This window comes from Mesoplodon mirus, assembly GCF_964341445.2.
Source record: "Mesoplodon mirus genome assembly, chromosome: 1".
NCBI classification, from domain to species: domain Eukaryota; kingdom Metazoa; phylum Chordata; class Mammalia; order Artiodactyla; family Ziphiidae; genus Mesoplodon; species Mesoplodon mirus.
In genome coordinates, this window is record NC_138976.1 from 126,736,071 (window position 1) to 126,808,159 (window position 72,089).

Sequence of the window (72,089 nt, forward strand, 5' to 3'; positions counted from 1 at the left end):
CTCATGTTAACTGTGCTCACCATGATAGTGTCTATGGTGACAGTGATCACAGTGATAGTGCCCATGGTGACAGTGCTCATGGTAAGAGTAAGAACAGTGATAGTGCACTTCTTGACCATGCCCAAGATGAGAGTACACATGGTGATAATTCTCAAGTTGGTAGTGCCCATGGTGGCACTGCACATGGACACCACTGTCAAAGTGATAGCGCTGACTATGACAGGGCCAATGAGGACAGTGCAAACCTTGACTTTGCTTATCGTGACAGTGCTCACAGTGATAAATTCCATCGTAACAGTGACCACGGTGACTGCTCTAATGCTGATAGTGCCCATAGTGATAATACCCATGGTGAAAGTACTAATGCTGATAATTCTCAAGGTGGTAGTGCCCATGGTCACAGTGCCCATGGTGAGAGTCCTCACGGTGATAGTGCCCATGGTGACAGTTATCACGCCTGTTGTGCCGATGCTGATAATGCTCCCGGTGATAGTGTCCATGGTTACGGTGCCCATGGTGACAGTGTTCAGAGTAATAGTGAGCATAGTGACAAATTCCATAGTGACAAATTCCATCGTGAGAGTGACGACCATAACAGTTCTAATGCTGATAGTGCCCATAGTGACAATACACATGGTGACAGTACTCATGGTGATAATTCTCAAGGTGGTAGTGCCCCTGGCGCTCATTCCCATGGTGAGAGTCCTCACGGTGATAGTGCCCATGGTGACAGTTCCCATTCTGAAAGTGCTCATGACGACAGTGCCTATGTTGGTAATTCCCATGGTGACACGTCCCACAGTGATACTGACGATGGTAACAGTTCACATGTTGGCCGTTCCCTTGATGACAGTGCCCATGAAGACAGTACTTATGGTGACAGTGTTCTCGGTGATAGTGCCCATGGTGAGAGTGCAAATGGTGGTAGTACACATGATGGCACTGAAAAATGGTGACAGGGCTCATGGTGACAGTGCTCACGGTAAAAACCCATGCTGACAGTACTCACAGAGACACTGCAAATGGTGACAGTACCCATGGTGACAGTGCTCACAGTGACAGTGCCCACTGTAGGAGTGCCCATGTTGACAGTGCTCATAGTGACACTGACCACGGTGACATTGCCTATGGTGACAGTGCTCATGGTGACAGTGCCCATGGTGACACTGACCACAGTGAGAATGCTCACGGTGATAGTGCCAATGGTGACAGCACTCATGTTGACAGCCCCCATTGTGCAAGGTGCCATGGTGACAGTGACCATGGTGAGAGATCTCATGGTGATAGCGCTCACGGTAATAGTCCTCATGGTGACAGTGCAAATGGTGACAATATACAGGGTGACAGTACTCATGGTGAAAATACCCATGCTAGCAGTTCTCATATTGACAGTGCTCATGGGGGAAGTGCCCATGCTGACAGTGCTCATTGTGGCAGTGCTCATGGTGACAGTACCGATGAGGCCAGTGATTATGGTGATGGTGTTCACAGTGGCTGTGCTCATGGAGATAGTGCTCACGGTGACCATGCCCATGATGACAGTGCCCAGGGTGACAGTGCTCACGGGGAAATTGCCAATGATAACATTAACCATGGTGATAGTGCCCCTGGTGACACGGCCCACAGTGACATTGCTCATGGTGATAGTGCCTTTGGTGACAGTGCTCATGGTGAAATTGCCCTTCCTGACAATGCTCATGGTGACATTGCCCTTCGAGATAGTACCCATGTTGACAGTGCCCATGGTGACGTGCTCATGTTGACAGTGTTCACAGTGATAGTGCCCATGGTGACATTGCCCATGGTGGAAGTGCCCACGGTGCCCTTGCCAACAGTGACAGTGCCCACGCTGACAGTTCTCATTGTGATAGTGCCCACGGTGACAGTGCACATGGTGATACTCGCAATGGTGACAGTGCTCATGGTGACAGTGCTCATGGTTGTAATGCACATGGTGGCACTGAAAAATAGTTATAGTGCCCATGGTGACAGTGCTCATGCTGACCGTGCACAAGGTGACAACCCATGCTGACAGTGCTCACGGTGACTGTGCTCATGGTTGCATAACCCATTGTGACAGTGCTCACAGTTACAATGCTCGTGTTGACTGTGCTCACTATGATAGTGTCTATGGTGACAGTGATCGCAGTGATAGTGCCGATGGTGATAGTGCTCACGGTGATAGTGCCCATGATTAAGGTTCCCATGGTGACAGGGCTTACGGTCATAGTGAGCATAGTGATAGTGCACTTGTTGACCGTGACCACGCTGAGAGTACAAATGGTGATAATTCTCAAGTTGGTAGTCCCCATGGTGGCAGTGCCCATGGACACCACCATCAAAGTGATAGTGCTCACTGTGACAGGGCCCAAGGGGAGAGTGCAAACCGTGACTTTGCCTATCATGACAGTGCTCACAGTAACACATTCCTTCGTGACAGTGACCACGGTGACAGTTCTAATGCTGATAGTGCCCATGGCGATAATTCCCATGGTGAGAATCCTCACGGTGATAGTGCCCATGGTGACAGTTCCCATTCTGAAAGTGCTCATGATGACAGTGCCTATGTTGGTAATTCCCATGGTGACACTTCTCACAGAGATACTGAAAATGGTTACAGTTCACATGTTGGCCATGCCCTTGGTGACAGTGCCCATGGAGACAGTACTTATGGTGACAGTTTTCCTGGTGATAGTGCCCATGGTGAGAGTGCACATGGTGGTAGTGCACATGGTGGCACTGAAAAATAGTGACAGGGCTCATGGTGACAGTGCTCACGGTAAAAACCCATGCTGACCGTACTCACAGGGACACTGCAAATGGTGACAGTACACATGGTGACAGTGCTCACAGTGACAGTGCCCACTGTATGAGTGCCCATGTTGATAGTGCCCATGGTGACGTGCTCATATTGACAGTACTCACAGTGATAGTGCCCATGGTGACATTGCCCATGGTGGAAGTGCCCACGGTGCCCTTGCCAACAGTGACAGTGCCCACGCTGACAGTTCTCATTGTGATAGTGCCCATGGTGACAGTGCACATGGTGATACTCGCAATGGTGACACTGCTCATGGTGACAGTGCTCATGGTTGCAGTACCCTTGGTGACAGTGCTCAAAATGACAGTGACAGTGGTGGCAGTGACCATGGTGACAGTGCCCACGATGACATTGCCTATGGTGACACTTCTCACGGTGACATTGCCCATGGTGACAGGGCTCATGGTGACGTGCTCATGTTGAGAGTGCTCACAGTGATAGTGCCCATGGTGACATTGCCCACGGTGGAATTGCTCACGATGCCAGTGCCCACAGTGACAGTGCTCACGCTGAGAGTTGTCATGGTGATAGTGCCCATGGTGAAAGTGCGCATGGTGATACTGCCAATGGTGACAGTACTCATGGTGACAGTACTCATGGTGGCAGTACCCATGGTGACAGTGCTCAAAATGGCATTTCCCATGGTGACATTGCCCATGGTGACATTGCCTATGGTGACACTTCTCACGGTGACATTTCCCATGGTGACATGGCTCATGGTGACACTCCGCATTGTGACAGTGCCCATGGTGACAGTGCTCCCTGTGAAAGTGCTCATGGTAATACTGTTTACGTTGAGAGTGCCCAAGGTGAAAATACCCATGGTGACATTACTCATTGAGAAATTGCCCATGGTTATATTTCTCATATTAACAGTACTCATGGTGAAAGTGCTCATGGTTGCAGTGCCCTCGGTGGCAGTACTCGTGGTGTCAGTGCTCATGGTGACAGTGCTCACTGTGGCAGTTCCCATGGTGAGAGTACCAATGGGGCATTGCCCATCGTGACAGTGCCCATGGCAACCGTGCTCACGGTGATATGACCCATGGTGACAGTTATCACACCTGTTGTGCCGATGCTGATAATGATCCCGGTGATATTGTCCATGGTTACGGTGCCCATGGTGACAGTGTTTAGAGTAATATTGAGCATAGTGATAGTGTACTTGGTGAGTGTGCCCATGGTGACTCTATCCAAGATGACAGTACACATGGTGATACAGCTCAATGTGATAGTGCGTTTGTGGACAGTGCGCCTGGTGATAGTTCTCACGGTGACATTGCAGATGATGACAATGCTCATGGTAACAGTGCCCATGGTGACCGTTCTCACGTTCATAGTGCCCATGGTGACAGTTCGTATGGTGAAAGTGCTCATGATGACAGTGCCCATGTTGGTAGTTCCATTGGTGACAGTGCTCACAGTTGTAGTGACCATGGTAAGATTGCAGATGGTGGCTGTGACATTGCCCATGATGACAGTACTCATGGTGACAGTGCTCATGGTGATAGTGTCCAAGTTGACAGCGCACATGGTTGTAATGCACATGGTGTCACTGAAAAATAGTTATAGTGCCCATGGTGACAGTGCTCATGCTGACAGTGCACAAGGTGACAACCCATGCTGACAGTGCTCACGGTGACTGGGCTCATGGTTGCATTACCCACTGTGACAGTGCTCAGAGTTACAATGCTCATGGTAAGTGTGCTCACCATCATAGTGTCTATGGTGACAGTGATCGCAGTGATAGTGCTGATGGTGATAGTGCTCACGGTGATAGTGCCCATGGTTAAGGTGCCCATGGTGACAGTGCTCACGGTCATAGTGAGCATGGTGATAGTGCACTTGTTGACCATGACCACGCTGAGAGTACAAATGGTGATAATTCTCAAGTGGGTAGTGTCCATGGTGGCAGTGCCCATGGACACCACCGTCAAAGTGATAGTTCTCACTGTGACAGGGCCCAAGGGGACAGTGCAAACCGTGACTTTGCCTATTGTGACAGTGCTCACAGTGACAAATTCCATCGTGACAGTGAACAAGATGACATTTCTAATGCTGATAGTGCCGATGGCGATAATTCCCATGGTGAGAGTCCTCACGGTGATAGTGCCCACGGTGACAGTTCGCATTCTGAAAGTGCTCATGATGACAGTGCCTATGTTGGTAATTCCCATGGTGACACTTCTCACAGTGACACTGACAATGGTTACAGGTTACATGTTGGCCGTGCCCTTGGTGACAGTGCCCATGAAGACAGTACTTATGGTGACAGTGTTATCGGTGATAGTGTCCATGGTGAGAGTGCACATGGTGGTAGTGCACATGGTGGCACTGAAAAATGGTGACAGGACTCATGGTGACAGTGCTCACGGTAAAAACCCATGCTGACAGTACTCAGAGAGACACTGCTCATAGTGGGAGTAACCATGGTGACAGTTCGCACAGTGACAGTGCCCACTGTAGGAGTGCCCATGGAGACATTGCTCATGGTGACACTGACCACGGTGATATTGCCTATGGTGACAGTGCTCATGGTGACAGAGCCCATGTTGACTCTGACCACAGTGAGAATGCTCACGGTGATAGTGCCAATGGTGACAGCACTCATGTTGAGAGCACCCATTGTGCAAGGTGCCATGGTGACAGGGACCATGGTGAGAGATCTCACGGTAACAGTCCTGATGGTGACAGTGCAAATGGTAACAATACAGAGGGTGACAGTACTCATGGTGAAAATACCCATGATAGCAGTTCTCATAGTGACAGTGCTCATGGGGGAAGTGCCCATGCTGACAGTGCTCATTGTGGCAGTGCTCATGGTGACAGTACCGATGAGGCCAGTGATTATGGTGATGGTGTTCACAGTGGCTGTGCTCATGGAGATAGTGCTCACGGTGACCGTGCCCATGATGACAGTGCCCAGGGTGACAGTGCTCACGGGGAAAGTGTCAATGATAACATTAACCATGGTGATAGTGCCCCTGGTGACACGGCCCACAGTGACATTGCTCATGGTGATAGTGCCTTTGGTGACAGTGCTCATGGTGAAATTGCCCATCCTGACAATGCTCATGGTGACATTGCCCTTCGAGATAGTACCCATGTTGACAGTGCCCATGGTGACGTGCTCATGTTGACAGTGCTCACAGTGATAGTGCCCATGGTGACATTGCCCATGGTGGAAGAGCCCACGGTGCCCTTGCCAACAGTGACAGTGCCCATGCTGACAGTTCTCATTGTGATAGTGCCCATGGTGACAGTACACATGGTGATAATCAAAATGGTGACAGTGCTCATGGTGACAGTGCTCATGGTTGCAATACCCATGGTGACAGTGCTCAAAATGACAGTGACAGTGGTGGCAGTGACCATGGTGACAGTACCCACGGTGACATTGCCTATAGTGACACTTCTCACAGGGACATTGCCAATGGTGACAGGGCTCATGTTGATGTGCTTATATTGACAGTGCTCACAGTGATAGTGCCCATGGTGACATTGCCCATGGTGGAATTGCACACAATGCCAGTTCCCACAATGACAGTGCTCACGCTGAGAGTTGTCATGGTGATAGTGCCCATGGTGACAGTGCACATGGTCATACTGCCAATGGTGACATTACTCATGGTTGCAGTACCCATGGTGACAGTGTGCAAAATGGCATTGCCCATGGTGACATTGCCCATGGTGACATTGCCTATGGTGACAATCTCACGGTGACATTTCCCATGGTGACATTGCTCAAGGTGACACACGACATTGTGCCAGTGCCCATGGTGACAGTGCACATTGTGATACTCGAAATGGTGACAGTGCTCATGGTGACAGCGCTCATGGTTGCAGTACCCATGGTGACAGTGCTCAAAATGATAGTGACAGTGGTGGCAGTGACCATGGTGACAGAGCCCACGATGACATTGCCTATAGTGACAATTCTCACTGTGACATTGCCCATGGTGACAGGGCTCATGTTGACGTGTTCATATTGACAGTGCTCACAAAGATAATGTCCATGGTGACAATGACCATGGTGGAATTGCACACAATGCCAGTTCCCACAGTGACAGTGCTCATGCTGAGAGTTGTCATGGTGATAGTGCCCATGGTGACAGTGCACATGGCCATACTGCCAATGGTTAAATTACTCATGGTGACAGTACTCATGGTGGCAGTACCCATGGTGACAGTGCTCAAAATGGCAGTTCCCAAGGTGACATGGCCCATGGTGACATTGCCTATGGTGACAATTCTCACGTTGACATTTCCCATGGTGACATGGCTCATGGTGACACACCACATTTTGCCAGTGCCCTTGGTGACAGTGTTCACAGTGAAAGTGCTCATGGTAATACTGTTTACGTTGAGAGTGCCCAAGGGGAAAATACACATGGTGACATTACTCATTGAGAAATTGCCCATGGTTACAATTCTCATAGCAACTGTTATGGTGACAGTGCTCTTGGTGGCACTGCCCTGGGTGGCAGTGCTCGTGGTGTCAGTGCTCATGGTGGCAGTTCCCATGGTGAGAGTACCGATGGGGCAGTGCACATGGTGACAGTGCCCATGGTAACCGTGCTTACGGTGATATGACCCATGGTTACAGTTATCATGATTGTGGTACCAATGCTGATAATGCTCCCGGAGTTAGTGCCCATGGTTAAGGTGCCCATGGTGACAGTGTTCAGAGTAATAGTGAGCATAGTGATAGTGTACTTGGTGACCGTGCCCATGGTGACAGTGCCTATGGTGACAGTATACATGGTGATACTTCTCCATGTGATAGTGCCCTTGGGGACCCTGAGCATGGTGACAGTTCTCACGGTGACAGTGCCTATGGTGACAATGCTCATGGTGACAGTGCCCATGGTGATCATTCTCACGTTCATAGTGCCCATGGTGACAGTTCGTATGGTGAAAGTGCTCATGATGACAGTGCCCATGTTGGTAGTTCCATTGGTGACAGTGCTCACAGTGATAGTGACCATGGTAAGATTGCAGATGGTGGCTGTGCCATTGCCCATGATGACAATACTCATGGTGACAGTGCTCCTGGTGTTTGTGTACAAGGTGACAGTGCACATGATTGTAATTCACATGGTGGCACTGAAAAATAGTTATAGTGCCCATGGTGACAGTGCTCATCCTGACAGTGCACAAGGTGACAACCCATGCTGACAGTGCTCACGGTGACTGGACTCAGGGTTGCATTACCCACTGTGACAGTGCTCACAGTTACAATGCTCATGTTAAGTGTGCTCACCATGATAGTGTCTATGGTGACAGTGATCACAGTGATAGTGCCGATGGTGATAGTGCTCACGGTGATAGTGCCCATGATTAAGGTGCCCATGGTAACAGTGCTCACGGTCATAGTGAGCATAGTGATAGTGCACTTGTTGACCATGACCAGGCTGAGAGTACAAATGGTGATAATTCTCAAGTTGGTAGTGTCCATGGTGGCAGTGCCCATGGACAGCACTGTCAAAGTGATAGTGCTCACTGTGACAGGGCCCAAGGGGACAGAGCAAACCGTGACTTTGCCTATCGTGACAGTGCTCACAGTGACAAATTCAATCGTGACAGTGACCACAGTGACAGTTCTAATGCTGATAGTGCCAATAGCGATAATTCCCATGGTGAGAATCCTCACGGTGATAGTGCCCATGGTGACAGTTCCCATTCTGAAAGTGCTCATGATGACAGTGCCTATGTTGGTAATTCCCATGGTGACAATTCTCACAGTGACACTGAAAATGGTTACAGTTCACATGTTGGCCGTTCCCTTGATGACAGTGCCCATGAAGACAGTACTTATGGTGACAGTGTTCTCAGTGATAATGGACATGGTGAGAGTGCACATGGTGGTAGTGCACATGGAGGCACTGAAAAATGGTGACAGGGCTCATGGTGACAGTGCTCACGGTAAAAACCCATGCTGACAGTACTCACAGAGACACTGCTCATAGTGGCAGTACCCATGGTGAGAGTTCTCACAGTGACAGTGCCCACTGTATGAGTGCCCATGTTGACAGTGCTCATGGTGACACAGGCCACGGTGACATTGCCTATGGTGACAGTGCTCATGGTGACAGTGCCCATGGTGACACTGACCACAGTGAGAATGCTCACGGTGATAGTGCCAATGGTGACAGCACTCATGTTGTCAGCCCACATTGTGCAAGGTGCCATGGTGACAGTGACCATGGTGAGAGACCTCACGGTGATAGCGCTCACGGTAATAGTCCTCATGGTGACAGTGCAAATGGTGACAATACACAGGGTGACAGTACTCATGGTGAAAATACCCATGGTAGCAGTTCTCATAGTGACAGTGCTCATGGGGGAAGTGCCCATGCTGACAGTGCTCATTGTGGCAGTGCTCATGGTGACAGTACCGATGAGGCCAGTGATTATGGTGATGGTGTTCACAGTGGCTGTGCTCATGGAGATAGTGCTCACGGTGACCGTGCCATGATGACAGTGCCCAGGGTGACAGTGCTCATGGGGAAAGTGCCAATGATAACATTAACCATGGTGATAGTGCCCCTGGTGACACGGCCCACAGTGACATTGCTCATGGTGATATTGCCTTTGGTGACAGTGATCCTGGTGTAATTGCCCATCCTGACTATGCTCATGGTGACATTGCCCTTCGAGATAGTACACATGTTGACAGTGCCCATGGTGACGTGCTCATGTTGACAGTGCTCACAGTGATAGTGCCCATGGTGACTTTGCCCATGGTGGAAGTGCCCACGGTGCCCTTGCCAACAGTGACAGTGCCCACGCTGACAGTTCTCATTGTGATAGTGCCCATGATGACAGTGCACATGGTGATACTCGCTATGGTGACAGTGCTCATGGTGACAGTGCTCATGGTTGCAGTACCCTTGGAGACAGTGCTAAAAATGACAGTGACAGTGGTGGCAGTGACCATGGTGACAGTGCCCACGATGACATTGCCTATGGTGACACTTCTCACGGTGACATTGCCCATGGTGACAGGGCTCATGGTGAGGTGCTCATTTTGAGAGTGCTCACAGTGATAGTGCCCATGGTGACATTGCCCATGGTGGAATTGGTCACGATGCCAGTGCCCACAGTGACAGTGCTCACGCTGAGAGTTGTCATGGTGATAGTGCCCATGGTGACATTGCGAATGGTGATACTGCCAATGGTGACAGTACCCATGGTGACAGTACTCATTGTGGCAGTACCCACGGTGACAGTGCTCAAAATGTCATTTCCCATGGTGACATTGCCCATAGTGACATTGCCTATGGTGACACTTCTCACGGTGACATTTCCCATGGTGACATGGCTCATGGTGACACTTCGCACTGTGACACTGCCCATGGTGACAGTGCTCTCAGTGAAAGTGCTCATGGTAATACTGTTTACGTTGAGAGTGCCCAATGTGAAAATACCCATGGTGAGAGTACTCATCGAGAAATTGCCCATGGTTACATTTCTCATAGTAACTGTTCTTATGGTGACAGTGCTCATGGTTGCAGTTCCCTCGGTGGCAGTGCTCGTGGTGTCAGTGCTCATGGTGACAGTGCTCATGGTGGCAGTTCCCATGGTGAGAGTACCAATGGGGCATTGCCCATCGTGACAGTGCCCATGGTAACCGTGCTCACGGTGATATGACCCATGGTGACAGTTATCACGCCTGTTGTGCCGATGCTGATAATGCTCCCGGTGATAGTGCCCATGGTTACGGTGCCCATGGTGACAGTGTTCAGAGTAATAGTGAGCATAGTGATAGTGTACTTGGTGAGTGTGCCCATGGGGAAAGTGCCCAAGATGACAGTACACATGGTGTTACAGCTCAATGTGATAGTGCCCTTGTGGACAGTGCGCATGATGATAGTTCTCACGGTGACATTGCCTATGATGACAATGCTCATGGTGACAGTGCTCATGGTGACCGTTCTCACGTTCATCGTGCCCATGGTGACAGCTCGTATGGTGAAAGTGCTCATGATGACAGTGCCCATATTGGTAGTTCCATTGGTGACAGTGCTCACAGTGATAGTGACCATGGTAAGATTGCAGATGCTGGCTGTGCCACTGCCCATGATGACAGTACTCATGGTGACAGTGCTCATGGTGATAGTGTGCAAGGTGACAGTGCACATGGTTGTAATGCACATGGTGGCACTGAAAAATAGTTATAGTGCCCATGGTGACAGTGCTCATGCTGACAGTGCACAAGGTGACAACCCATGCTGACAGTGCTCACGGTGACTGGGCTCATGGTTGCATTACCCATTGTGACAGTGCTCATTGTTACAATGCTCATGTTATCTCTGCTCACCATGATAGTGTCCATGGTGATAGTGATCACAGAGATAGTGCCGATGGTGATAGTGCTCTTGGTGATAGTGCCCAAGGTTAAGTTGCCCATGGTGACAGTGCTCACGGTCATAGTGAGCATAGTGGTAGTGCACTTGTTGACCATGACCACGCTGAGAGTACAAATAGTGATAATTCTCAAGTTGGTAGTGTCCATGGTGGCAGTGCCCATGGACACCACCGTCAAAGTGATAGTGCTCACTGTGACAGGGCCCAAGGGGACAGTGCAAACCGTGACTTTGCCTATCGTGACAGTACTCACAGTGACAAATTCCATCGTGACAGTGACCACGGTAACAGTTCTAATGCTGATAGTGCCCATAATGACAATACCCATGGTGACAGTACTCATGGTGATAATTCTCAAGGTGTTAGTGCCCATGGCTATCATTCCCATGGTGAGAGTCCTCACGGTGATAGTGTCCATGGTGACAGTTCCCATTCTGAAAGTGCTCATGGTGACAGTGCTCATGGTGACAGCGCTCATGGTTGCAGTACCCATGGTGACAGTGCTCAAAATGACAGAGACAGTAGTGGCACTGACCATGGTGACAATGCCCACAGTGACATTGCCTATAGTGACACTTCTCACGGTGACATTGCCTATGGTGACAGGGCTCATGTTGATGTGCTTATATTGACAGTGCTCACAGTGATAGTGCCCATGGTCACATTGCCCATGGTGGAATTGCACACAATGCCAGTTCCCACAGTGACAGTGCTCACGCTGAGAGTTGTCATGGTGATAGTGCCCATGGTGACAGTGCACATGGTCATACTGCCAATGGTGACAGTACTCATGGTTGCAGTACCCATTGTGACAGTGCTGAAAATGGCACTTCCCATGGTGACATTGCCCATGGAGACATTGCCTAAGGTGACACTTCTCACAGTGACATTTCCCATTGTGACATTGCTCATGGTGACACTCGACATTATGGCTGTGCCCATGGTGACAGTGCTCAGAGTGAAAGTGCTAATGGTAATAATGTTTATGTTGAGAGTGCCCAATGTGAAAATACACATGGTGACATTACTCATTGAGAAATGGCCCATGGTTACAATTCTCATACAAACAGTTATGCTGACAGTACTCATGGTGGCACTGCCCTGGGTGGCAGTGCTCGTGGTGCCAGTGCTCATGGTGCCAGTGCTCATGGTAGCAGTTCACATGGTGAGAGTACCGATGGGGCCGTGCACATGGTGACAGTGCCCATGGTAACTGTGCTTACGGTAATATGACCCATGGTTACAGTTATCATGATTGTGGTACCGATGCTGATAATGCTCCCGGAGATAGTGCCCATGTTGAGAGTGTTCAGAGTAATAGTGAGCATAGTGATAGTGTACTTGGTGACCGTGCACATGGTGACAGTGCCTATGGTGACAGTACACATGGTGATACTGCTCCATGTGATAGTGCCCTTGTTGACCCTGCACATGGTGACAGTTCTGACGGTGACAGTGCCTATGGTGACAATGCTCATGGTGACAGTGCCCATGGTGAGTGTTCTCACGTTCATAGTGCCCATGGTGACAGTTCGTATGGTGAAAGTGCTCATGATGTCAGTGCCCATGTTTGTAGTTCCATTGGTGACAGTGCTCACAGTGATAGTGACCATGGTAAGGTTGCAGATGTTGGCTGTGCCACTGCCCATGATGACAGTACTCATGGTGACAGTGTTCATGGTGATAGTGTCCAAGGTGACAGTGCACATGGTTGTAATGCACATGGTTGCACTGAAAAATAGTTATAGTGCCCATGGTGACAGTGCTCAAGCTGACAGTGCACAAGGTGACAACCCATGCTGACACTGCTCAAGGTGACTGGGTTCATGGTTGCATTACCCATTGTGACAGTGCTCACAGTTACAATGCTCATGTTAAATGTGCTCACCATGATAGTGTCTATGGTGACAGTGATCACAGTGATAGTGCCGATGGTGATAGTGCTAGGGTGATAGTGCCCATGGTTAAGGTGCCCATGGTGACAGTGCTCACGGTCATAGTGAGCATACTGATAGTGCACTTGTTGACTGTGACCACGTTGAGAGTACAAATGGTGATAATTCTCAATTTGGTAGTGTCCATGGTGGCAGTGCCCATGGACACCACCATCAAAGTGATATTGCTCACTGTGACAGGGCCCAAGTGGACAGTGCAAACCGTGACTTTGCCTATCGTGACAGTGCTCACAGTGACAAATTCCATCGTGACAGTGACCACGTTGACAGTTCTAATGCTGATAGTGCCCATGGCAATAATTCCCATGGTGAGAGTCCTCACGCTGATAGTGCCCATGGTGACATTTCCCATTCTGAAAGTGCTCATGATGACAGTGTCAATGTGGGTAATTCCCATGGTGACACTTCTCACAGTGATACTGACAATGGTTACAGTTCACATGTTGGCCGTGCCCTTGGTGACAGTGCCCATGAAGACAGTACTTATGGTGACAGTGTTCTTGGTGATAGTGCCCATGGTGAGAGTGGACATGGTGGTAGTGCACATGGTGGCACTGAAAAATAGTGACAGGGCTCATGGTGACAGTGCTCACGGTAAAAACCCATGCTGACAGTACTCACAGAGACACTGCTCATGGTGGCAGTACCCAAGGTGACAGTGCTCACAGTGACAGTGCCCACTGTATGAGTGCCCATATTGACAGTGCTCATGGTGACACTGACCATGGTGACATTGCCTATGGTGACAGTGCTTATGGTGACTGTGCCCATGGTGACACTGACCACAGTGAGAATGCTCACAGTGATAGTGCCAATGGTGCCAGCACTCATGTTGACAGCCCCCATTGTGCAAGGTGCCATGGTGACAGTGACCATGGTGAGAGATCCCACTTTGATAGCGCTCACGGTAATAGTCCTCATGGTGACAGTGCAAATGGTGACAATACAGAGGGTGAGGGTACACATTGTGAAAATACCCATGGTAGCAGTTCTCATAGTGACAGTGCTCATGGGGGATGTGCCCATGCTGACAGTGCTCATTGTGGCAGTGCGCATGGTGACAGTACCGATGAGGCCAGTGATTATGGTGATGGTGTTCACAGTGGCTGTGCTCATGGAGATAGTGCTCACGGTGACCATGCCCATGATGACAGTGCCCAGGGTGACAGTGCTCACGGGGAAATTGCCAATGATAACATTAACCATGGTGATAGTGCCCCTGGTGACACGGCCCACAGTGACATTGCTCATGGTGATAGTGCCTTTGGTGACAGTGCTCATGGTGAAATTGCCCATCCTGACAATGCTCATGGTGACATTGCCCTTCGAGATAGTACCCATGTTGACAGTGCCCATGGTGATGTGCTCATGTTGACAGTGCTCACAGTGATAGTGCCCATGGTGACATTGCCCATGGTGGAAGTGCCCACGGTGCCATGGCCAACAGTGACAGTGCCCACGCTGACAGTTCACATTGTGATAGTGCCCATGGTGAGAGTGCACATGGTGATACTCGCAATGGTGACAGTGCTCATGGTGACAGCGCTCATGGTTGCAGTACCCTTGGTGACAGTGCTCAAAATGACAGTGACAGTGGTGGCAGTGACCATGGTGACAGTGCCCACGATGACATTGCCTATGGTGACACTTCTCACGGTGACATTGCCCATGGTGACAGGGCTCATGGTGACGTGCTCATTTTGAGAGTGCTCACAGTGATAGTGCCCATGGTGACATTGCCCATGGTGGAATTGCTCACGATGCCAGTGCCCACAGTGAGAGTGCTCACGCTGAGAGTTGTCATGGTGATAGTGCCTATGGTGACAGTGTGCATGGTGATACTGCCAATGGTGACAGTACCCATGGTGACAGTACTCATGGTGGCAGTACCCGCGGTGACAGTGCTCAAAATGGCATTTCCCATGGTGACATTGCCCATAGTGACATTGCCTATGGTGACACTTCTCACGGTGACATTTCCCATGGTGACATGTCTCATGGTGACACTCCGCACTGTGACAGTGCCCATGGTGACAGTGCTCACAGTGAAATTGCTCATGGTAATACTGTTTACGTTGAGAGTGCCCAAGGTGAAAATACCCATGGTGAGAGTACTCATCGAGAAATTGCCCATGGATACATTTCTCATAGTAACAGTTCTCATGGTGACAGTGCTCATGTTTGCAGTGCCCTCGGTGGCAGTGCTCGTGGTGTCAGTGCTCATGGTGACAGTGCTCATGGTGGCAGTTCCCATGGTGAGAGTACCAATGGGGCATTGCCCATCGTGACAGTGCCCATGGCAACCGTTCTCACGGTGATATGACCCATGGTGACAGTTATCACGCCTGTTGTGCCGATGCTGATAATGCTCCCGGTGATAGTGCCCATGGTTACGGTGCCCATGGTGACAGTGTTCAGAGTAATAGTGACCATAGTGATAGTGCACTTGGCGAGTGTGCCCATGGGGAATGTGCCCAAGATGACAGTACACATGGTGTTACAGCTCAATGTGATAGTGCCCTTGTGGACAGTGCGCATGATGATAGTTCTCACGGTGACATTGCCTATGATGACAATGCTCATGGTGACAGTGCCCATGGTGACCGTTCTCACGTTCATCGTGCCCATGGTGACAGCTCGTATGGTGAAAGTGCTCATGATGACAGTGCCCATGTTGGTAGTTCCATTGGTGACAGTGCTCACAGTGATAGTGACCATGGTAAGATTGCAGATGGTGGCTGTGCCATTGCCCATGATGACAGTACTCATGGTGACAGTGCTCATGGTTATAGTGTGCAAGGTGCCAGTGCACATGGTTGTAATGCACATCGTGGCACTGAAAAATAGTTATAGTGCCCATGGTGACAGTGCTCATGCTGACAGTGCACAAGGTGACAACCCATGCTGACAGTGCTCACGGTGACTGGGCTCATGGTTGCATTACCCATTGTGACAGTGCTCACTGTTACAATGCTCATGTTAACTGTGCTCACCATGATAGTGTCCATGGTGATAGTGATCACAGTGATAGTGCCGATGGTGATAGTGCTCTTGGTGGTAGTGCCCATGGTTAAGTTGCCCATGGTGACAGTGCTCACGGTCATAGTGAGCATAGTGGTAGTGCACTTGTTGACCATGACCACGCTGAGAGTACAAATAGTGATAATTCTCAAGTTGGTTGTGTCCATGGTGGCAGTGCCCATGGACACCACCGGCAAAGTGATAGTGCTCACTGTGACAGGGCCCAAGGGGACAGTGCAAACCGTGACTTTGCCTATCGTGACAGTGCTCACAGTGACAAATTCCATCGTGACAGTGACCACCGTAACAGTTCTAATGCTGATAGTGCCCATAATGACAATACCCATGGTGACAGTACTCATGGTGATAATTCTCAAGGTGTTAGTGCCCATGGCGATCATTCCCATGGTGAGAGTCCTCACGGTGATAGTGTCCATGGTGACAGTTCCCATTCTGAAAGTGCTCATGATGACAGTGCCTATGTTGGTAACTCCAATGGTGACACTTCTCACAGTGATACTGACAATTGTTACAGTTCACATGTTGGCCATGCCCTTGGTGACAGTGCCCATGAAGACAGTACTTATGGTGACAGTGTTCTCGGTGATAGTGCCCATGGTGAGAGTGCACATGGTGGTAGTGCACATGGTGGCAATGAAAAATGGTGACAAAGCTCATGGTGACAGTGCTCACGGTAAAAACCCATGCTGACAGTACTCACAGAGACACTGCTCATGGTGGCAGTACCCATGGTGACAGTGCTCATAGTGACAGTGCCCACTGTATGAGTGCCCATGTTGACAGTGCTCATGGTGACACTGACCACGGTGACAGTGCTCATGGTGACAGTGCCCATGGTGACACTCACCACAGTGAGAATGCTCACGGTGATATTGCCAATGGTGACAGCACTCATGTTGACAGTCCCCATTGTGCAAGGTGCCATGGTGGCAGTGACCATGGTGAGAGATCTCACGGTGGTAACGCTCACGGTAATAGTCCTCATGGTGACAGTGCAAATGGTGACAATACACAGGGTGACAGTACTCATGGCGAAAATACCCATGGTAGCAGTTTTCATAGTGACAGTGCTCATGGGGGAAGTGCCCATGCTGACAGTGCTCATTGTGGCAGTGCTCATGGTGACAGTACCGATGAGGCCAGTGATTATGGTGATGGTGTTCACAGTTGCTGTGCTCATGGAGATAGTGCTCACAGTGACCGTGCCCATGATGACAGTGCCCAGGGTGACAGTGCTCACGGGGAAAGTGCCAATGATAACATTAACCATGGTGATAGTGCCTCTGGTGACACGGCCCACAGTGACGTTGCTCATGGTGATAGTGCCTTTGGTGACAGTGCTCATGGTGAAATTGCCCATCCTGACAATGCTCATGGTGACATTGCCCTTCAAGATAGTACCCATGTTGACAGTGCCCATTGTGACGTGCTCATGTTGACAGTGCTCACAGTGATAGTGCCCATGGTGACATTGCCCACGGTGGATGTGCCCACGGTGCCCTTGCCAACAGTGACAGTGCCCACGCGGACAGTTCTTATTGTGATAGTGCCCATGGTGACAGTGCACATTGTGATACTCGCAATGGTGACAGTGCTCATGGTGACAGTGCTCATGGTGGCAGTGCCCTTGGTGACAGTGCTCAAAATGACAGTGACAGTGGTGGCAGTGATCATGGTGACAGTGCCCACGATGACATTGCCTATGGTGACACTTCTCACGGTGACATTGCCCATGGTGACAGGGCTCATGGTGACGTGCTCATGTTGAGAGTGCTCACAGTGATATTGCCCATGGTGACATTGCCCATGGTGGAATTGCTCACGATGCCAGTGCCCACTGTGACAGTGCTCACGCTGAGAGTTGTCATGGTGATAATGCCCATAGTGACAGTGCCCATGGTGATACTGCCAATGGTGACAGTACTCATGGTGGCAGTACCCATGGTGACAGTGCCCAAAATGGCATGTGCCATGGTGACATTGCCCATGGTGACATTGCCTATGGTGACACTTCTCACGGTGATATTTCCCATGGTGACATGGCTCATGGTGACACTCCGCATTGTGACAGTGCCCATGGTGACAGTGCTCACAGTGCAAGTGCTCATGGTAATACTGTTTACGTTGAGAGTGCCCAAGGTGAAAATACCCATGGTGAGAGTACTCATCGAGAAATTGCCCATGGTTACATTTCTCATAGTAACAGTTCTCATGGTGACAGTGCTCATGGTTGCAGTGCCGTCGGTGGCAGTGCTCGTGGTGTCAGTGCTCATGGTGACAGTGCTCATGGTGGCAGTTCCCATGGTGAGAGTACCAATGGGGCATTGCACATCGTTACAGTGCCCATGGCAAATGTGCTCACGATGATATGATCCATGGTGACAGTTATCACGCCTATTGTGCCAATGCTGATAATGCTCCCGGTGATAGTGCCCATGGTTACGGTGCCCATGTTGACAGTGTTCAGAGTAATAGAGAGCATAGTGATAGTGTACTTGGTGAGTGTGCCCATGGTGACTGTGCCCAAGATGACAGTACACATGGTGATACAGCTCAATGTTATAGTGCCCTTGTGGTCAGTGCGCCTGGTGATAGTTCTCACGGTGACATTGCCGATGATGACAATGTTCATGGTGACAGTGCCCATGGTTACCGTTCTCACGTTCATAGTGACCATGGTGACAGTTCGTATGGTGAGAGTGCTCATGATGACAGTGCCCATGTTGGTAGTTCCATTGGTGACAGTGCTCACATTTGTAGTGACCATGGTAAGATTGCAGATGGTGGCTGTGCCTTTGCCCATGATGACAGTACTCATGGTGACAGTGCTCATGGTGAGAGTGTGCAAGGTGACAGTGAACATGGTGGTAATGCACATGGTGGCACTGTAAAATAGTTATAGTGCCCATGTTGACAGTGCTCATGGTGACACTGACCACGGTGACATTGCCTATGGTGACAGTGCTCATGGTGACAGTGCCCATGGTGACACTGACCACAGTGAGAATGCTCACGGTGATAGTGCCAATGGTAACAGCACTCGTGTTGACAGCCCCCATTGTGCAAGGTGCCATGGTGGCAGTGACCATGGTGAGAGACCTCACGGTGATAGCGCTCAAGGTAATAGTCCTCATGGTGACAGTGCAAATGGTGACAATACACAGGGTGACAGTACTCATGGAGAAAATACCCATGGTAGCAGTTCTCATAGTGAGAGTGCTCATGGGGGATGTGCCCATGCTGACAGTGCTCATTGTGGCAGTGCACATGGTGACAGTACCGATGAGGCCAGTGATTATGGTGATGGTGTTCACAGTGGCTGTGCTCATGGAGATAGGGCTCACGGTGACCATGCCCATGATGACAGTGCCCAGGGTGACAGTGCTCACGGGGAAATTGCCAATGATAACATTAACCATGGTGATAGTGCCCCTGGTGACATGGCCCACAGTGACATTGCTCATGGTGATAGTGCCTTTGGTGACAGTGCTCATGGTGGAGTTGCCTATCCTGACAATGCTCATGGTGACATTGCCCTTCGAGATAGTACCCATGTTGACAGTGCCCATGGTGACGTGCTCATGTTCACAGTGCTCACAGTGATAGTGCCCATGGTGACATTGCCAAGAGTGACAGTGCCCATGCTGACAGTTCTCATTGTGATAGTGCCCATGGTGACAGTGCACATGGTGATACTTGCAATGGTGACAGTGCTCATGGTGACAGCGCTCATGGTTGCAGTACCCATGGTGACAGTGCTCAAAATGACAGTGACAGTGGTGGCAGTGACCATGGTGACAGTGCCCACGGTGACATTGCCGATAGTGACACTTCTCACAGTGACATTGCCCATGGTGACAGGGCTCATGTTGACGTGCTCATATTGACAGTGCTCACAGCGATAATGTCCATGGTGACATTGCCCATGGTGGAATTGCACACAATGCCATTTCCAACAGTGACAGTGCTCACGCTGAGAGTTGTCATGGTGATAGTGCCCATGGTGACAGTGCACATGGTCATACTGCCAAAGGTTAAATTACTCATGGTGACAGTACTCATGGTGGCAGTACCCATGGTGACAGTGCTCAAAATGGCAGTTCCCATGGTGACATTGCCCATGGTGACATTGCCTATGGTGACACTTCTCACGGTGACATTTCCCATGGTGACATGGCTCATGGTGACACACCACATTGTGCCAGTGCCCATGGTGACAGTGTTCACAGTGAAAGTGCTCATGGTAATACTGTTTACTTTGAGAGTGCCCAAGGTGAAAATACACATGGTGACATTACTCATTGAGAAATTGCCCATGGTTACAATTCTCATAGCAACAGTTATGGTGACAGTGCTCATGGTGGCACTGCCTTGGGTGACAGTGCTCGTGGTGTCAGTGCTCATGGTGACAGTGCTCATGATGAGAGTGCCTATGTTGTTAATTCCCATGGTGACACTTCTCACAGTGACACTGACAATGGTTACAGGTCACATGTTGGCCGTGCCCTTGGTGACAGTGCCCATGAAGACAGTACTTATGGTGACAGTGTTATCGGTGATAGTGCCCATGGTGAGAGTGCACATGGTGGTAGTGCACATGGTGGCACTGAAAAATGGTGACAGGGCTCATGGTGACAGTGCTCACGGTAAAAACCCATGCTGACAGTACTCAGAGAGACACTGCTCATAGTGGCAGTAACCATGGTGACAGTTTGCACAGTGACAGTGCCCACTGTAGGAGTGCCCATGGAGACATTGCTCATGGTGACACTGACCACGGTGACATTGCCTATGGTGATATTTCCCATGGTGTCATGGCTCATGGTGACACACCACATTGTGCCTGTGCCCTTGGAGACAGTGTTCACAGTGAAAGTGCTCATGGTAATACTGTTTACGTTGAGAGTGCCCAAGGTGAAAATACACATGGTGACATTACTCATTGAGAAATTGCCCATGGTTACAATTCTCATAGCAACAGTTATGGTGACAGTGCTCTTGGTGGAACTGCCCTGGGTGGCAGTGCTCGTGGTGTCAGTGCTTATGGTGGCAGTTCCCATGTTGAGAGTACCAATGGGGCAGTGCACATGGTGACAGTGCCCATGGTAACCGTGCTTACGGTGATATGACCCATGGTTACAGTTATCATGATTGTGGTACCGAAGCTGATAATGCTCCCGGAGTTAGTGCCCATGGTTAAGGTGCCCATGGTGACAGTGTTCAGAGTAATAGTGAGCATAGTGATAGTGTACTTGGTGACCGTGACCATGGTGACAGTGCCTATGGTGACAGTACAGATGGTGATACTTCTCCATGTGATAGTGCCCTTGGGGACCCTGAGCATGGTGACAGTTCTAACGGTGACAGTGCCTATGGTGACAATGCTCATGGTGACAGTGCCCATGGTGACCGTTCTCACGTTCATAGTGCCCATGGTGACAGTTCGTATGGTGAAAGTGCTCATGATGACAGTTCCCAAGTTGGTAGTTCCATTGGTGACAGTGCTCACAGTGATAGTGACCATGGTAAGATTGCAGATGGTGGCTGTGCCATTGCCCATGATGACAATACTCATGGTGACAGTGCTCCTGGTGTTTGTGTACATGGTGACAGTGCACATGTTTGTAATTCACATGGTGGCACTGAAAAATTGTTATAGTGCCCATGGTGACAGTGCTCATCCTGACAGTGCACAAGGTGACAACCCATGCTGACAGTGCTCACGGTGACTGGACTCAGGGTTGCATTACCCACTGTGACAGTGCTCACAGTTACAATGCTCATGTTAAGTGTGCTCACCATGAGAGTGTCTATGGTGACAGTGATCACAGTGATAGTGCCGATGGTGATAGTGCTCACGGTGATAGTTCCCATGATTAAGGTGCCCAAGGTAACAGTGCTCACGTTCATAGTGAGCATAGTGATAGTGCACTTGTTGACCATGACCACGCTGAGAGTACAAATGGTGATAATTCTCAAGTTGGTAGTGTCCATGGTGGCAGTGCCCATGGACAGCACTGTCAAAGTGATAGTGCTCACTGTGACAGGGCCCAAGGGGACAGAGCAAACCGTGAATTTGCCTATCGTGACAGTGCTCACAGTGACAAATTCCATCGTGACAGTGACCACAGTGACAGTTCTAATGCTGATAGTGCCCATAGCGATAATTCCCATGATGAGAATCCTCACGGTGATAGTGCCCATGGAGACAGTTCCCATTCTGAAAGTGCTCATGATGACAGTGCCTATGTTGGTGATTCCCATGGTGACACTTCTCAGAGTGACACTGACAATGGTTACAGTTCACATGTTGGCCATGCCCTTGGTGACAGTGCCCATGAAGACAGTACTTATGGTGACAGTGTTCTCGGTGATAGTGCCCATGGTGAGAGTGCACATGGTGGTAGTGCACATGGTGGCAATGAAAAATGGTGACAAAGCTCATGGTGACAGTGCTCACGGTAAAAACCCATGCTGACAGTACTCACAGAGACACTGCTCATGGTGGCAGTACCCATGGTGACAGTGCTCATAGTGACAGTGCCCACTGTATGAGTGCCCATGTTGACAGTGCTCATGGTGACACTGACCACGGTGACAGTGCTCATGGTGACAGTGCCCATGGTGACACTCACCACAGTGAGAATGCTCACGGTGATATTGCCAATGGTGACAGCACTCATGTTGACAGTCCCCATTGTGCAAGGTGCCATGGTGGCAGTGACCATGGTGAGAGATCTCACGGTGGTAACGCTCACGGTAATAGTCCTCATGGTGACAGTGCAAATGGTGACAATACACAGGGTGACAGTACTCATGGCGAAAATACCCATGGTAGCAGTTTTCATAGTGACAGTGCTCATGGGGGAAGTGCCCATGCTGACAGTGCTCATTGTGGCAGTGCTCATGGTGACAGTACCGATGAGGCCAGTGATTATGGTGATGGTGTTCACAGTTGCTGTGCTCATGGAGATAGTGCTCACGGTGACCGTGCCCATGATGACAGTGCCCAGGGTGACAGTGCTCACTGGGAAAGTGCCAATGATAACATTAACCATGGTGTTAGTGCCTCTGGTGACACGGCCCACAGTGACATTGCTCATGGTGATAGTGCCTTTGGTGACAGTGCTCATGGTGAAATTGCCCATCCTGACAATGCTCATGGTGACATTGCCCTTCAAGATAGTACCCATGTTGACAGTGCCCATTGTGACGTGCTCATGTTGACAGTGCTCACAGTGATAGTGCCCATGGTGACATTGCCCACGGTGGATGTGCCCACGGTGCCCTTGCCAACAGTGACAGTGCCCACGCGGACAGTTCTTATTGTGATAGTGCCCATGGTGACAGTGCACATGGTGATACTCGCAATGGTGACAGTGCTCATGGTGACAGTGCTCATGGTGGCAGTGCCCTTGGTGACAGTGCTCAAAATGACAGTGACAGTGGTGGCAGTGATCATGGTGACAGTGCCCACGATGACATTGCCTATGGTGACACTTCTCACGGTGACATTGCCCATGGTGACAGGGCTCATGGTGACGTGCTCATGTTGAGAGTGCTCACAGTGATAGTGCCCATGGTGACATTGCCCATGGTGGAATTGCTCACGATGCCAGTGCCCACTGTGACAGTGCTCACGCTGAGAGTTGTCATGGTGATAATGCCCATAGTGACAGTGCCCATGGTGATACTGCCAATGGTGACAGTACTCATGGTGGCAGTACCCATGGTGACAGTGCCCAAAATGGCATGTGCCATGGTGACATTGCCATGGTGACATTGCCTATGGTGACACTTCTCACGGTGATATTTCCCATGGTGACATGGCTCATGGTGACACTCCGCATTGTGACAGTGCCCATGGTGACAGTGCTCACAGTGCAAGTGCTCATGGTAATACTGTTTACGTTGAGAGTGCCCAAGGTGAAAATACCCATGGTGAGAGTACTCATCGAGAAATTGCCCATGGTTACATTTCTCATAGTAACAGTTCTCATGGTGACAGTGCTCATGGTTGCAGTGCCGTCGGTGGCAGTGCTCGTGGTGTCAGTGCTCATGGTGACAGTGCTCATGGTGGCAGTTCCCATGGTGAGAGTACCAATGGGGCATTGCACATCGTTACAGTGCCCATGGCAAATGTGCTCACGATGATATGATCCATGGTGACAGTTATCACGCCTATTGTGCCAATGCTGATAATGCTCCCGGTGATAGTGCCCATGGTTACGGTGCCCATGTTGACAGTGTTCAGAGTAATAGAGAGCATAGTGATAGTGTACTTGGTGAGTGTGCCCATGGTGACTGTGCCCAAGATGACAGTACACATGGTGATACAGCTCAATGTTATAGTGCCCTTGTGGTCAGTGCGCCTGGTGATAGTTCTCACGGTGACATTGCCGATGATGACAATGTTCATGGTGACAGTGCCCATGGTTACCGTTCTCACGTTCATAGTGACCATGGTGACAGTTCGTATGGTGAGAGTGCTCATGATGACAGTGCCCATGTTGGTAGTTCCATTGGTGACAGTGCTCACATTTGTAGTGACCATGGTAAGATTGCAGATGGTGGCTGTGCCTTTGCCCATGATGACAGTACTCATGGTGACAGTGCTCATGGTGAGAGTGTGCAAGGTGACAGTGAACATGGTTGTAATGCACATGGTGGCACTGTAAAATAGTTATAGTGCCCATGTTGACAGTGCTCATGGTGACACTGACCACGGTGACATTGCCTATGGTGACAGTGCTCATGGTGACAGTGCCCATGGTGACACTGACCACAGTGAGAATGCTCACGGTGATAGTGCCAATGGTAACAGCACTCGTGTTGACAGCCCCCATTGTGCAAGGTGCCATGGTGGCAGTGACCATGGTGAGAGACCTCACGGTGATAGCGCTCAAGGTAATAGTCCTCATGGTGACAGTGCAAATGGTGACAATACACAGGGTGACAGTACTCATGGAGAAAATACCCATGGTAGCAGTTCTCATAGTGAGAGTGCTCATGGGGGATGTGCCCATGCTGACAGTGCTCATTGTGGCAGTGCGCATGGTGACAGTACCGATGAGGCCAGTGATTATGGTGATGGTGTTCACAGTGGCTGTGCTCATGGAGATAGTGCTCACGGTGACCATGCCCATGATGACAGTGCCCAGGGTGACAGTGCTCACGGGGAAATTGCCAATGATAACATTAACCATGGTGATAGTGCCCCTGGTGACATGGCCCACAGTGACATTGCTCATGGTGATAGTGCCTTTGGTGACAGTGCTCATGGTGGAGTTGCCTATCCTGACAATGCTCATGGTGACATTGCCCTTCGAGATAGTACCCATGTTGACAGTGCCCATGGTGACGTGCTCATGTTGACAGTGCTCACAGTGATAGTGCCCATGGTGACATTGCCAAGAGTGACAGTGCCCATGCTGACAGTTCTCATTGTGATAGTGCCCATGGTGACAGTGCACATGGTGATACTTGCAATGGTGACAGTGCTCATGGTGACAGCGCTCATGGTTGCAGTACCCATGGTGACAGTGCTCAAAATGACAGTGACAGTGGTGGCAGTGACCATGGTGACAGTGCCCACGGTGACATTGCCTATAGTGACACTTCTCACAGTGACATTGCCCATGGTGACAGGGCTCATGTTGACGTGCTCATATTGACAGTGCTCACAGCGATAATGTCCATGGTGACATTGCCCATGGTGGAATTGCACACAATGCCATTTCCAACAGTGACAGTGCTCACGCTGAGAGTTGTCATGGTGATAGTGCCCATGGTGACAGTGCACATGGTCATACTGCCAAAGGTTAAATTACTCATGGTGACAGTACTCATGGTGGCAGTACCCATGGTGACAGTGCTCAAAATGGCAGTTCCCATGGTGACATTGCCCATGGTGACATTGCCTATGGTGACACTTCTCATGGTGGCATTTCCCATGGTGACATGGCTCATGGTGACACACCACATTGTGCCAGTGCCCATGGTGACAGTGTTCACAGTGAAAGTGCTCATGGTAATACTGTTTACTTTGAGAGTGCCCAAGGTGAAAATACACATGGTGACATTACTCATTGAGAAATTGCCCATGGTTACAATTCTCATAGCAACAGTTATGGTGACAGTGCTCATGGTGGCACTGCCTTGGGTGACAGTGCTCGTGGTGTCAGTGCTCATGGTGACAGTGCTCATGATGAGAGTGCCTATGTTGTTAATTCCCATGGTGACACTTCTCACAGTGACACTGACAATGGTTACAGGTCACATGTTGGCCGTGCCCTTGGTGACAGTGCCCATGAAGACAGTACTTATGGTGACAGTGTTATCGGTGATAGTGCCCATGGTGAGAGTGCACATGGTGGTAGTGCACATGGTGGCACTGAAAAATGGTGACAGGGCTCATGGTGACAGTGCTCACGGTAAAAACCCATGCTGACAGTACTCAGAGAGACACTGCTCATAGTGGCAGTAACCATGGTGACAGTTTGCACAGTGACAGTGCCCACTGTAGGAGTGCCCATGGAGACATTGCTCATGGTGACACTGACCACGGTGACATTGCCTATGGTGATATTTCCCATGGTGTCATGGCTCATGGTGACACACCACATTGTGCCTGTGCCCTTGGAGACAGTGTTCACAGTGAAAGTGCTCATGGTAATACTGTTTACGTTGAGAGTGCCCAAGGTGAAAATACACATGGTGACATTACTCATTGAGAAATTGCCCATGGTTACAATTCTCATAGCAACAGTTATGGTGACAGTGCTCTTGGTGGAACTGCCCTGGGTGGCAGTGCTCGTGGTGTCAGTGCTTATGGTGGCAGTTCCCATGTTGAGAGTACCAATGGGGCAGTGCACATGGTGACAGTGCCCATGGTAACCGTGCTTACGGTGATATGACCCATGGTTACAGTTATCATGATTGTGGTACCGAAGCTGATAATGCTCCCGGAGTTAGTGCCCATGGTTAAGGTGCCCATGGTGACAGTGTTCAGAGTAATAGTGAGCATAGTGATAGTGTACTTGGTGACCGTGACCATGGTGACAGTGCCTATGGTGACAGTACAGATGGTGATACTTCTCCATGTGATAGTGCCCTTGGGGACCCTGAGCATGGTGACAGTTCTAACGGTGACAGTGCCTATGGTGACAATGCTCATGGTGACAGTGCCCATGGTGACCGTTCTCACGTTCATAGTGCCCATGGTGACAGTTCGTATGGTGAAAGTGCTTATGATGACAGTTCCCAAGTTGGTAGTTCCATTGGTGACAGTGCTCACAGTGATAGTGACCATGGTAAGATTGCAGATGGTGGCTGTGCCATTGCCCATGATGACAATACTCATGGTGACAGTGCTCCTGGTGTTTGTGTACATGGTGACAGTGCACATGTTTGTAATTCACATGGTGGCACTGAAAAATAGTTATAGTGCCCATGGTGACAGTGCTCATCCTGACAGTGCACAAGGTGACAACCCATGCTGACAGTTCTCACGGTGACTGGACTCAGGGTTGCATTACCCACTGTGACAGTGCTCACAGTTACAATGCTCATGTTAAGTGTGCTCACCATGAGAGTGTCTATGGTGACAGTGATCACAGTGATAGTGCCGATGGTGATAGTGCTCACGGTGATAGTTCCCATGATTAAGGTGCCCAAGGTAACAGTGCTCACGTTCATAGTGAGCATAGTGATAGTGCACTTGTTGACCATGACCACGCTGAGAGTACAAATGGTGATAATTCTCAAGTTGGTAGTGTCCATGGTGGCAGTGCCCATGGACAGCACTGTCAAAGTGATAGTGCTCACTGTGACAGGGCCCAAGGGGACAGAGCAAACGGTGAATTTGCCTATCGTGACAGTGCTCACAGTGACAAATTCCATCGTGACAGTGACCACAGTGACAGTTCTAATGCTGATAGTGCCCATAGCGATAATTCCCATGGTGAGAATCCTCACGGTGATAGTGCCCATGGAGACAGTTCCCATTCTGAAAGTGCTCATGATGACAGTGCCTATGTTGGTGATTCCCATGGTGACACTTCTCACAGTGACACTGACAATGGTTACAGTTCACATGTTGGCCGTTCCCTTGATGACAGTGCCCATGAAGACAGTACTTATGGTGACAGTGTACTCAGTGATAGTGGACATGGTGAGAGTGCACATGGTGGTAGTGCACATGGAGGCACTGAAAAATGGTGACAGGGCTCATGGTGACAGTGCTCACGGTAAAAACCCATGCTGACATTACTCACAGAGACACTGCTCATAGTGGCAGTACTCATGGTGAGAGTTCTCACAGTGACAGTGCCCACTGTATGAGTGCCCATGTTGACAGTGCTCATGGAGACACTGGCCACGGTGACATTGCCTATGGTGACAGTGCTCACGGTGACAGTGCCCATGGTGACACTGACCAGAGTGAGAATGCTCACGGTGATAGTGCCAATGGTGACAGCACTCATGTTGTCAGCCCACATTGTGCAAGGTGCCATGGTGACAGTGACCATGGTGAGAGATCTCACGGTGATAGCGCTCACGGTAATAGTCCTCATGTTGACAGTGCAAATGGTGACAATACACAGGGTGACGGTACTCATGGTGAAAATACCCATGGTAGCAGTTCTCATAGTGACAGTGCTCATGGGGGAAGTGCCCATGCTGACAGTGCTCATTGTGGCAGTGCTCATGGTGACAGTACCGATGAGGCCAGTGATTATGGTGATGGTGTTCACAGTGGCTGTGCTCATGGAGATAGTGCTCACGGTGACCATGCCCATGATGACAGTTCCCAGGGTGACAGTGCTCACGGGGAAAGTGCCAATGATAACATTAACCATGGTGATAGTGCCCCTGGTGACACGGCCCACAGTGACATTGCTCATGGTGATAGTGCCTTTGGTGACAGTGCTCATGGTGAAATTGCCCATCCTGAAAATGCTCATGGTGACATTGCCCTTCGAGATAGTACCCATGTTGACAGTGCCCATGGTGATGTGCTCATGTTGACAGTGCTCACAGTGATAGTGCCCATGGTGACATTGCCCATGGTGGAAGTGCCCACGGTGCCCTTGCCAACAGTGACAGTGCCCACGCTGACAGTTCTCATTGTGATAGTGCCCATGGTGATACTCGCAATGGTGACAGTGCTCATGGTGACAGTGCTCATGGTTGCAGTACCCTTGGTGACAGTGCTCAAAATGACAGTGACAGTGGTGGCAGTGACCATGGTGACAGTGCCCACGATGACATTGCCTATGGTGACACTTCTCACGGTGACATTGCCCATGGTGACAGGGCTCATGGTGACGTGCTCATTTTGAGAGTGCTCACAGTGATAGTGCCCATGGTGACATTGCCCATGGTGGAATTGCTCACGATGCCAGTGCCCACAGTGAGAGTGCTCACGCTGAGAGTTGTCATGGTGATAGTGCCCATGGTGACACTGTGCATGGTGATACTGCCAATGGTGACAGTACCCATGGTGACAGTACTCATGGTGGCAGTACCCACGGTGACAGTGCTCAAAATGGCATTTCCCATGGTGACATTGCCCATAGTGACATTCCTATGGTGACACTTCTCACGGTGACATTTCCCATGGTGACATGTCTCATGGTGACACTCCGCACTGTGACAGTGCCCGTGGTGACAGTGCTCACAGTGAAATTGCTCATGGTAATACTGTTTACGTTGAGAGTGCCCAAGGTGAAAATACCCATGGTGAGAGTACTCATCGAGAAATTGCCCATGGATACATTTCTCATAGTAACAGTTCTCATGGTGACAGTGCTCATGTTTGCAGTGCCCTCGGTTGCAGTGCTCGTGGTGTCAGTGCTCATGGTGACAGTGCTCATGGTGGCAGTTCCCATGGTGAGAGTACCAATGGGGCATTGCCCATCGTGACAGTGCCCATGGCAACTGTGCTCACGGTGATATGACCCATGGTGACAGTTATCACGCCTGTTGTGCCAATGCTGATAATGCTCCCGGTGATAGTGCCCATGGTTACGGTGCCCATGGTGACAGTGTTCAGAGTAATAGTGAGCATAGTGATAGTGCACTTGGTGAGTGTGCCCATGGTGACTGTGCCCAAGATGACAGTACACATGGTGTTACAGCTCAATGTGATAGTGCCCTTGTGGACACTGCGCATGATGATAGTTCTCACGGTGACATTGCCTATGATGACAATGCTCATGGTGACAGTGCCCATGGTGACCGTTCTCACGTTCATCGTGCCCATGGTGACAGCTCGTATGGTGAAAGTGCTCATGATGACAGTGCCCATGTTGGTAGTTCCATTGGTGACAGTGCTCACAGTGATAGTGACCATGGTAAGATTGCAGATGGTGGCTGTGCCATTGCCCATGATGACAGTACTCATGGTGACAGTGCTCATGGTTATAGTGTGCAAGGTGCCAGTGCACATGGTTGTAATGCACATCGTGGCACTGAAAAATAGTTATAGTGCCCATGGTGACAGTGCTCATGCTGACAGTGCACAAGGTGACAACCCATGCTGACAGTGCTCACGGTGACTGGGCTCATGGTTGCATTACCCATTGTGACAGTGCTCACTGTTACAATGCTCATGTTAACTGTGCTCACCATGATAGTGTCCATGGTGATAGTGATCACAGTGATAGTGCCGATGGTGATAGTGCTCTTGGTGGTAGTGCCCATGGTTAAGTTGCCCATGGTGACAGTGCTCACGGTCATAGTGAGCATAGTGGTAGTGCACTTGTTGACCATGACCACGCTGAGAGTACAAATAGTGATAATTCTCAAGTTGGTTGTGTCCATGGTGGCAGTGCCCATGGACACCACCGGCAAAGTGATAGTGCTCACTGTGACAGGGCCCAAGGGGACAGTGCAAACCGTGACTTTGCCTATCGTGACAGTGCTCACAGTGACAAATTCCATCGTGACAGTGACCACCGTAACAGTTCTAATGCTGATAGTGCCCATAATGACAATACCCATGGTGACAGTACTCATGGTGATAATTCTCAAGGTGTTAGTGCCCATGGCGATCATTCCCATGGTGAGAGTCCTCACGGTGATAGTGTCCATGGTGACAGTTCCCATTCTGAAAGTGCTCATGATGACAGTGCCTATGTTGGTAAATCCGATGGTGACACTTCTCACAGTGATACTGACAATTGTTACAGTTCACATGTTGGCCATGCCCTTGGTGACAGTGCCCATGAAGACAGTACTTATGGTGACAGTGTTCTCGGTGATAGTGCCCATGGTGAGAATGCACATGGTGGTAGTGCACATGGTGGCAATGAAAAATGGTGACAGAGCTCATGGTGACAGTGCTCACGGTAAAAACCCATGCTGACAGTACTCACAGAGACACTGCTCATGGTGGCAGTACCCATGGTGACAGTGCTCATAGTGACAGTGCCCACTGTATGAGTGCCCATGTTGACAGTGCTCATGGTGACACTGACCACGGTGACAGTGCTCATGGTGACAGTGCCCATGGTGACACTCACCACAGTGAGAATGCTCACGGTGATATTGCCAATGGTGACAGCACTCATGTTGACAGTCCCCATTGTGCAAGGTGCCATGGTGGCAGTGACCATGGTGAGAGATCTCACGGTGGTAACGCTCACGGTAATAGTCCTCATGGTGACAGTGCAAATGGTGACAATACACAGGGTGACAGTACTCATGGCGAAAATACCCATGGTAGCAGTTTTCATAGTGACAGTGCTCATGGGGGAAGTGCCCATGCTGACAGTGCTCATTGTGGCAGTGCTCATGGTGACAGTACCGATGAGGCCAGTGATTATGGTGATGGTGTTCACAGTTGCTGTGCTCATGGAGATAGTGCTCACAGTGACCGTGCCCATGATGACAGTGCCCAGGGTGACAGTGCTCATGGGGAAAGTGCCAATGATAACATTAACCATGGTGATAGTGCCTCTGGTGACACGGCCCACAGTGACATTGCTCATGGTGATAGTGCCTTTGGTGACAGTGCTCATGGTGAAATTGCCCATCATGACAATGCTCATGGTGACATTGCCCTTCAAGATAGTACCCATGTTGACAGTGCCCATTGTGACGTGCTCATGTTGAAAGTGCTCACAGTGATAGTGCCCATGGTGACATTGCCCACGGTGGATGTGCCCACGGTGCCCTTGCCAACAGTGACAGTGCCCACGCGGACAGTTCTTATTGTGATAGTGCCCATGGTGACAGTGCACATGGTGATAATCGCAATGGTGACAGTGCTCATGGTGTCAGTGCTCATGGTGGCAGTGCCCTTGGTGACAGTGCTCAAAATGACAGTGACAGTGGTGGCAGTGATCATGGTGACAGTGCCCACGATGACATTGCCTATGGTGACACTTCTCACGGTGACATTGCCCATGGTCAGAGGGCTCATGGTGACGTGCTCATGTTGAGAGTGCTCACAGTGATAGTGCCCATGGTGACATTGCCCATGGTGGAATTGCTCACGATGCCAGTGCCCTCTGTGACAGTGCTCACGCTGAGAGTTGTCATGGTGATAATGCCCATAGTGACAGTGCCCATGGTGATACTGCCAATGGTGACAGTACTCATGGTGGCAGTACCCATGGTGACAGTGCCCAAAATGGCATGTCCCATGGTGACATTGCCCATGGTGACATTGCCTATGGTGACACTTCTCACGGTGATATTTCCCATGGTGACATGGCTCATGGTGACACTCCGCATTGTGACAGTGCCCATGGTGACAGTGCTCACAGTGAAAGTGCTAATGGTAATACTGTTTATGTTGAGAGTGCCCAAGGTGAAAATACACATGGTGACATTACTCATTGAGAAATGGCCCATGGTTAAAATTCTCATAGCAACAGTTCTCATGGTGACAGTGCTCATGGTTGCAGTGCCGTCAGTGGCAGTGCTCGTGGTGTCAGTGCTCATGGTGACAGTGCTCATGGTGGCAGTTCCCATGGTGAGAGTACCAATGGGGCATTGCACATCGTGACAGTGCCCATGGCAAATGTGCTCACGATGATATGATCCATGGTGACAGTTATCACGCCTATTGTGCCAATGCTGATAATGCTCCCGGTGATAGTGCCCATGGTTACGGTGCCCATGTTGACAGTGTTCAGAGTAATAGAGAGCATAGTGATAGTGTACTTGGTGAGTGTGCCCATGGTGACTGTGCCCAAGATGACAGTACACATGGTAATACAGCTCAATGTTATAGTGCCCTTGTGGTCAGTGCGCCTGGTGATAGTTCTCACGGTGACATTGCCGATGATGACAATGTTCATGGTGACAGTGCCCATGGTTACCGTTCTCACGTTCATAGTGACCATGGTGACAGTTCGTATGGTGAGAGTGCTCATGATGACAGTGCCCATGTTGGTAGTTCCATTGGTGACAGTGCTCACAGTTGTAGTGACCATGGTAAGATTGCAGATGGTGGCTGTGCCTTTGCCCATGATGACAGTACTCATGGTGACAGTGCTCATGGTGAGAGTGTGCAAGGTGACAGTGAACATGGTGGTAATGCACATGGTGGCACTGTAAAATAGTTATAGTGCCCATGTTGACAGTGCTCATGGTGACACTGACCACGGTGACATTGCCTATGGTGACAGAGCTCATGGTGACAGTGCCCATGGTGACACTGACCACAGTGAGAATGCTCACGGTGATAGTGCCAATGGTAACAGCACTCGTGTTGACAGCCCCCATTGTGCAAGGTGCCATGGTGGCAGTGACCATGGTGAGAGATCTCACGGTGATAGCGCTCAAGGTAATAGTCCTCATGGTGACAGTGCAAATGGTGACAATACACAGGGTGACAGTACTCATGGAGAAAATACCAATGGTAGCAGTTCTCATAGTGAGAGTGCTCATGGGGGAAGTGCCCATGCTGACAGTGCTCATTGTGGCAGTGCTCATGGTGACAGTACCGATGAGGCCAGTGATTATGGTGATGGTGTTCACAGTGGCTGTGCTCATGGAGATAGTGCTCACGGTGACCGTGCCCATGCTGACAGTGCCCAGGGTGACAGTGCTCACGGGGAAAGTGCCAATGATAACATTAACCATGGTGATATTGCCCATGGTGACACGGCCCACAGTGACATTGCTCATGGTGATAGTGCCTTTGGTGACAGTGCTCATGGTGAAATTGCCCATCCTGAAAACGCTCATGGTGACATTGCCCTTCGAGATAGTACCCATGGTGACATTGCCCTTGGTGGATGTGCCAACGGTGCCCTTGCCAACAGTGACAGTGCCCACGCTGACAGTTCTCATTGTGATAGTGCCCATGGTGACAGTGCACATGGTGATACTCGCAATGGTGACAGTGCTCATGGTGACAGTGCTCATGGTTGCAGTACCCTTGGTGACAGTGCTCAAAATGACAGTGACAGTGGTGGCATTGATCATGGTGACAGTGCCCACGATGACCTTGCCTATGGTGACACTTCTCACGGTGACATTGCCCATGGTGATAGGGCTCATGGTGACGTGCTCATGTTGAGAGTGCTCACAGTGATAGTGCCCATGGTGACATTGCCCATGGTGGAATTGCTCGCGATTCCAGTGCCCACAGTGACAGTGCTCACGCTGAGAGTTGTCATAGTGATAGTGCCCATGGTGACAGTGCACATGGTGATACTGCCTATGGTGACAGTACCCATGGTGACAGTACTCATGGTGGCAGTACCCATGGTGACAGTGCTCAAAATGGCATTTCCCATGGTGACATTGCTCATAGTGACATTGCCTATGGTGACACTTCTCACGGTGACATTTCCCATGGTGACATGGCTCATGGTGACACTCCGCACTGTGACCGTGCCCATGGTGACAGTGCTCACAGTGAAAGTGCTCATGGTAATACTGTTTACGTTGACAGTGCCCAAGGTGAAAATACCCATGGTGAGAGTACTCATCGAGAAATTGCCCATGGTTACATTTCTCATAGTAACAGTTCTTATGGTGACAGTGCTTATGGTTGCAGTGCCCTCGGTGGCAGTGCTCGTGGTGTCAGTGCTCATGGTGACAGTGTTCATGGTGGCAGTTCCCATGGTGAGAGTACCAATGGGGCATTGCCCATCGTGACAGAGCCCATGGCAACCGTGTTCACGGTGATATGACCCATGGTGACAGTTATCACGCCTGTTGTGCCAATGCTGATAATGCTCTCGGTGATAGTGCCCATGGTTACTGTGCCCATGGGGACAGTGTTCAGAGTAATAGTGAGCATAGTGATAGTGTACTTGGTGAGTGTGCCCATGGGGACTGTGCCCAAGATGACAGTACACATGGTGTTACAGCTCAATGTGATAGTGCCCTTGTGGGCTGTGCGCATGATGATAGTTCTCACGGTGACATTGCCGATGATGACAATGCTCATGGTGACAGTGCCCATGGTGACCGTTCTCACGTTCATATTGGCCATGGTGACAGTTCCTATGGTGAAAGTGCTCATGACGAGAGTGCCCATGTTTGTAGTTCCATTGGTGACAGTGCTCACAGTGATAGTGACCATGGTAATATTGCAGATGGTGGCTGTGCCATTGCCCATGATGACAGTACTCATTGTGACAGTGCTCATTGTGAGAGTGTGCAAGGTGACAGTGCACATGTTTGTAATGCACATGGTGGCACTTAAAAATAATTATAGTACCCATGGTGACAGTGCTCATGCTGACAGTGCACAAGGTGACAACCCATGCTGACAGTGCTCACGGTGACTGGGCTCATGGTTGCATTACCCATTGTGACAGTGCTCACAGTTACAATGCTCATGTTAACTGTGCTCACCATGATAGGGTCCAAGGTGATAGTGATCACAGTGATTGTGCCGATGGTGATAGTGCTCATGGTGATAGTGCCCATGGTTAATTTGCCCATGGTGACAGGGCTCGCGGTCATAGTGATCATAGTGATAGTGCACTTGTTGACCATGACCACGCTGAGAGTACAAATTTTGATAATTCTCAAGTTGGTAGTGTCCATGGTGGCAGTGCCCATGGACACCACCGTCAAAGTGATAGTGCTCACTGTGAGAGGGCCCAAGGGGACAGTACACACTGTGACTTTGCCTATTGTGACAGTGCTCACAGTGACAAATTCCATCGTGACAGTGACCACAGTAACAGTTCTAATGCTGATAGTACCCATAGTGACAATACCCATGGTGACATTACTCATGGTGATAATTCTCAAGGTGGTAGTGCCCCTGGCGCTCATTCCCATGGTTAGAGTCCTCACGGTGATAGTGCCCATGGTGACAGTTCACATTCTGAAAGTGCTCATGATGGCAGTGCCTATGTTGGTAATTCCCATGGTGACACTTCTCACAGTGATACTGACAATGGTTACAGTTCACATGTTGGCCGTGCCCTTGGTGACAGTGCCCATGAAGACAGTACTTATGGTGACAGTGTTCTCGGTGATAGTGTCCATGGTGAGAGTGCACATGGTGGTAGTGCACATGGTGGCAATGAAAAATGGTGACAGTGCTCATGGTGAAACTGCTCACAGTAAAAACCCATGCTGACAGTACTCACAGAGACACTGCTCATGGTGGCAGTACCCATGGTGACAGTGCTCATAGTGACAGTGCCCACTGTATGAGTGCCCATGTTGACAGTGCTCATGGTGACACTGACCACGGTGACATTGCTCATGGTGACAGTGCCCATGGTGACACTGACCACAGTGAGAATGCTCACGGTGATAGTGCCAATGGTGACAGCACTCGTGTTGACAGCCCCCATTGTGCAAGGTGCCATGGTGGCAGTGACCATGGTGAGAGATCTCACGGTGATAGCGCTCACGGTAATAGTCCTCATGGTGACAGTGCAAATGGTGACAATACACAGGGTGACAGTACTCATGGCGAAAATACCCATGGTAGCAGTTCTCATAGTGACAGTGCTCATGGGGGAAGTGCCCATGCTGACAGTGCTCATTGTGGCAGTGCTCATGGTGACAGTACCGATGAGGCCAGTGATTATGGTGATGGTGTTCACAGTGGCTGTGCTCATGGATATAGTGCTCACGGTGACTGTGCCCATGATGACAGTGCCCAGGGTGGCAGTGCTCACGGGGAAAGTGCCAATGATAACATTAACCATGGTGATAGTGCCCATGGTGACACGGCCCACAGTGACATTGCTCATGGTGATAGTGCCTTTGGTGACAGTGCTCATGGTGAAATTGCCCATCCTGACAACGCTCATGGTGACATTGCCCTTCGAGATAGTACCCATGTTGACAGTGCCCATGGTGACATGCTCATGTTGACAGTGCTCACAGTGATAGTGCTCATGGTGACATTGCCCATGGTGGATGTGCACACGGTGCCCTTGCCAACAGTGACAGTGCCCACACTGACAGTTCTCATTGTGATAGTGCCCATGGTGACAGTGCACATGGTGATACTCGCAATGGTGACAGTGCTCATGGTGACAGTGCTCATGGTTGCAGTGCCCTTGGTGAGAGTGCTCAAAATGACAGTGACAGTGGTGCTCATGGTGACAGTGCCCACGATGACATTGCCTATGGTGACACTACTCACGGTGACATTGCCAATGTTGACAGGGCTCATGGTGACTTGCTCATGTTGAGAGTGCTCACAGTGATAGTGCCCATGGTGACATTGCCCATGGTGGAATTGCTGACGATGCCAGTGCCCACAGTGACAGTGCTCATGCTGAGAGTTGTCATGGTGATAGTGCCCATGGTGAGAGTGCACATGGTGATACTGCCTATGGTGACAGTACCCATGGTGACAGTACTCATGGTGGCAGTACCCATGGTGACAGTGCTCAAAATGGCATTTCCCATGGTGACATTGCCCATAGTGACATTGCCTGTGGTGACACTTCTCACGGTGACATTTCCCATGGTAACATGGCTCATGGTGACACACCGCACTGTGACAGAGCCCATGGTGACAGTGCTCACAGTGAAAGTGCTCATGGTAATACTGTTTACGTTGAGAGTGCCCAAGGTGAAAATACCCATGGTGAGAGTACTCATCGAGAAATTGCCCATGGTTACATTTCTCATAGTAACAGTTCTCATGGTGACAGTGCTCATGGTTGCAGTGCCCTCGGTGGCAGTGCTCGTGGTGTCAGTGCTCATGGTGACAGTGCTCATGGTGGCAGTTCCCATGATGAGAGTACCAATGGGGCATTGCCCATCGTGACAGTGCCCATGGCAAATATGCTCACGGTGATATGACCCATGGTGACAGTTATCACGCCTGTTGTGCCATTGCTGATAATGCTCCCGGTGATAGGGCCCATGGTTACGGTGCCCATGTTGACAGTTTTCAGAATAATACTGAGCATAGTGATAGTGTACTTGGTGAGTGTGCCCATGGTGACTGTGCCCAAGATGACAGTACACATGGTGTTACACCTCAATGTGATAGTGCCCTTGTGGACAGTGCTCATGATGATAGTTCTCACGGTGACATTGCCTATGATGACAATGCTCATGGTGACAGTGCCCATTGTGAGCATTCTCACGTTCATCGTGCCCATGGTGACAGTTCGTATGGTGAATGTGCTCATGATGACAGTGCCCATGTTGGTAGTTCCATTGGTGAAAGTGCTCACTGTGATAGTGACCATGGTAAGATTGCAGATGGTGGCTGTGCCATTGCCCATGATGACACTACTCATGGTGACAGTGTTCATGGTGATAGTGTGCAAGGTGACAGTGCACATGGTTGTAATGCACATGCTGGCACTGAAAAATATTTATAGTGCCCATGGTGACAGTGCTCATGCTGAAAGTGCACAAGGTGACAACCCATGCTGACAGTGCTCACGGTGACTGGGCTCATGGTTGCATTATCCATTGTGACAGTGCTCACTGTTACAATGCTCATGTTAACTGTGCTCACCATGATAGTGTCCATGGTGATAGTGATCACAGTGATAGTGCCGATGGTGATAGTGCTCATGGTGATAGTGCCCATGGTTAAGTTGCCCATGGTGACAGTGCTCACGGTCATAGTGAGCATAGTGGTAGTGCACTTGTTGACCATGACCACGCTGAGAGTACAAATAGTGATAATTCTCAAGTTGGTTGTGCCCATGGTGGCAGTGCCCATGGACACCACCGGCAAAGTGATAGTGCTCACTGTGACAGGGCCCAAGGGGACAGTGCAAACCGTGACTTTGCCTATCGTGACAGTGCTCACAGTGACAAATTCCATCGTGACAGTGACCACCGTAACAGTTCTAATGCTGATAGTGCCCATAATGACAATACCCATGGTGACAGTACTCATGGTGATAATTCTCAAGGTGTTAGTGCCCATGGCGATCATTCCCATGGTGAGAGTCCTCACGGTGATAGTGTCCATGGTGACAGTTCCCATTTTGAATGTGCTCATGATGACAGTTCCTATGCTGGTAATTCCCATGGTGACACTTCTCACAGTGATACTGACAATGGTTACAGTTCACATGTTGGCCGTGACCTTGGTGACAGTGCCCATGAAGACAGTACTTACGGTGACAGTGTTCTCGGTGATAGTGCCCATGGTGAGAGTGCACATGGTTGTATTGCACATGCTGGCACTGAAAAATGGTGACAGGGCTCATGGTGACAGTGCTCACGGTAAAAACTCATGCTGAAAATACTCACAGAGACACTGCTCATGGTGGCAGTACCCATGTTGACCGTGCTCACAGTGACAGCACCCACTGTATGAGTGCCCATGTTGACACTGCTCATGGTGACAGTGCTCATGGTTGCAGTACCCATGGTTACAGTGCTCAAAATGACAGTGACAGTGGTGGCAGTGACCATGGTGACAGTGCCTACGGTGACATTGCCTATAGTGACACTTCTCACGGTGACATTGCTCATGGTGACAGGGCTCATGTAGACGTGCTCATATTGACAGAGCTTGCAGTGATAGTGCCCATGGTGACATTGCCCATGGTGGAATTGCACACAATGCCAGTTCCCACAGTGACAGTGCTCACGCTGAGAGTTGTCATGGTGATAGTGCCCATGGTGACAGTGCACATGGTCATACTGCCAATGGTGACAGTACTCATGGTGACAGTACACATGGTTGCAGCACCCATGGTGACAGTACTCAAAATGGCAGTACCCATGGTGACATTGCCCATGGTGACATTGCCTATGGTGACACTTCTCACGGTGACATTTCCCATTGTGACATTGCTCATGGTGACACACGACATTGTGCCAGTGCCCATGGTGAGAGTGCTCACAGTGAAAGTGCTAATGGTATTACTGTTTATGTTGAGAGTGCCCAAGGTGAAAATACACATGGTGACATTACTCATTGAGAAATGGCCCATGGTTACAATTCTCATAGCAACAGTTATGGTGACAGTGCTCATGGTGGCACTGCCCTGGGTGTCAGTGCTCGTGGTGCCAGTGCTCATGGTAACAGTCCTCATGGTGGCAGTTCCCATGGTGAGAGTACCGATGGGGCCGTGCACATGGTGACAGTGCCCATAGTATCTGTGCTTACAGTAATATGACCCATGGTTACAGTAATCATGATTGCGGTACCGATGCTGATAATGCTCCCGGAGATAGTGCCCACGTTGAGAGTGTTCAGAGTAATAGTGAGCATAGTGATAGTGTACTTGGTGAACGTGCCCATGGTGACAGTGCCTATGGTGACAGTACACATGGTGATACTGCTCCATGCGATAGTGCCCTTGTTGACCCTGCACATGGTGACAGTTCTCACGGTGACAGTGCCTATGGTGACAATGCTCATGGTGACAGTGCCCATGGTGAGTGTTCTCACGTTCATAGTGCCCATGGTGACACTTCGTATGGTGAAAGTGCTCATGATGTCAGTGCCCATGTTGGTAGTTGCATTGGTGGCAGTGCTCACAGTGATAGTGACCATGGTAAGATTGCAGATGGTGGCTGTGCCATTGCCCATGATGACACTACTCATGGTGACAGTGCTCATGGTGATAGTGTCCAAGGTGACAGTGCACATGGTTGTAATGCACATGGTTGCACTGAAAAATAGTTATAGTGCCCATGGTGACAGTGCTCAAGCTGACAGTGCACAAGGTGACAACCCATGCTGACAGTGCTCACGGTGACTGGGTTCATGGCTGCATTACCCATTGTGACAGTGCTCACTGTTACAATGCTCATGTTAAATGTGCTCACCATGATAGTGTCTATGGTGACAGTGATCACAGTGATAGTGCCGATGGTGATAGTGCTCACGGTAATAGTGCCCATGCTTAAGGTGCCCATAGTGACAGTGCTCACGGTCATAGTGAGCATATTGATAGTGCACTTGTTGGCCATGACCACGCTGAGAGTACAAATGGTGATAATTCTCAATTTGGTAGTGTCCATCGTGGCAGTGCCCATGGACACCACCGTCAAAGTGATAGTGCTCACTGTGACAGGGCCCAAGGGGACAGTGCAAACCGTGATTTTGCCTAACGTGACAGTGCTCACTGTGACAAATTCCATCATGAGAGTCACCACGGTGACAGTTCTAATGCTGATAGTGCCCATGGCGATCATTCCCATGGTGAGAGTCCTCACGTTGATAGGGCCCATGGTGACAGTTCCCATTCTGAAAGTGCTCAAGATGACAGTGCCTATGTTGGTAATTCCCATGGTGACACTTCTCACAGTGATACTGAAAATGGTTACAGTTCACATGATGGCCGTGCCCTTGGTGACAGTGCCCAGGAAGACAGTTCTTATGGAGATAGTGTTCTCTGTGAGAGTGCCCATGGAGAGAGTGCACATGGTGGTTGTGCACATGGTGGCACTGAAAAATTGTGACAAGGCTCATGGTGACAGTGCTCAGGGTAAAAACCCATGCTGACAGTACTCACAGAGACACTGCTCATGGTGGCCGTACCCATGGTGACAGTGCTCACAGTGACAGTGCCCACTGTATGAGTGCCCATGTTAACAGTGCTCATGGTGACACTGACCACGGTGACATTGCCTATGCTGACAGTGCTCAAGGTGACAGTGCCCATGGTGACACTGACCACATTGAGAAGGCTCACGGTGATAGTGCCAATGGTGACAGCACTCATTTTGACATTCCCCATTGTGCAATGTGCCATGGTGACAGTGACCATGGTGAGAGATCTCACTTTGATAGTGCTCACAGTAATAGTCCTCATGGTGACAGTGCAAATGGTGACAATACACAGGGTGACAGTACTCATGGCGAAAATAACCATGGTAGCAGTTCTCATAGTGACAGTGCTCATGGGGGTAGTGCCCATGCTGACAGTGCTCATTGTGGCAGTGCTCATGGTGACAGTACCGATGAGGCCAGTGATTATGGTGATGGTGTTCACAGTGGCTGTGCTCATGGAGATAGTGCTCACGGTGACCGTGCCCATGATGACAGTGCCCAGGGTGACAATGCTCACGGGGAAAGTGCCAATGATAACATTAACCATGGTGATAGTGCCTCTGGTGACACGGCCCACAGTGACATTGCTCATGGTGATAGTGCCTTTGGTGACAGTGCTCATGGTGAAATTTCCCATCCTGACAATGCTCATGGTGACATTGCCCTTCGAGATAGTACCCATGTTGACAGTGCCCATGGTGATGGGCTCATGTTTACAGTGCTCACAGTGATAATGCCCATGGTGACATTGCCCATGGTGGAAGTGCCCACGGTGCCCTTGCCAACAGTGACAGTGCCCACACTGACAGTTCTCATTGTGATAGTGCCCATGGTGACAGTGAACATGGTGATACTCGCAATGGTGACAGTGCTCATGGTGACAGTGCTCATGGTTGCAGTACCCATGGTGACAGTGCTCAAAATGACAGTGACAGTGGTGGCAGTGACCATGGTGACAGTGCCTACGGTGACATTGCCTATAGTGACACTTCTCACGGTGACATTGCTCATGGTGACAGGGCTCATGTAGACGTGCTCATATTGACAGTGCTCACAGTGATAGTGCCCATGGTCACATTGCCCATGGTGGAATTGCACACAATGCCAGTTCCCACAGTGACAGTGCTCACGCTGAGAGTTGTCATGGTGATAGTGCCCATCGTGAAAGTGCACATGGTCATACTGCCAATGGTTACAGTACTCATGGTGACAGTACTAATGGTGGCAGTACCCAAGGTGACAGTGCTCAAAATGGCATTTCCCATGGTGACATTGCACATGGTGACATTGCCTATGGTGACACTTCTCACAGTGACATTTCCCATGGTGATATGGCTCATGGTGACACTCCGCATTGTGACAGTGCCCATGCTGACAGTCCTCATTGTGGCAGTGCTCATGGTGACAGTACCTATGAGGCCAGTGATTATGGTGATGGTGTTCACAGTGGCTGTGCTCATGGAGATAGTGCTCACGGTGACCGTGCCATGATGACAGTGCCCAGGGTGACAGTGCTCACGGGGAAAGTGCCAATGATAACATTAACCATGGTGATAGTGCCCCTGGTGACACGGCCCACAGTGACATTGCTCATGGTGATAGTGCCTTTGGTGACAGTGCTCCTGGTGTAATTGCCCATCCTGACTATGCTCATGGTGACATTGCCCTTCGAGATAGTACACATGTTGACAGTGCCCATGGTGACATGCTCATGTTGACAGTGCTCACAGTGATAGTGCCCATGGTGACTTTGCCCATGGTGATGTGCCCACGGTGCCCTTGCCAACAGTGACAGTGCCCACGCTGACAGTTCTCATTGTGATAGTGCCCATGGTGACAGTGCACATGGTGATACTCGCAATGGTGACAGTGCTCATGGTGACAGTGCTCATGGTTGCAGTGCCCTTGGTGACAGTGCTCAAAATGACAGTGACAGTGGTGGCAGTGATCATGGTGACAGTGCCCACGATGACATTGCTTATGGTGACACTTCTCACAGTGACATTGCCCATGGTGACAGGGCTTATGTTGACGTGCTCATGTTGAGAGTCCTCACAGTGATAGTGCCCATGGTGACATTGCCCATGGTGGAATTGCTGACGATGCCAGTGCCCACAGTGACAGTGCTCACGCTGAGAGTTGTCATGGTGATAGTGCCCATGGTGACAGTGCCCATGGTGATACTGCCAATGGTGACAGTTCTCATTGTGTCAGTACTCATGGTGGCAGTACCCATGGTGACAGTGCTCAAAATGGCATTTCCCATGGTGACATTGCCCATGGTGACATTGCCTATGGTGACACTTCTCACGGTGACATTTCCCATGGTAACATGGCTCATGGTGACACTCCGCACTGTGACAGTGCCCATGGTGACAGTGCTCACAGTGAAAGTGCTCATGGTAATAATGTTTACGTTGAGAGTGCCCAAGGTGAAAATACCCAAGGTGAGAGTACTCATCGAGAAATTGCCCATGGTTACATTTCTCATAGTAACAGTTCTCATGGTGACAGTGCTCATGGTTGCAGTGCCCTCGGTGGCAGGGCTCGTGGTGTCAGTGCTCATGGTGACAGTACTCATGGTGGCAATTCCCATTGTGAGAGTACCGATGGGGCAGTGCACATGGTGACAGTGCCCATGGTAACCGTGCTTACGGTTATATGACCCATGGTTACAGTTATCATGATTGTGGTACCGATGCTGATAATGCTCCCAGAGATATTGCCCATGGTTAAGGTGCCCATGGTGACAGTGTTCTGAGTAAGAGTGAGCATAGTGATAGTGTACTTGGTAACTGTGCCCATGGTGACAGTGCCTATGGTGACAGTACACATGGTGATAATGTTCCATGTGATAGTGCCCTTGTTGACACTGCGCATGGTGACAGTTCTCACGGTGACAGTGCCTATGGTGACAATGCTCATGGTGACAGTGCCCATGGTGACCGTTCTCACGTTCATAGTGCCCATGGTGACAGTTCGTATGGTGAAAGTGCTCATGATGACAGTGCCCATGTTGGTAGTTCCATTGGTGACAGAGCTCATAATGATAGTGACCATGGTAAGATTGCAGATGGTGGCTGTGTCATTGCCCATGATAACAGTATTCATGGTGACAGTGCACATGGTGTTTGTGTACAAGGTGACAGTGCACATGTTTGTAATGCACATGGCGGCACTAAAAAATAGTTATAGTGCCCATGGTGACAGTGCTCATGCTGACAGTGCACAAGGTGACAACCCATGCTGACAGTGCTCACGGTGACTGGGCTCATGGTTGCAATACCCATTGTGACAGTGCTCACATTTACAATGCTCATTTTAACTGTGCTCACCATGATAGTGTCCATGGTGATAGTGCCGATGGTGATAGTGCTCACGGTGAGAGTGCCCATGGTTAAGGTGCCCATGGTGACAGTGCTCACAGTCATAGTCAGCATAGTGATAGTGCACTTGTTGACCATGACCACGCTGAGAGTACAAATGGTGATAATTCTCAAGTTGGTAGTGTCCATGGTGGCAGTGCCCATGGACACCACCGTCAAAGTGATAGTGCTCACTGTGACAGGGCCCAAGGGGACACTGCAAACCGTTACTTTGCGTATCGTGACAGTGCTCACAGTGACAAATTCCATCGTGACAGCGACCAGGGTGACAGTTCTAATGCTGAGAGTGCCCATGGCGATAATTCCAATGGTGAGAATCCTCACGGTGATAGTGCCCATGGTGACAGTTCCCATTGTGAAATTGCTCATGATGACAGTGCCTATGTTGGTAATTCCCATGGTGACACTTCTCACAGTGACACTGACAATGGTTACAGTTCACATGATGGCCGTGCCCTTGATGACAGTGCACATGAAGAGAGTACATATGGTGACAGTGTTCTCGGTGATAGTGCCCATGGTGAGAGTGCACATGGTGGTAGTGAACATGGTGGCACTGAAAAATGGTGACAGGGCTCATGGTGACAGTGCTCACGGTAAAAACCCATGCTGACAGTACTCACAGAGACACTGCTCATAGTCGCAGAACCCATGGTGACATTTCTCACATTGACAGTGCCCACTGTAGGAGTGCCCATGTTGACAGTGCTCATGGTGACACTGACCACAGTGAGAATGCTCACGGTGACAATGCCAAAGGGGAGAGCACTCATGTTGACAGCCCCCATTGCGCAAGGTGCCATGGTGAGAGTGACCATGGTGAGAGATCTCACGGTGATAGCGCTCACGGTAATAGTCCTCATGGTGACAGTGCAAATGGTGACAATACACAGGGTGACAGTACTCATGGTGAAAATAACCATGGTAGCAGTTCTCATAGAGACAGTGCTCATGGGGGAAGTGCCCATGCAGACAGTGCTCATTGTGACAGTGCTCATGGTGACAGTACCGATGAGTCCAGTGATTATGGTGATGGTGTTCACAGTGGCTGTGCTCATGGAGATAGTGCTCACGGTGACCGTGCCCATGATGACAGTGCCCAGGGTGACAATGCTCACGGGGAAAGTGCCAATGATAACATTAACCATGGTGATAGTGCCTCTGGTGACACGGCCCACAGTGACATTGCTCATGGTGATAGTGCCTTTGGTGACAGTGCTCCTGATGAAATTGCCCATCCTGACAATGCTCATGGTGACATTGCCCTTCGAGATAGTACCCATGTTGACAGTGCACATGGTGACATGCTCATGTTGACAGTGCTCACAGTGATAGTGCCCTTGGTGACATTGCCCATGGTGGAAGTGCCCACGGTGCCCTTGCCAACAGTGACAGTGCCCACGCTGACAGTTCTCATTGTGATAGTGCCCAAGGTGACAGTGCACATGGTGATACTCGCAATGGTGACAGTGCTCATGGTGACAGTGCTCATGGTTGCAGTACCCTTGGTGACAGTGCTCCAAATGACAGTGACAGTGGTGGCAGTGACCATGGTGACAGTGCCCACGATGACATTGCCTATGGTGGCACTTCTCACGGTGACATTGCCCATGGTGACAGGGCTCATGGTGACGTGCTCATGTTGAGAGTGCTCACAGTGATAGTGCCCATGGTGACATTGCCCATGGTGGAATTGCTCACGATGCCAGTGCCCACAGTGACAGTGCTCACGCTGAGAGTTGTCATGGTGATAGTGCCCATGGTGACAGTGACCATGGTGATACTGCCAATGGTGACAGTACTCCTTGTGACAGTACTCATGGTGGCAATACCCATGGTGACAGTGCTCAAAATGGCATTTCCCATGGTGACATTGCCCATGGTGACATTGCCTATGGTGACACTTCTCACGGTGACATTTCCCATGGTGACATGGCTAATGGTGACACTCTGCATTGTGACAGTGACCATGGTGACAGTGCTCCCAGTGAAAGTGCTCATATGGTAATACTGTTTACGTTGAGAGTGCCCAAGGTGAAAATACACAAGGTGAGAGTACTCATCGAGAAATTGCCCATGGTTACATTTCTCATAGTAACAGTTCTCATGGTGAGAGTGCTCATGGTTGCAGTGCCCTCGGTGGCAGTTCTCGTGGTGTCAGTGCTCATGGTGACAGTGATTATGGTGGCAGTTCCCATGATGAGAGTACCAATGGGGCATTGCCCATCGTGACAGTGCCCATGGCAAACATGCTCACGGTGATATGACCCATGGTGACAGTTATCACACCTGTTGTGCCATTGCTGATAATGCTCCCGGTGATAGTGCCCATGGTTACGGTGCCCATGTTGACGGTTTTCAGAATAATAGTGAGCATAGTGATAGAGTACTTGGTGAGTGTGCCCATGGTGACTGTGCCCAAGATGACAGTACACATGGTGATAAAGCTCAATGTGATAGTGCCCTTGTGGACAGTGCGCCTGGTGATAGTTCTCACAGTATCATTGCCGATGATGACAATGCTCATGGTGGCAGTGCCCATGGTGAACGTTCTCACGTTCATAGTGCCCATGGTGACTGTTCGTATGGTGAAAATGCTCATAATGACAGTGCCCATGTTGGTAGTTCCATTGGTGACGGTGCTCACAGTGATAGTGACCATGGTAAGATTGCAGATGGTGGCTGTGCCATTGACCATGATGACAGTACACATGGTGACAGTGCTCATGGTGAGAGTGTGCAAGGTGACAGTGCACATGGTTGTAATGCACATGGTGGAACTGAAAAATAGTTATAGTTCCCATGGTGACAGTGCTCATGCTGACCGTGCACAAGTTGACCACCCATGCTGACAGTGCTCACGGTGACTGGGCTCATGGTTGCATTACCCATTGTGACAGTGCTCACAGTTACAATGCTCATATTAACTGTGCTCACCATGATAGTGTCCAAGGTGATAGTGATCACAGTGATTGTGCCGATGGTGATAGTGCTCATGGTGATAGTGCCCATGGTTAATTTGCCCATGGTGACAGGGCTCGCGGTCATAGTGATCATAGTGATAGTGCACTTGTTGACCATGACCACGCTGAGAGTACAAATTTTGATAATTCTCAAGTTGGTAGTGTCCATGGTGGCAGTGCCCATGGACACCACCGTCAAAGTGATAGTGCTCACTGTGACAGGGCCCAAGGGGACAGTGCAAACCGTGACTTTGCCTATTGTGACAGTGCTCACAGTGACAAATTCCATCGTGACAGTGACCACAGTAACAGTTCTAATGCTGATAGTACCCATAGTGACAATACCCATGGTGACAGTACTCATGGTGATAATTCACAAGGTGGTAGTGCCCCTGGCGCTCATTCCCATGGTGAGAGTCCTCACTGTGATAGTGCCCATGGTGACAGTTCCCATTCTGAAAGTGCTCATGATGACAGTACCTATGTTGGTAATTCCCATGGTGACACTTCTCACAGTGAAACTGACAATGGTTACAGTTCACATGTTGGCCGTGCCCTTGGTGACAGTGCCCATGAAGACAGTACTTATGCTGAAAGTGTTCTCGGTGATAGTGCCCATGGTGAGTGTGCACATGGTGGTAGTGCACATGGTGGCAATTAAAAATGGTGACAGTGCTCATGGTGAAACTGCTCACGGTAAAAACCCATGCTGACAGTACTCACAGAGACACTGCTCATGACGGCAGTACCCATGGGGACAGTGCTCATAGTGACAGTGACCACTGTATGAGTGTCCATGTAGACATTGCTCATGGTGACACTGACCACGGTGACAGTGCTCATGGTTACAGTGCCCATGGTGACACTGACCACAGTGAGAATGCTCACGGTGATAGTGCCAATTGTGACAGCACTCGTGTTCACAGCCCCCATTGTGCAAGGTGCCATGGTGGCAGTGACCATGGTGAGAGATCTCACGGTGATAGCGCTCACGGTAATAGTCCTCATGGTGACAGTGCAAATGGTGACAATACACAGGGTGACAGTACTCATGGCGAAAATACCCATGGTAGCAGTTCTCATAGTGACAGTGCTCATGGGGGAAGTGCCCATTCTGACAGTGCTCATTGTGGCAGTGCTCATGGTGACAGTACCGATGAGGCCAGTGATTATGGTGATGGTGTTCACAGTGGCTGTGCTCATGGATATAGTGCTCACGGTGACTGTGCCCATGATGACAGTGCCCAGGGTGACAGTGCTCACGGGGAAAGTGCCAATGATAACATTAACCATGGTGATAGTGCCCATGGTGACACGACCCTCAGTGACATTGCTCATGGTGATAGTGCTTTTGGTGACAGTGCTCATGGTGAAATTTCCCATCCTGACAACACTCATGGTGACATTGCCCTTCGAGATAGTACCCATGTTGACAGTGCCCATGGTGACATGCTCATGTTGACAGTGCTCACAGTGATAGTGCTCATGGTGACATTGCCCATGGTGGATGTGCACACGGTGCCCTTGCCAACAGTGACAGTGCCCACACTGACAGTTCTCATTGTGATAGTGCCCTTGGTGACAGTGCACATGGTGATACTCGCAATGGTGACAGTGCTCATGGAGACAGTGCTCATGGTTGCAGTGCCCTTGGTGAGAGTGCTCAAAATGACAGTGACAGTGGTGCTCATGATGACAGTGCCCACGATGACATTGTCTATGTTGACACTACTCACGGTGACATTGCCCATGGTGACAGGGCTCATGGTGACTTGCTCATGTTGAGAGTGCTCACAGTGATAGTGCCCATGGTGACATTGCCCATGGTGGAATTGCTCACGATGCCAGTGCCCACAGTGACAGTGCTCACGCTGAGAATTGTCATGGTGATAGTGCCCATGGTGACAGTGCACATGGTGATACTGCCTATGGTGACAGTACCCATGGTGACAGTACTCATGGTGGCAGTACCCATGGTGACAGTGCTCAAAATGGCATTTCCCATGGTGACATTGCCCATAGTGACATTGCCTATGGTGACACTTCTCACGGTGACATTTCCCATGGTGACATGGCTCATGGTGACACTCTGCACTGTGACAGTGCCCATGGTGACAGTGCTCACAGTGAAAGTGCTCATGGTAATACTGTTTACGTTGAGAGTGCCCAAGGTGAAAATACCCATGGTGAGAGTACTCATCGAGAAATTGCCCATGGTTACATTTCTCATAGTAACAGTTCTCATGGTGAGAGTGCTCATGGTTGCAGTGCCCTCGGTGGCAGTGCTCGTGGTGTCAGTGCTCATGGTGACAGTGCTCATGGTGGCAGTTCCCATGATGAGAGTACCAATGGGGCATTGCCCATCGTGACAGAGCCCATGGCAACCGTGCTCTCGGTGATATGACCCATGGTGACAGTTATCACGCCTGTTGTGCCAATGCTGATAATGCTCCCGATGATAGTGCCCATGGTTACGGTGCCCATGGTGACAGTGTTCAGAGTAATAGTGAGCATAGTGATAGTGTACTTGGTGAGTGTGCCCATGGTGACTGTGCCCAAGATGACAGTACACATGGTGTTACAGCTCAATGTGATAGTGCCCTTGTGGACAGTGCGCATGATGATAGTTCTCACGGTGACATTGCCTATGATGACAATGCTCATGGTGACAGTGCCCATTGTGAGCATTCTCACGTTCATCATGCCCATGGTGACAGTTCGTATGGTGAAAGTGCTCATGATGACAGTGCCCATGTTGGTAGTTCCATTGGTGACGGTGCTCACAGTGATAGTGACCATGGTAAGATTGCAGATGGTGGCTGTGCCATTGCCCATGATGACAGTACACATGGTGACAGTACTCATGGTTGCAGCACCAATGGTGACAGTGCTCAAAATGGCAGTTCCCATGGTGACATTGCCCATGGTGACATTGCCTATGGTGACACTTCTCACGGTGACATTTCCCATTGTGACATTGCTCATGGTGACACACGACATTGTGCCAGTGCCCATGGTGACAGTGCTCACAGTGAAAGTGGTAATGGTAATACTGTTTATGTTGAGAGTGCCCAAGGTGAAAATACACATGGTGACATTACTCATTGAGAAATGGCCCATGGTTACAATTCTCATACCAACAGTTATGGTGACAGTGGTCATGGTGGCACTGCCCTGGGTGGCAGTGCTCGTGGTGCCAGTGCTCATGGTAACAGTGCTCATGGTGGCAGTTCCCATGGTGAGAGTACCGATGGGGCCGTGCACATGGTGACAGTGCCCATAGTATCCGTGCTTACGGTAATATGACCCATGGTTACAGTAATCATGATTGTGGTACCGATGCTGATAATGCTCCCGGAGATAGTGCCCATGTTGAGAGTGTTCAGAGTAATAGTGAGCATAGTGATAGTGTACTTGGTGAACGTGCCCATGGTGACAGTGCCTATGGTGACAGTACACATGGTGATACTGCTCCATGTGATAGTGCCCTTGTTGACCCTGCACATGGTGACAGTTCTCACGGTGACAGTGCCTATGGTGACAATGCTCATGGTGACAGTGCCCATGGTGAGTGTTCTCACGTTCATAGTGCCCATGGTGACAGTTCGTATGGTGAAAGTGCTCATGATGACAGTGCCCATGTTGGTAGTTCCATTGGTGACAGTGCTCACAGTGATAGTGACCATGGTAAGATTGCAGATGGTGGCTGTGCCATTGCCCATGATGACACTACTCATGGTGATAGTGCTCATGGTGATAGTGTCCAAGGTGACAGTGCACATGGTTGTAATGCACATGGTTGCACTGAAAAATAGTTATAGTGCCCATGGTGACAGTGCTCAAGCTGACAGTGCACAAGGTGACAACCCATGCTGACAGTGCTCACGGTGACTGGGTTCATGGCTGCATTACCCATTGTGACAGTGCTCACTGTTACAATGCTCATGTTAAATGTGCTCACCATGATAGTGTCTATGGTGACAGTGATCACAGTGATAGTGCTGATGGTGATAGTGCTCACGGTAATAGTGCCCATGATTAAGGTGCCCATAGTGACAGTGCTCACGGTCATAGTGAGCATATTGATAGTGCACTTGTTGGCCATGACCACGCTGAGAGTACAAATGGTGATAATTCTCAATTTGGTAGTGTCCATGGTGGCAGTGCCCATGGACACCACCGTCAAAGTGATAGTGCTCACTGTGACAGGGCCCAAGGGGACAGTGCAAACCGTGATTTTGCCTAGCGTGACAGTGCTCACAGTGACAAATTCCATCATGACAGTCACCACGTTGACAGTTCTAATGCTGATAGTGCCCATGGCGATCATTCCCATGGTGAGAGTCCTCACGTTGATAGGGCCCATGGTGACAGTTCCCATTCTGAAAGTGCTCATGATGACAGTGCCTATGTTGGTAATTCCCATGGTGACACTTCTCACAGTGATACTGACATTGGTTACAGTTCACATGATGGCCGTGCCCTTGGTGACAGTGCCCAGGAAGACAGTTCTTATGGAGATAGTGTTCTCTGTGAGAGTGCCCATGGAGAGAGTGCACATGGTGGTTGTGCACATGGTGGCACTGAAAAATTGTGACAAGGCTCATGGTGACAGTGCTCACGGTAAAAAACCCATGCTGACAGTACTCACAGAGACACTGCTCATGGTGGCCGTACACATGGTGACAGTGCTCACAGTGACAGTGCCCACTGTATGAGTGCCCATGTTGACAGTGCTCATGGTGACACTGACCACGGTGACATTGCCTATGCTGACAGTGCTCATGGTGACAGTGCCCATGGTGACACTGACCACAGTGAGAAGGCTCACGGTGATAGTGGCAATGGTGACAGCACTCATTTTGACATTCCCCATTGTGCAAGGTGCCATGGTGACAGTGACCATGGTGAGAGATCTCACTTTGATAGTGCTCACGGTAATAGTCCTCATGGTGACTGTGCAAATGGTGACAATACACAGGGTGACAGTACTCATGGCGAAAATACCCATGGTAGCAGTTCTCATAGTGACAGTGCTCATGGGGGTAGTGCCCATGCTGACAGTGCTCATTGTGGCAGTGCTCATGGTGACAGTACCGATGAGGCCAGTGATTATGGTGATGGTGTTCACAGTGGCTGTGCTCATGGAGATAGTGCTCACGGTGACCGTGCCCATGATGACAGGGCCCAGGGTGACAATGCTCACGGGGAAAGTGCCAATGATAACATTAACCATGGTGATAGTGCCCTTGGTGACACGGCCCAGAGTGACATTGCTCATGGTGATAGTGCCTTTGGTGACAGTGCTCCTGGTGAAATTGCCCATCCTGACAATGCTCATGGTGACATTGCCCTTCGAGATAGTACCCATGTTGACAGTGCCCATGGTGACGTGCTCATGTTTACAGTGCTCACAGTGATAGTGCCCATGGTGACATTGCCCATGGTGGAAGTGCCCACGGTGCCCTTGCCAACAGTGACAGTGCCCACACTGACAGTTCTCATTGTGATAGTGCCCATGGTGACAGTGCACATGGTGATACTCGCAATGGTGACAGTGTTCATGGTGACAGTGCTCATGGTTGCAGTACCCATAGTGACAGTGCTCAAAATGACAGTGACAGTGGTGGCAGTGACCATGGTGACAGTGCCTACGGTGACATTGCCTATAGTGACACTTCTCACGGTGACATTGCTCATGGTGACAGGGCTCATGTAGACGTGCTCATAATGACAGTGCTCACAGTGATAGTGCCCATGGTCACATTGCCCATGGTGGAATTGCACACAATGCCAGTTCCCACAGTGACAGTGCTCACGCTGAGAGTTGTCATGGTGATAGTGCCCATCGTGAAAGTGCACATGGTCATACTGCCATTGGTTACAGTACTCATGGTGACAGTACTAATGGTGGCAGTACCCATGGTGACAGTGCTCAAAATGGCATTTCCCATGGTGACATTGCCCATGGTGACATTGCCTATGGTGACACTTCTCACAGTGACATTTCACGTGGTGATATGGCTCATGGTGACACTCCGCATTGTGACAGTGCCCATGCTGACAGTGCCCATGCTGACAGTGCTCATGGTGACAGTACCGATGAGGCCAGTGATTATGGTGATGGTGTTCACAGTGGCTGTGCTCATGGAGATAGTGCTCACGGTGACCGTGCCATGATGACAGTGCCCAGTGTGACAGTGCTCACGGGGAAAGTGCCAATGATAACATTAACAATGGTGATAGTGCCCCTGGTGACACGGCCCACAGTGACATTGCTCATGGTGATAGTGCCTTTGGTGACAGTGCTCCTGGTGTAATTGCCCATCCTGACTATGCTCATGGTGACATTGCCCTTCGAGATAGTACACATGTTGACAGTGCCCATGGTGACGTGCTCATGTTGACAGTGCTCACAATGATAGTGCCCATGGTGACTTTGCCCATGGTGATGTGCCCACGGTGCCCTTGCCAACAGTGACAGTGCCCACGCTGACAGTTCTCATTGTGATAGTGCCCATGGTGACAGTGCACATGGTGATACTCGCAATGGTGACAGTGCTCATGGTGACAGTGCTCATGGTTGCAGTGCCCTTGGTGACAGTGCTCAAAATGACAGTGACAGTGGTGGCAGTGATCATCGTGACAGTGCCCACGATGAGATTGTCTATGGTGACACTTCTCACGGTGACATTCCCATGGTGACAGGGCTTATGTTGACGTGCTCATGTTGAGAGTCCTCACAGTGATAGTGCCCATGGTGACATTGCCCATGGTGGAATTGCTCACGATGGCAGTGCCCACAGTGACAGTGCTCACGCTGAGAGTTGTCATGGTGATAGTGCCCATGGTGACAGTGCCCATGGTGATACTGCCAATGGTGACAGTACTCCTTGTGACACTACTCATGGTGGCAGTACCCATGGTGACAGTGCTCAAAATGGCATTTCCCATGGTGACATTGCCCATGGTGACATTGCCTATGGTGACACTTCTCACGGTGACATTTCCCATGGTGACATGGCTCATGGTGACACTCCGCACTGTGACAGTGCCCATGGTGACATTGCTCACAGTGAAAGTGCTCATGGTAATAATGTTTACGTTGAGAGTGCCCAAGGTGAAAATACCCAAGGTGAGAGTACTCATCGAGAAATTGCCCATGGTTACATTTCTCATAGTAACAGTTCTCATGGTGACAGTGCTCATGGTTGCAGTGCCCTCGGTGGCAGGGCTCGTGGTGTCAGTGCTCATGGTGACAGTACTCATGGTGGCAATTCCCATTGTGAGAGTACCGATGGGGCAGTGCACATGGTGACAGTGCCCATGGTAACCGTGCTTACGGTTATATGACCCATGGTTACAGTTATCATGATTGTGGTACCGATGCTGATAATGCTCCCAGAGATAGTGCCCATGGTTAAGGTGCCCATGGTGACAGTGTTCTGAGTAAGAGTGAGCATAGTGATAGTGTACTTGGTAACTGTGCCCATGGTGACAGTACACATGGTGACAGTACTCATGGTGGCAGTACCCATGGTGACAGTGCTCAAAATGGCATTTCCCATGGTGACATTGCCCATAGTGACATTGCCTATGGTGACACTTCTCACGGTGACATTTCCCATTGTGACATGGCTCATGGTGACACTCTGCACTGTGACACTGCCCATGGTGACAGTGCTCACAGTGAAAGTGCTCATGGTAATACTGTTTACGTTGAGAGTGCCCAAGGTGAAAATACCCAAGGTGAGAGTACTCATCGAGAAATTGCCCATGGTTACATTTCTCATAGTAACAGTTCTCATGGTGAGAGTGCTCATGGTTGCAGTGCCCTCGGTAGCAGTGCTCGTGGTGTCAGTGCTCATGGTGACAGTGCTCATGTTGGCAGTTCCCATGGTGAGAGTACCAATGGGGCATTGCCCATCGTGACAGAGCCCATGGCAACCGTGCTCACGGTGATATGACCCATGGTGACAGTTATCACGCCTGTTGTGCCAATGCTGATAATGCTCCCGATGATAGTGCCCATGGTTACGGTGCCCATGGTGACAGTGTTCAGAGTAATAGTGAGCATAGTGATAGTGTACTTAGTGAGTGTGCCCATGGTGACTGTGCCCAAGATGACAGTACACATGGTGTTACAGCTCAATGTGATAGTGCCCTTGTGGACAGTGCGCATGATGATAGTTCTCACGGTGACATTGCCTATGATGACAATGCTCATGGTGACAGTGACCATTGTGAGCATTCTCACGTTCATCGTGCCCATGGTGACAGTTCGTATGGTGAAAGTGCTCATGATGACAGTGCCCATGTTGGTAGTTCCATTGGTGACAGTGCTCACTGTGATAGTGACCATGGTAAGATTGCAGATGGTGGCTGTGCCATTGCCCATGATGACAGTACTCATGGTGACAGTGTTCATGGTGATAGTGTGCAAGGTGACAGTGCACATGGTTGTAATGCAAATGGTGGCACTGAAAAATATGTATAGTTCCCATGGTGACAGTGCTCATGCTGAAAGTGCACAAGGTGACAACCCATGCTGACAGTGCTCACGGTGACTGGGCTCATGGTTGCATTATCCATTGTGACAGTGCTCACTGTTACAATGCTCATGTTAACTGTGCTCACCATGATAGTGTCCATGGTGATAGTGATCACAGTGATAGTGCCGATGGTGATAGTGCTCATGGTGATAGTGCCCATGGTTAAGTTGCCCATGGTGACAGTGCTCACGGTCATAGTGAGCATATTGATAGTGTACTTGTTGACCATGACCACGCTGAGAGTACAAATAGTGATAATTCTCAAGTTGGTTGTGTCCATGGTGGCAGTGCCCATGGACACCACCGGCAAAGTGATAGTGCTCACTGTGACAGGGCCCAAGGGGACAGTGCAAACCGTTACTTTGCCTATCGTGACAGTGCTCACAGTGACAAATTCCATCGTGACAGTGACCACCGTAACAGTTCTAATGCTGATAGTGCCCATAATGACAATACCCATGGTGACAGTACTCATGGTGATAATTCTCAAGGTGTTAGTGCCCATGGCGATCATTCCCATGGTGAGAGTCCTCACGTTGATAGGGCCCATGGTGACAGTTCCCATTCTGAAAGTGCTCATGATGACAGTGCCTATGTTGGTAATTCCCATGGTGACACTTCTCACAGTGATACTGACATTGGTTACAGTTCACATGATGGCCGTGCCCTTGGTGACAGTGCCCAGGAAGACAGTTCTTATGGAGATAGTGTTCTCTGTGAGAGTGCCCATGGAGAGAGTGCACATGGTGGTTGTGCACATGGTGGCACTGAAAAATTGTGACAAGGCTCATGGTGACAGTGCTCACGGTAAAAACCCATGCTGACAGTACTCACAGAGACACTGCTCATGGTGGCAGTACCCAAGGTGACAGTGCTCACAGTGACAGTGCCCACTGTATGAGTGTCCATGTTGACAGTGCTCATGGTGACACTGACCACGGTGACATTGCCTATGCTGACAGTGCTCATGGTGACAGTGCCCATGGTGACACTGACCACAGTGAGAAGGCTCACGGTGATAGTGGCAATGGTGACAGCACTCATTTTGACATTCCCCATTGTGCAAGGTGCCATGGTGACAGTGACCATGGTGAGAGATCTCACTTTGATAGTGCTCACGGTAATAGTCCTCATGGTGACAGTGCAAATGGTGACAATACACAGGGTGACAGTACTCATGGCGAAAATACCCATGGTAGCAGTTCTCATAGTGACAGTGCTCATGGGGGTAGTGCCCATGCTGACAGTGCTCATTGTGGCAGTGCTCATGGTGACAGTACCGATGAGGCCAGTGATTATGGTGATGGTGTTCACAGTGGCTGTGCTCATGGAGATAGTGCTCACGGTGACCGTGCCCATGATGACAGTGCCCAGGGTGACAATGCTCACGGGGAAAGTGCCAATGATAACATTAACCATGGTGATAGTGCCTCTGGTGACACGGCCCACAGTGACATTGCTCATGGTGATAGTGCCTTTGGTGACAGTGCTCCTGGTGAAATTGCCCATCCTGACAATGCTCATGGTGACATTGCCCTTCGAGATAGTACCCATGTTGACAGTGCCCATGGTGACGTGCTCATGTTTACAGTGCTCACAGTGATAGTGCCCATGGTGACATTGCCCATGGTGGAAGTGCCCAAGGTGCCCTTGCCAACAGTGACAGTGCCCACGCTGACAGTTCTCATTGTGATAGTGCCCATGGTGACAGTGCACATGGTGATACTCGCAATGGTGACAGTGCTCATGGTGACAGTGCTCATGGTTGCAGTACCCATGGTGACAGTGCTCAAAATGACAGTGACAGTGGTGGCAGTGACCATGGTGACAGTGCCTACGGTGACATTGCCTATAGTGACACTTCTCACGGTGACATTGCTCATGGTGACAGGGCTCATGTAGACGTGCTCATATTGACAGTGCTCACAGTGATAGTGCCCATGGTCACATTGCCCATGGTGGAATTGCACACAATGCCAGTTCCCACAGTGACAGTGCTCACGCTGAGAGTTGTCATGGTGATAGTGCCCATGGTGACAGTGCACATGGTCATACTGCCAATGGTGACAGTACTCATGGTGACAGTACTCATGGTTGCAGCACCCATGGTGACAGTGGTCAAAATGGCAGTTCCCATGGTGACACTGCCCATAGTGACATTGCCTATGGTGACACTTCTCACGGTGACATTGCCCATGGTGACAGGGCTTATGTTGACGTGCTCATGTTGAGAGTCCTCACAGTGATAGTGCCCATGGTGACATTGCCCATGGTGGAATTGCTCACGATGCCAGTGCCCACAGTGACAGTGCTCACGCTGAGAGTTGTCATGGTGATAGTGGCCATGGTGGCAGTGCCCATGGTGATACTGCCAATGGTGACAGTACTCATTTTGTCAGTACTCATGGTGGCAGTACCCATGGTGACAGTGCTCAAAATGGCATTTCCCATGGTGACATTGCCCATGGTTACATTGCCTATGGTGACACTTCTCACGGTGACATTTCCCATGGTGACATGGCTCATGGTGACACTCCGCACTGTGACAGTGCCCATGGTGACATTGCTCACAGTGAAAGTGCTCATGGTAATAATGTTTACGTTGAGAGTGCCCAAGGTGAAAATACCCAAGGTGAGAGTACTCATCGAGAAATTTCCCATGGTTACATTTCTCATAGTAACAGTTCTCATGGTGACATTGCTCATGGTTGCAGTGCCCTCGGTGGCAGGGCTCGTGGTGTCAGTGCTCATGGTGACAGTACGCATGGTGGCAATTCCCATTGTGAGAGTACCGATGGGGCAGTGCACATGGTGACAGTGCCCATGGTAACCGTGCTTACGGTTATATGACCCATGGTTCCAGTTATCATGATTGTGGTACCGATGCTGATAATGCTCCCAGAGATAGTGCCCATGGTTAAGGTGCCCATGGTGACAGTGTTCTGAGTAAGAGTGATCATAGTGATAGTGTACTTGGTAACTGTGCCCATGGTGACAGTGCCTATGGTGACAGTACACATGGTGATAATGTTCCATGTGATAGTGCCCTTGTTGACACTGCGCATGGTGACAGTTCTCACGGTGACAGTGCCTATGGTGACAATGCTCATGGTGACAGTGCCCATGGTGACCGTTCTCACGTTCATAGTGCCCATGGTGACAGTTCGTATGGTGAAAGTGCTCATGATGACAGTGCCCATGTTGGTAGTTCCATTGGTGACAGAGCTCATAATGATAGTGACCATGGTAAGATTGCAGATGGTGGCTGTGTCATTGCCCATGATAACAGTATTCATGGTGACAGTGCACATGGTGTTTGTGTACAAGGTGACAGTGCACATGTTTGTAATGCACATGGCGGCACTAAAAAATAGTTATAGTGCCCATGGTGACAGTGCTCATGCTGACAGTGCACAAGGTGACAACGCATGCTGATAGTGCTCACGGTGACTGGGCTCATGGTTGCAATACCCATTGTGACAGTGCTCACATTTACAATGCTCATTTTAACTGTGCTCACCATGATAGTGTCCATGGTGATAGTGCCGATGGTGATAGTGCTCACGGTGAGAGTGCCCATGGTTAAGGTGCCCATTGTGACAGTGCTCACAGTCATAGTGAGCATACTGATAGTGCACTTGTTGACCATGACCACGCTGAGAGTACAAATGGTGATAATTCTCAAGTTGGTAGTGTCAATGGTGGCAGTGCCCATGGACACCACCGTCAAAGTGATAGTGCTCACTGTGACAGGGCCCAAGGGGACAGTGCAAACCGTTACTTTGCGTATCGTGACAGTGCTCACAGTGACAAATTCCATCGTGACAGCGACCAGGGTGACAGTTCTAATGCTGAGAGTGCCCATGGCGATATTTCCAATGGTGAGAATCCTCACGGTGATAGTGCCCATGGTGACAGTTCCCATTGTGAAATTGCTCATGATGACAGTGCCTATGTTGGTAATTCCCATGGTGACACTTCTCACAGTGACACTGACAATGGTTACAGTTCACATGATGGCCGTGCCCTTGATGACAGTGCACATGAAGAGAGTACATATGGTGACAGTGTTCTCGGTGATAGTGCCCATGGTGAGAGTGCACATGGTGGTAGTGCACATGATGGCACTGAAAAATGGTGACAGGGCTCATGGTGACAGTGCTCACGGTAAAAACCCATGCTGACAGTACTCACAGAGACACTGCTCATAGTCGCAGTACCCATGGTGACAGTTCTCACATTGACAGTGCCCACTGTAGGAGTGCCCATGTTGACAGTGCTCATGGTGACACTGACCACAGTGAGAATGCTCACGGTGATAATGCCAATGGTGAGAGCACTCATGTTGACAGCCCCCATTGCGCAAGGTGCCATGGTGAGAGTGACCATGGTGAGAGATCTCACGGTGATAGCGCTCACGGTAATAGTCCTCATGGTGACAGTGCAAATGGTGACAATACACAGGGTGACAGTACTCATGGTGAAAATACCCATGGTAGCAGTTCTCATAGAGACAGTGCTCATGGGGGAAGTGCCCATGCTGACAGTGCTCATTGTGACAGTGCTCATGGTGACAGTACCGATGAGGCCAGTGATTATGGTGATGGTGTTCACAGTGGCTGTGCTCATGGAGATAGTGCTCACGGTGACCGTGCCCATGATGACAGTGCCCAGGGTGACAATGCTCACGGGGAAAGTGCCAATGATAACATTAACCATGGTGATAGTGCCCTTGGTGACACGGCCCAGAGTGACATTGCTCATGGTGATAGTGCCTTTGGTGACAGTGCTCCTGGTGAAATTGCCCATCCTGACAATGCTCATGGTGACATTGCCCTTCGAGATAGAACCCATTGTGACAGTGCCCATGGTGACATGCTCATGTTGACAGTGCTCAGAGTGATAGTGCCCTTGGTGACATTGCCCATGGTGGAAGTGCCCACGGTGCCCTTGCCAACAGTGACAGTGCCCACGCTGACAGTTCTCATTGTGATAGTGCCCAAGGTGACAGTGCACATGGTGATACTCGCAATGGTGACAGTGCTCATGGTGACAGTGCTCATGGTTGCAGTACCCTTGGTGACAGTGCTCCAAATGACAGTGACAGTGGTGGCAGTGACCATGGTGACAGTGCCCACGATGACATTGCCTATGGTGGTACTTCTCACGGTGACATTGCCCATGGTGACAGGACTCATGGTGACGTGCTCATGTTGAGAGTGCTCACAGTGATAGTGCCCATGGTGACATTGCCCATGGTGGAATTGGTCACGATGCCAGTGCCCACAGTGACAGTGCTCACGCTGAGAGTTGTCATGGTGATAGTGCCCATGGTGACAGTGCCCATGGTGATACTGCCAATGGTGACAGTACTCCTTGTGACAGTACTCATGGTGGCAGTACCCATGGTGACAGTGCTCAAAATGGCATTTCCCATGGTGACATTGCCCATGGTGACATTGCCTATGTTGACACTTCCCACGGTGACATTTCCCATGGTGACATGGCTCATGGTGACACTCTGCATTGTGACAGTGACCATGGTGACAGTGCTCCCAGTAATAGTGCTCATGGTAATACTGTTTACGTTGAGAGTGCCCAAGGTGAAAATACCCATGGTGAGAGTACTCATCGAGAAATTGCCCATGGTTACATTTCTCATAGTAACAGTTCTCATGGTGAGAGTGCTCATGGTTGCAGTGCCCTCGGTGGCAGTGCTCGTGGTGTCAGTGCTCATGGTGACAGTGCTCATGGTGGCAGTTCCCATGATGAGAGTACCAATGGGGCATTGCCCATCGTGACAGTGCCCATGGCAAATATGCTCACGGTGATATGACCCATGGTGACAGTTATCACGCCTGTTGTGCCATTGCTGATAATGCTCCCGGTGATAGTGCCCATGGTTACGGTGCCCATGTTGACAGTTTTCAGAATAATAGTGAGCATAGTGATAGTGTACTTGGTGAGTGTGCCCATGGTGACTGTGCCCAAGATGACAGTACACATGGTGATAAAGCTCAATGTGATAGTGCCCTTGTGGACAGTGCGCCTGGTGATAGTTCTCACGGTGACATTGCCGATGATGACAATGCTCATGGTGGCAGTGCCCATGGTGAACGTTCTCACGTTCATAGTGCCCATGGTGACAGTTCATCTGGTGAAAATGCTCATAATGACAGTGCCCATGTTGGTAGTTCCATTGGTGATGGTGCTCACAGTGATAGTGACCATGGTAAGATTGCAGATGTTGGCTGTGCCATTGACCATGATGACAGTACTCATGTTGACAGTGCTCATGGTGATAGTGTGCAAGGTGACAGTGCACATGGTTGTAATGCACATGGTGGCACTGAAAAATAGTTATAGTGCCCATGGTGACAGTGCTCATGCTGACCGTGCACAAGGTGACCACCCATGCTGACAGTGCTCACGGTGACTGGGCTCATGGTTGCATTACCCATTGTGACAGTGCTCACAGTTACAATGCTCATGTTAACTGTGCTCACCATGATAGTGTCCAAGGTGATAGTGATCACAGTGATTGTGCCGATGGTGATAGTGCTCATGGTGATAGTGCCCATGGTTAATTTGCCCATGGTGACAGTGCTCACGGTCATAGTGATCATAGTGATAGTGCACTTGTTGACCATGACCACGCTGAGAGTACAAATTTTGATAATTCTCAAGTTGGTAGTGTCCATGGTGGCAGTGCCCATGGACACCACCGTCAAAGTGATAGTGCTCACTGTGACAGGGCCCAAGGGGACAGTACACACCGTGACTTTGCCTATTGTGACAGTGCTCACAGTGACAAATTCCATCGTGACATTGACCACAGTAACAGTTCTAATGCTGATAGTACCCATAGTGACAATACCCATGGTGACAGTACTCATGGTGATAATTCTCAAGGTGGTAGTGCCCCTGGCGCTCATTCCCATGGTGAGAGTCCTCACGGTGATAGTGCCCATGGTGACAGTTCCCATTCTGAAAGTGCTCATGATGACAGTGCCTATGTTGGTAATTCCCATGGTGACACTTCTCACAGTGAAACTGACAATGGTTACAGTTCACATGCTGGCCGTGCCCTTGGTGACAGTGCCCATGAAGACAGTACTTATCGTGACAGTGTTCTCGGTGATAGTGCCCATGGTGAGAGTGCACATGGTGGTAGTGCACATGGTGGCAATGAAAAATGGTGACAGTGCTCATGGTGAAACTGCTCACGGTAAAAACCCATGCTGACAGTACTCACAGAGACACTGCTCATGGTGGCAGTACCCATGGTGACAGTGCTCATAGTGACAGTGCCCACTGTATGAGTGCCCATGTTGACAGTGCTCATGGTGACACTGACCACGGTGACAATGCTCATGGTGACATTGCCCATGGTGACATTGACCACAGTGAGAATGCTCACGGTGATAGTGCCAATGGTGACAGCACTCGTGTTGACAGCCCCCATTGTGCAAGGTGCCATGGTGGCAGTGACCATGGTGAGAGATCTCACGGTGATAGCGCTCACGGTAATAGTCCTCATGGTGACAGTGCAAATGGTGACAATACACAGGGTGACAGTACTCATGGCGAAAATACCCATGGTAGCAGTTCTCATAGTGACAGTGCTCATGGGGGAAGTGCCCATGCTGACAGTGCTCATTGTGGCAGTGCTCATGGTGACAGTACCGATGAGGCCAGTGATTATGGTGATGGTGTTCACAGTGGCTGTGCTCATGGAGATAGTGCTCACGGTGACAGTGCCCATGATGACAGTGCCCAGGGTGACAGTGCTCACGGGGAAAGTGCCAATGATAACATTAACCATGGTGATAGTGCCCATGGTGACACGGCCCACAGTGACATTGCTCATGGTGATAGTGCCTTTGGTGACAGTGCTCATGGTGAAATTTCCCATCCTGACAACGCTCATGGTGACATTGCCCTTCGAGATAGTACCCATGTTGACAGTGCCCATGGTGACATGCTCATGTTGACAGTGCTCACAGTGATAGTGCTCATGGTGAAATTGCCCATGGTGGATGTGCACACGGTGCCCTTGCCAACAGTGACAGTGCCCACACTGAGAGTTCTCATTGTGATAGTGCCCATGGTGACAGTGCACATGGTGATACTCGCAATGGTGACAGTGCTCATGGTGACAGTGCTCATGGTTGCAGTGCCCTTGGTGACAGTGCTCAAAATGACAGTGACAGTGGTGCTCATGGTGACAGTGCCCACGATGACATTGCCTATGTTGACACTACTCACGGTGACATTGCCCATGGTGACAGGGCTCATGGTGACTTGCTCATGTTGAGAGTGCTCACAGTGATAGTGCCCATGGTGACATTGCCCATGGTGGAATTGCTCACGATGCCAGTGCCCACAGTGACAGTGCTCATGCTGAGAGTTGTCATGGTGATAGTGCCCATGGTGACAGTGCACATGGTGATACTGCCTATGGTGACAGTACCCATGGTGACAGTACTCATGGTGGCAGTACCCATGGTGACAGTGCTCAAAATGGCATTTCCCATGGTGACATTGCCCATAGTGACATTGCCTATGGTGACACTTCTCACGGTGACATTTCCCACGGTGACATGGCTCATGGTGACACTCTGCACTGTGACACTGCCCATGGTGACAGGGCTCACAGTGAAAGTGCTCATGGTAATACTGTTTACGTTGAGAGTGCCCAAGGTGAAAATACCCATGGTGAGAGTACTCATCGAGAAATTGCCCATGGTTACATTTCTCATAGTAACAGTTCTCATGGTGAGAGTGCTCATGGTTGCAGTGCCCTCGGTGGCAGTGCTCGTGGTGTCAGTGCTCATGGTGACAGTGCTCATGGTGGCAGTTCCCATGGTGAGAGTACCAATGGGGCATTGCCCATCGTGACAGAGCCCATGGCAACCGTGCTCACGGTGATATGACCCATGGTGACAGTTATCACGCCTGTTGTGCCAATGCTGATAATGCTCCCAATGATAGTGCCCATGGTTACGGTGCCCATGGTGACAGTGTTCAGAGTAATAGTGAGCATAGTGATAGTGTACTTGGTGAGTGTGCCCATGGTGACTGTGCCCAAGATGACAGTACAAATGGTGTTACAGCTCAATGTGATAGTGCCCTTGTGGACAGTGCGCATGATGATAGTTCTCACGGTGACATTGCCTATGATGACAATGCTCATGGTGACAGTGCCCATTGTGAGCATTCTCATGTTCATCGTGCCCATGGTGACAGTTCGTATGGTGAAAGTGCTCATGATGACAGTGCCCATGTTGGTAGTTCCATTGGTGACAGTGCTCACTGTGATAGTGACCATGGTAAGATTGCAGATGGTGGCTGTGCCATTGCCCATGATGACAGTACTCATGGTGACAGTGTTCATGGTGATAGTGTGCAAGGTGACAGTGCACATGGTTGTAATGCAAATGGTGGCACTGAAAAATATGTATAGTGCCCATGGTGACAGTGCTCATGCTGAAAGTGCACAAGGTGACAACCCATGCTGACAGTGCTCACGGTGACTGGGCTCATGGTTGCATTATCCATTGTGACACTGCTCACTGTTACAATGCTCATGTTAACTGTGCTCACCATGATAGTGTCCATGGTGATAGTGATCACAGTGATAGTGCCGATGGTGATAGTGCTCATGGTGATAGTGCCCATGGTTAAGTTGCCCATGGTGACAGTGCTCACAGTCATAGTGAGCATAGTGGTAGTGCACTTGTTGACCATGACCACGCTGAGAGTACAAATAGGGATAATTCTCAAGTTGGTTGTGTCCATGGTGGCAGTGCCCATGGACACCACCGTCAAAGTGATAGTGCTCACTGTGACAGGGCCCAAGGGGACAGTGCAAACCGTGACTTTGCCTATCGTGACAGTGCTCACAGTGACAAATTCCATCGTGACAGTGACCACCGTAACAGTTCTAATGCTGATAGTGCCCATAATGACAATACCCATGGTGACAGTACTCATGGTGATAATTCTCAAGGTGTTAGTGCCCATGGCGATCATTCCCATGGTGAGAGTCCTCACGGTGATAGTGTCCATGGTGACAGTTCCCATTTTGAATGTGCTCATGATGACAGTTCCTATGTTGGTAATTCCCATGGTGACACTTCTCACAGTGATACTGACAATGGTTACAGTTCACATGTTGGCCGTGACCTTGGTGACAGTGCCCATGAAGACAGTACTTACGGTGACAGTGTTCTCGGTGATAGTGCCCATGGTGAGAGTGCACATGTTTGTAGTGCACATGGTGGCACTGAAAAATGGTGACAGGGCTCATGGTGACAGTGCTCACGGTACAAACCCATGCTGACAATACTCACAGAGACACTGCTCATGGTGGCAGTACCCATGGTGACCGTGCTCACAGTGACAGCGCCCACTGTATGAGTGCCCATGTTGACACTGCTCATGGTGACAGTGCTCATGGTTGCAGTACCCATGGTGACAGTGCTCAAAATGACAGTGACAGTGGTGGCAGTGACCCTGGTGACAGTGCCTACGGTGACATTGCCTATAGTGACACTTCTCACGGTGACATTGCTCATGGTGACAGGGCTCATGTAGACGTGCTCATATTGACAGAGCTTGCAGGGATAGTGCCCATGGTGACATTGCCCATGGTGGAATTGCACACAATGCCAGTTCCCACAGTGACAGTGCTCACGCTGAGAGTTGACATGGTGATAGTGCCCATGGTGACAGTGCACATGGTCATACTGCCAATGGTGACAGTACTCATGGTGACAGTACTCATGGTTGCAGCACCCATGGTGACAGTGCTCAAAATGGCAGTTCCCATGGTGACATTGCCCATGGTGACATTGCCTATGGTGACACTTCTCACGGTGACATTTCCCATTGTGACATTGCTCATGGTGACACACGACATTGTGCCAGTGCCCATGGTGACAGTGCTCACAGTGAAAGTGCTAATGGTAATACTGTTTATGTTGAGAGTGCCCAAGGTGAAAATACACATGGTGACATTACTCATTGAGAAATGGCCCATGGTTACAATTCTCATAACAACAGTTATGGTGACAGTGCTCATGGTGGCACTGCCCTGGGTGGCAGTGCTCGTGGTGCCAGTGCTCATGGTAACAGTGCTCATGGTGGCAGTTCCCATGGTGAGAGTACCGATGGGGCCGTGCACATGGTGACAGTGCCCATAGTATCCGTGCTTACGGTAATATGACCCATGGTTACAGTAATCATGATTGCGGTACCGATGCTGATAATGCTCCCGGAGATAGTGCCCATGTTGAGAGTGTTCAGAGTAATAGTGAGCATAGTGATAGTGTACTTGGTGAACGTGCCCATGGTGACAGTGCCTATGGTGACAGTACACATGTTGATACTGCTCCATGTGATAGTGCCCTTGTTGACCCTGCACATGGTGACAGTTCTCACGGTGACAGTGCCTATGGTGACAATGCTCATGGTGACAGTGCCCATGGTGAGTGTTCTCACGTTCATAGTGCCCATGGTGACAGTTCGTATGGTGAAAGTGCTCATGATGTCAGTGCCCATGTTGGTAGTTCCATTGGTGACAGTGCTCACAGTGATAGTGACCATGGTAAGATTGCAGATGGTGGCTGTGCCATTGCCCATGATGACACTACTCATGGTGACAGTGCTCATGGTGATAGTGTCCAAGGTGACAGTGCACATGGTTGTAATGCACATGGTTGCACTGAAAAATAGTTATAGTGCCCATGGTGACAGTGCTCAAGCTGACAGTGCACAAGGTGACAACCCATGCTGACAGTGCTCACGGTGACTGGGTTCATGGCTGCATTACCCATTGTGACAGTGCTCACTGTTACAATGCTCATGTTAAATGTGCTCACCATGATAGTGTCTATGGTGACAGTGATCACAGTGATAGTGCCGATGGTGATAGTGCTCACGGTAATAGTGCCCATGATTAAGGTGCCCATAGTGACAGTGCTCACGGTCATAGTGAGCATATTGATAGTGCACTTGTTGGCCATGACCACGCTGAGAGTACAAATGGTGATAATTCTCAATTTGGTAGTGTCCATGGTGGCAGTGCCCATGGACACCACCGTCAAAGTGATAGTGCTCACTGTGACAGGGCCCAAGGGGACAGTGCAAACCGTGATTTTGCCTATCGTGACAGTGCTCACAGTGACAAATTCCATCATGACAGTCACCACGGTGACAGTTCTAATGCTGATAGTGCCCATGGCGATCATTCCCATGGTGAGAGTCCTCACGTTGATAGGGCCCATGGTGACAGTTCCCATTCTGAAAGTGCTCATGATGACAGTGCCTATGTTGGTAATTCCCATGGTGACACTTCTCACAGTGATACTGACATTGGTTACAGTTCACATGATGGCCGTGCCCTTGGTGACAGTGCCCAGGAAGACAGTTCTTATGGAGATAGTGTTCTCTGTGAGAGTGCCCATGGAGAGAGTGCACATGGTGGTTGTGCACATGGTGGCACTGAAAAATTGTGACAAGGCTCATGGTGACAGTGCTCACGGTAAAAACCCATGCTGACAGTACTCACAGAGACACTGCTCATGGTGGCCGTACCCATGGTGACCGTGCTCACAGTGACAGTGCCCACTGTATGAGTGCCCATGTTGACAGTGCTCATGGTGACACTGACCATGGTGACATTGCCTATGCTGACAGTGCGCATGGTGACAGTGTCCATGGTGACACTGACCACAGTGAGAAGGCTCACGGTGATAGTGGCAATGGTGACAGCACTCATTTTGACATTCCCCATTGTGCAAGGTGCCATGGTGACAGTGACCATGGTGGAAATGCTCACGATGCCAGTGCCCACAGTGACAGTGCTCACGCTGAGAGTTGTCATGGTGATAGTGCCCATGGTGACAGTGCCCATGGTGATACTGCCAATGGTGACAGTACTCATGGTGTCAGTACTCATGGTGGCAGTACCCATGGTGACAGTGCTCAAAATGGCATTTCCCATGGTGACATTGCCCATGGTGACATTGCCTATGTTGACACTTCTCACGGTGACATTTCCCATGGTGACATGGCTCATGGTGACACTCCGCATTGTGACAGTGACCATGGTGACAGTGCTCCCAGTGAAAGTGCTCATGGTAATACTGTTTACATTGAGAGTGCCCAAGGTGAAAATACCCATGGTGAGAGTACTCATCGAGAAATTGCCCATGGTTACATTTCTCATAGTAACAGTTCTCATGGTGAGAGTGCTCATGGTTGCCGTGCCCTCGGTGGCAGTGCTCGTGGTGTCAGTGCTCATGGTGACAGTGCTCATGGTGGCAGTTCCCATGATGAGAGTACCAATGGGGCATTGCCCATCGTGACAGTGCCCATGGCAAATATGCTCACGGTGATATGACCCATGGTGACAGTTATCACGCCTGTTGTGCCATTGCTGATAATGCTCCTGGTGATAGTGCCCATGGTTACGGTGCCCATGTTGACAGTTTTCAGAATAATAGTGAGCATAGTGATAGCGTACTTGGTGAGTGTGCCCATGGTGACTGTGCCCAAGATGACAGTACACATGGTGATAAAGCTCAATGTGATAGTGCCCTTGTGGACAGTGCGCCTGGTGATAGTTCTCACGGTGACATTGCCGATGATGACAATGCTCATGGTGGCAGTGCCCATGGTGACCGTTCTCACGTTCATAGTGCCCATGGCGACAGTTCGTATGCTGAAAATGCTCATAATGACAGTGCCCATGTTGGTAGTTCCATTGGTAACGGTGCTCACAGTGATAGTGACAATGGTAAGATTGCAGATGGTGGCTGTGCCATTGACCATGATGACAGTACACATGGTGACAGTGCTCATGGTGAGAGTGTGCAAGGTGACAGTGCACATGGTTGTAATGCACATGGTGGAACTGAAAAATAGTTATAGTGCCCATGGTGACAGTGCTCATGCTGACCGTGCACAAGGTGACCACCCATGCTGACAGTGCTCACGGTGACTGGGCTCATGGTTGCATTACCCATTTTGACAGGGCTCACAGTTACAATGCTCATGTTAACTGTGTTCACCATGATAGTGTCCAAGGTGATAGTGATCACAGTGATTGTGCCGATGGTGATAGTGCTCATGGTGATAGTGCCCATGGTTAATTTGCCCATGGTGACAGTGCTCGCGGTCATAGTGATCATAGTGATAGTGCACTTGTTGACCATGACCACGCTGAGAGTACAAATTTTGATAATTCTCAAGTTGGTAGTGTCCATGGTGGCAGTGCCCATGGACACCACCGTCAAAGTGATAGTGCTCACTGTGACAGGGCCCAAGGGGACAGTACACACTGTGACTTTGCCTATTGTGACAGTGCTCACAGTGACAAATTCCTTTGTGACAGTGACCACAGTAACAGTTCTAATGCTGATAGTACCCATAGTGACAATACCCATGGTGACAGCACTCATGGTGATAATTCTCAAGGTGGTAGTGCCCCTGGCGCTCATTCCCATGGTGAGAGTCCTCACGGTGATAGTGCCCATGGTGACAGTTCCCATTCTGAAAGTGCTCATGATGACAGTGCCTATGTTGGTAATTCCCATGGTGACACTTCTCACAGTGAAACTGACAATGGTTACAGTTCACATGTTGGCCGTGCCCTTGGTGACAGTGCCCATGAAGACAGTACTTATGGTGAAAGTGTTCTCGGTGATAGTGCCCATGGTGAGAGTGCACATGGTGGTAGTGCACATGGTGGCAATGAAAAATGGTGACAGTGCTCATGGTGAAACTGCTCACGGTAAAAACCCATGCTGACAGTACTCACAGAGACATTGCTCATGGTGGCAGTACCCATGGTGACAGTGCTCATAGTTACAGTGCCCAATGTATGAGTGCCCATGTTGACAGTGCTCATGGTGACACTGACCACGGTGACAGTGCTCATGGTGACAGTGCCCATGGTGACACTGACCACAGTGAGAATGCTCACGGTGATAGTGCCAATGGTGACAGCACTCGTGTTGACAGCCCCCATTGTGCAAGGTGCCATGGTGGCAGTGACCAT